Source organism: Cavia porcellus, unplaced genomic scaffold, assembly GCF_034190915.1.
Source record: "Cavia porcellus strain 051 isolate PalLab524CR breed Dunkin Hartley unplaced genomic scaffold, mCavPor4.1 scaffold_9, whole genome shotgun sequence".
NCBI lineage: Eukaryota > Metazoa > Chordata > Mammalia > Rodentia > Caviidae > Cavia > Cavia porcellus.
The window spans coordinates 76,464,296-76,535,996 of record NW_026947492.1 but is presented as its reverse complement, the minus strand read 5'-3'; the positions used below and the strand labels follow the sequence as shown (position 1 = coordinate 76,535,996).

The following is a 71,701-nucleotide window of genomic DNA, read 5'->3' as shown; positions in this document are numbered from 1 at the left end:
TTAATTTTTGAAGGGAACTCAACAGAGTTCATCACACTCGCCTTCTGGGACATCATGTTTCATCAGTCTTTCTCGGTATTAGAGTCTCTGCTCTAATACTGAGACACCTCCTTGAGAGAGCTTCCCTGGGCCTGGCCACCTCGCCTCAGACAGCTTTTCTTCTAGGATATCACTGACTTCTGTCCTTTAGAATGTTGAGTCTCAAAGCCTGAACTGTGGAGGAAACTGCCCCAGTTCAAATCCAGGCTCCATCATCTGTGAGTTTCACAATCTGGGCCAAGGTACTTAACTTCTACTGTGCCTTGGCATTCTCCTTTGTAAAATGGGGACAATAGTAACATGCATTTTGTGAGTTAAATTATAATATGCAAAATAAAACTGAAAATATTGTCTGAAATCATTTAAGTACTCAGTAAGCGTTAGCTTTGCTATTATTTTATTGAGCTCAATAAATGTTAGCTTAGCTATTTTTGTCATATAAAAAAAATTGTAACTCCAAGAGTGTAAGGACTTTCTGCCTTGCTGAACTCCACAGTACCCCTAGGGCTGAAGAATTACCAACTGTATGACAGATCTACCAAATACACTTGAGGGAAGAACGTAGGTCTGCATTAGCAGCGTCTCAAGAGATTTCAGGAATTGTGGTCTAGAGTGTGGAAATGCTTCAGGAAGCTCAGCAGAGGAGAAAGACTTCACTCATTTGTCAGTCATAAGGTTGTTGGTGACTGGCACATAGTAAGGGGGATAGTTCATTGAAGCACCGTGACCCTATACAGAACCATTACCGTCACCATTTTATAGACGGCAGAGCAATTCAGCAGCTCGATGGGAGAGAGGCAAGACTGAAGAGACTGAGAGATGAACAAGAATTAAAGATGTGGCGTCACCTCTGTTATGTTCAAATAGATTCTGTTCAAATAGATTAGCCTGTCTGAGAATAAATGAAACCAGCTGATCAGAGATAATTTATCAGCGAACATTTTTCAAAAATTAAAAAACACAGAACCAGGTACCATCAAAGCAAAGGGAGCAGGAACAGTGTAAAAGAAATCAAATTGTTCAACTTTGTATTTATTTTTTTTCTTATGAATCATGGATAGTTTCATTAGTTTATTCCCTGCATCTCCTATACATGAAATACAGAGATGTTACATAAAAATTACCATCTTTGTAAGAGGCTCCCTGGATGTGGATTTTTTTCAAATAAATCAAATTACTAAAGAATTCCACCTGGGTTTGGAATCTGCAGAACCTCTGGCCGGATGACCTCAGCCTCAGCGGAGAATCCCTGGAGCTCTCAGGGATCAGAGCCCTACACCTGTCAGACCCACCGTCTGTCCTTCCATCACTGGGCTGGGGTAGGAGGGAGTCCTCCAGTCAGTCTACAGAAACAGCCTTGAAACGCTTCCAAAGACCCTGAGCTGCATTTCTGAAAGCTGTAATTGAGACTTCAGTGTTCGCAGCGCTCTTTCTTGAATAATTAAAGATACAGATGCCTGTATCAGAGAATCCGCCTACCTCTGCGTGCCTCTCTTAGTGGTTTGGCCCCGACTCCTCTGCATGGTCATCCGGTCGGTCACTTTTCAGAGCTAAGACAAGAGCACAAGGAGGTCTCACAGTCCCCTCGGATGACAGAGTATTTCAAAGGGACTCCTTTGTTTCAACGGAAGGCTGAGATGTCATTGTTCTCAGGGACCCTGAGGAGCAGGAGCAGTGCCCCTCGGCAGTGCAGACTCCCTGTCTCATGAAGAGGATGCTCATGGACACATTCTCAGCTCAGGTCCTTCATCTGTGTTAGTTATCACAAGGGCTGCCCACTGTGCCTCATCTCGCAGTTCTGCTATATGTCAGTTTACAACCCTGTTTTCCTATTTCTTAGTCCCAGCTAGTGGCTGTTGCTAAGATGCCCGCTGGGGCTGGCCGGGGCCAAGGAGTGGCACGACAATCTGGTTTGCACAAGAAAAATGGTCATTACATTGTGCATTTCTTAGAATATTGACAACTAAAGTCACCACCAATCTTCTGTCTTTTTTTTCCTTTTTCCTTTTCTTTCCTAATTCAAAGCTTCCGTGTTGCTAGATGACCTTTCAGCTCGGTCCAGCGCTAACATCCCCTTGGGAATCTGCAGGCCTCCTGCCCGTGGCCGTGTTAGGCACCCTGCTCTGCGGGGCTGTAAGTTCATCTCCCCTGCAGAAGGTAAAGGGTTAAGGGAGCCCAGCGCCTACCGAGTTGTAAAAGGAACTGCTGAAGCTGATCAATGACCACTGCTAAGACCTGGAAACCAATTATAAACCTGAAATTTGTGATGAACAAAGCCCTGAAACACTGGGATGAAAACTACTGAATTAGTCCAGTTCATTAAAATCATTAATAGTCATGAAATGAAAACCACCAGAGTCCAAAAAGGCTTAATGCTCTATCCATATTAATTAGATGGGAGCAAATCCGAACTGAAAAGCAGCACATGCTTTGTAGAATTAGCAATTGGTCTCTACAGACTACACAGATCTCTATTAAAATTCAGTTTAATTAAAATTGATCACGTTAAGAAACTGATGTGGTTAATTAACTGAATTCCTGGGCTTCTTTTCATGGGTTTCACAGGCGCCTTGTTCCGGTGTCGGTGGGTGACTGTTGCACCGAGCGAGCCCACGTGAAGGTTAACTCTCTGCGTTCCTCAGCACAGACCATGGAGGGGGTGAAGAAAAGGGGTGCAGACAGGGGATGGAGGTGTGGAGACAGCCCAGCTTGGCTGAGAGCCAAAGCCCAGACCAAACTCCAGGCAGCGCCTTGGAAAATTTGCCACATATGATGCGTATCCACAAAGGCTGCTGACAAAAACACCTTTGTGTCTTCCAGAGGAGCAGAGCAATATCATCCCAGACTAAGAGTGGATGACATCAGAGACAGCACAGAGTGGTGGGGCAGTGTGATCCCTGGAGGCCACGCCAGCCTGGCCCTGCGCCTGGTACCCATACGTTGCCATCAGTGGCTGAGACCAGCCTGTTTTCCCATCTGCAGAATGGGGCTGGTGACAGTCACCAGGGCACTGCACGGCTGGAGATGGTGACAGTGACCTCTGCCTGCTGCTCCTGCCCAAGTCCACCCCTTCCTGGGTGCACCAGTCCTTGCTGCCCATGCAGCTTTCCAGGACTGCAAGGACCAGGCCAGCTCACATGCCAACGACTTCACACTGCCCACAGCAGGAACCGGGCGCGGTAGGTGTCCAGCCAGAGTGCTCCGCCCTCCAGCCCTGAGACCTCCTATCCCCTCTGCTACTCTGCTCCCTGTGAGCCGGGCCCCTGTGTTCAGCCCCGCTGCTGATCTGGAAAACCGCCTGGCCTCTTAGCATCTGTTTCCCTCTGGGGGACTCCCCTGGACTCTCAGCTCTGGGACCTCTGGTCCTCAGCCCACCCTCCTCTGCTCTCCTGTCCCACTGTGCCTGTCCCCCGGCCCTAGTTCCTGGTCTGCACCAGTGAGTCTCGGCTTCATGTCAGCTCCCCAAAGCCTCAGGGTCTGCTGGGCAGCGGTATCTTTATTACTGCTGAACTTGCGTGGGCCTCTGAACACTTGTTAGTGACCAGGGTGGTGCATCTCTGGCAGCTTTCCTCAGCAGTACATGCGAGCTGCGTCTTCTAGAGAACTGGGGGAGGTGTGGGAGTGTAGCAAATACAGCAGCCGCAGAACCGAGGAAGAAGACCCACAAGGCATGTGAACTGGTGCTGGACCTGTGCTTCACAGGGGAGGGGAGGGGAGGAAAAGGGAGGGCAGGGCAGGGGAGGGCAAGAGAGGCCGGGGAAGGCAGGGGAGGAGAGGGCAGGGGAGGGGAGGGCAGGAGAGGGCAGGGGAGGCAGAGAAGGGCAGGGGTGCCCCACGCTCTGCTTGCAGCCAGGGCTGCTCGCAGGCTCCCTGCATCTCTGGTTCTGAGCTCTGCCGTGGGCCTCCTGTCACATCTGATGCCTGCATGTTTCGGCCTCTCCCTCGTAACTCAGGCTTTCTGATTTTTGTTCTTTCTTAGATCTTTTCAAAGAATCAGCTTTTTAAAATATGTGAATTCTGTGTTTTTATCTTCATTTGCTCAACTTTAGCTCATTCTTGGCTTCTATTTCCTATATTTGGCAGATTCTGGGTTTTTTATGTGTTTCCATTTTAATAAATTAAAAATTCTTAATATATATTCAGTTTTTTCCACTTTTTCTTTTTCCCCTCTCCCTTCTTTGCTAATAAAAACACCAAGATTCACATATTTTCCCCAAGTATAATTTTTATTATGATCTTTAGGCTTTGAGCCGTATTTTTATTTTCATGCTTTTCTAGATCATTTACAGTTTCAGATTTGATGTCTTTTTTGAGCCAATGCATTTTATAAACTATTGAGTCCATGTAAAAACTTCGTTATTTCCAGCCACATCTGTGGTGGTGGGCACTATAATCCTAGCACTCGGAGAGGCTGAGGCAGGGAGATCGCAAGTTCAAGACCAGCCTAGGAAATTAGCAACTTCCTTAAACCCTGTCTCAAAATAAGAAGTAACAAAAAGGGTTGGGGTGTCACTGAATATAAGGGTCCTGGCTTTCATTCCTGATACTTATTCCCACTTTCATGCCATCATGATCCTTGTAGCTCGTGCGGTTCCTCTGGTCAAATATGCAATTAATTCTTACAAATATTTCATGAATATTTGATGGACACATACACAACACATGCTTCTGCTTAGCATTTATAGAAGTGTGTTACTCAGTTCTGCCATATTGCCCTGATCTTTAATCTGAAACAACAAATCCCAAAACTGTATTAAGGGCAGTAGGACTGCATTTGGATCAAATTTCACTTGCATTTCAATACATTTATGCTCTTATTTAGTTGTTTTGTGCTTTGATTCATAAAGGTTTCTTTCACCTATATCTTTTTTGTCTAGAATTTTTTTACCTAAATAAATAGGCGTTCTGATTCTGTGTTGCCACGCTTTTTTGGTTTGCCTTTCCTGTTACCTCTTTGCCTATTTAGTCTCAAGTTCTTTTTGTTGTCTGTCATTTTCTCCAAAATATAATTGTATGTGAGTTCTTTTTTTTAAAAAAGTATGAGGCATATTCTTATAAAATATTTTTTCAAAAACTTATTTAAGGCAATTCATAAAACTAGATTTCCTCCTCAAAATAAATTAGCTGGGAAAAATAAAGCTAAAGTAAGAAAGAAAAGAAAACAAAAGGAAAGTAAAGAAAAAAGAGATTCAGAAGCAAAGTTGATTATTTATCTTACACTAGTACGGCCAAGCGAATCGCACCAGCCCCGGGACCCCTTTTCTCTGCTCCTTGCTGTGTCTCCCGCTCCATCAGAGGGGCCCTTCTCCTTCCTGACAGCCCTATGGAAGCGGGTCCCTCTCCATTGCTCCAGGCGTCTTCTCCTCCCGTCTGCACTCTGTCTGCGCTGGCACTGACCCGTCCCCATCCCTGCCCTCCTCGCTCCCAGCTGCTCCATGCTCTGGGTTTCAGCACATTGCGGGTCTCCCTTGAGACTGACCCCGGCTGTCCCATGCCTTTGGAAGCTCCCAGGCTGATGGTCTCAGGCAATGGTTTATCTAAACATTTTGAAAATTGATTGGTTTTTTTCTCCTTCATATACTCCTATCTTGAGTTCTCCATTCCGACTCTCATTTGGAGACCTTATTTCAAGGCCAGGGTGTGGGTTTGCTTTTGCAAAATATGTTGTCATTTCTTCTGAAATGACACTGGAGACCCAACAGTCTTCAGACCCAAATCTCCTTCACCCAGGGAAAAGAGAGGCTGCTTCTCTCCCTTCTGCTTTCCCTCATCTAGGCCTGCTGTTATGCGTGTTTACACATCTTTTAATTCCTCTGCCTTTCCCTCACAATTCTTACCTCTGGGTGCTTCCAGGATTTGAAATACATATTACACCCGATATGCTTAGATGCTAATTCATTACTTAATTCTTCATATAAGCTTAATGTCAGTTCAAAATGAGAATCTCTGGAATGATTGCGTTGGTTCGTTTCATTGTATTACATTACTTGTCCCTTTTTTCCCCCAGATTTTACTTATATTTGTACATGTTTGCCTTGCACAACGGTTATATTCCTGGCCAGGAGCTGGTACATACACACAACAGATCTCAACTCTATTTACCCTCTTCCTCTCCTTCCTGACTTCCTCCATCTCTTGATTCCCTTCCCATTTGAAAAAGGTCCCCCCACTTCCTGTTATCTAACTTTTATTTTGCTTTTTATTTATGTAAGAGAGGCCATGTGTCATTTAAACTCGCGTGTCTGGTTTATTTCCCTTGACACTATGGTCTCAGTTGCATCCGTTTTCCTATAAAGGACTCATGTCACCCTTCTTGGTAACAGAATAGTATTCCACCATGTGTAAAGACCAGTTTTCTTTACCCGTCCATCTACTGATGGACATACAGGCCACTTCATGGCTTAGCTATTGTGAGCTGTGATGATAGAAGCGTGGGTGTGCTGGATCACTGTGGTACGATGTCTCTAACATTTTCAGGAAAAGTCCTAGAAGGAGAAGAGCTGAGTCAAACGGAATTTCTAGTTTTAGACTTTTAAGGAATCTCCATAATGATTTCCACAGTGTTTTGCTAGTTTACATAGCAACCAGAAATGCTCTCCAGCATTTATTACTTAGTTTACTGGTGATGGCCATACTTTCTGGGATAAGAGAGAATCTCAGTGTTATTTTAATTTGCATTTCTTTCATGGCCAGTGATGTTGAACATTTTTTCATGTTTTTTGGCTATTGATACTTTTTCTGAGGCGCATCTGTTCATTTCAGTTTCCCATTTTTATTGAGTTTTAATTATGGGGGGATCTCATTTTTGTGAGTTCTTTACATATTTTACATAGTCTTCTGTCCAAGGAATGGCGGCACAGTTTTTTCCAATTCTATAAGCTGTCTCTTCACTCTGTTGGCTAATTCCTTTGCTGTAAAGAAGTTTTTTAATTTGGTATGATTACTTTTATTGATTGTTGATACTATTTCTTGTAGCACTGTGGTTCTGTTTAGAAAGTCCTTGCCTATGTTTTCGAAGAATTTTAGCTATGAAAACTCCCAAAAGATTAAGTGTGTCTGGTTTAACATTTAGGTACTCGACATGTTTTATTTTGTTTTGTTGGTTTTTTGAAACAGGGTCTTGCTGTGAGGTTCAGACTGGACTTGAACTCACTATGTAGTCTAGGCAGGCCTTGAACTTGCAATGTTTCTCCTGCTTCAGCTTCTCTACTGGGTTATGCTATTATACTCAACTTCTTTGGTCCATTTTGATTTTAGTTTAGTACATGGTGAGATATATAGTTCAAGACTCAGCCTATGGATAGCCAGTCTTCCCAGCACCATTCATTAAAAAACTGTCTTTTCTTTTTGGCCTGGATATTTTCGGCCTGTTTGTCAAAAATAAGAACACTGACTCCCCTAGGGTTGGTTCTGCGTCTGTCGGGTGTTGTCTGGTCACGTGTGTGGTTTTGTGCCAGTACCGTGTTCTTCTTATCATTGTAGCTTTGTTAATATAACTTTACGTCCTGAAGTGCGATGCCCCCTGCCTTGCTCTTGTTTCCTGGGATTGCTTTTGATAGTCCGGTCTCCTCTGGTTCTGTATGAACCTTAGGATTGCTCTCTCTAGTGCTGTGAGGAATGCTGTTGGTGTTTTGATTGGGACTGCATTAAATTTGCACGTCAGTTCTGGGAGTGTGGCTATCTTGACAATATTGCTTCTGCCTATCTAAGAGCAGGGTTATCGTTCCATTTTCTGGTGTTCTCTTCAATCTTCTTTTCAGAGTACTACCCTTTTCTTTGCAGAGGTCTTAGTTAGGTTAATTCCTAAGTATTTAATTTTTATTGATGCTGATGTGAATGTTATCACCTTCCTGCCTGTCATTCTTGTCAATTATTCTTAGTCAAGAACATTTTCTCAGTGTTCTGGCTTGTCTTGGTTACTTTTCTCTCATTGCTGGGGTAAAACACCAGACACCCAAAATGGAGGAAGGAAGGGTTTATTTAGCTCACTGTTTGTGGAGGTTTCAGTCGGTAACCAGCTGACTCCATGGCAGGATGGCATGGCACAGGGGCCACACTTCCAGGCAGTTGCCAGCAAAAGTAGCCAGAGCAACCGGAAGAAAGAGCAAGTCTCTCTTCCTCCCTTACATAGCAAGCTGGCCACCCCTCCTCCAGGGCAGGTGTAGCACTCACAATGTCTCCTTGCCCTCCTCTTGCTCAGGATGAGGATATTTACAAAGAACCCTGGTTCCCTGCTGAGTCTCTTGTTTAAACTTCTGAATTGCTTAAGTTTACACAATGTATCAACCATAGCCTTTCTTTCCCTGCTAGGACTCCTCTTGTGAACTCTGATTTCCCTTCATCCCTCTGATGCTCAGGGTGATGTCACCCTGTATCCCTGGGTGAGGAGACATAAGAGCATCTCACCCTGTCCAGCTGGTCCTGCAGCAGCTGGTGAGCCATCAGTGCTGGGGAGACACTCTCAAGGGAAGGAGAAAGGGACATCAGCCCCCTAGTCTTGTCCAATGCGCAGGCACCACTCTCCTTCCAGCATGTATGCTTTGCTTAAGAGCGTGGTGAACCATTTTTCCCTCCAAAATTCTCTACTGTTGTAGCCTGTCCCCACAGGCAGAAGAAAAAGCCTGGCCCCACATTCCTCTGTCTGGGCCTACAGAGCCCAAAAACTTGCTTTCCCCTTCAAACCTGTGTGCCTGACCTACAGATGTTGAGGCAGAACACTGCTGTTAGATCAGAACTGAGACCCAGCAGGCGGGGACATGTCTTGGGGGCCACACTCTGACTGTTCTCTGGATACACTTCAGATGTCTGGTGAAATGTAACACACAGTGCATAACTCATGTAATGCATATCAACTGGACCCTTGGGTAAGCCTTGACAAAATATTGGCAGCCACCTGAAGCTTCATGGGTCGCCCTTCCTTACCTCAATTCCTTCCCTGCCTCTCCACAGGGGAGCCACTGTCCTGCCTGTAGAGGAATTCATCTTCCCGTCTTTGGAAAGCACAGCTTCAGGCTTGGTCTGTAGCCTCAAAACTGTGTGAGTTGGAGTTGCTTATTAGGAATTTCACACTAAAGGATTCACCCTGTGTGTATTTCTCTGTGTCTCCTCCTCTTGCCTAGCTCTGCGTTGGCTTCTGATGTGTCAGTGGCTCACTCCTTTACACTTGCTCCGGACCATTCCATCCGTCCTCTCATCAGTGGACGCTCAAGATGTTTCTAGACTTGTGTTATTTCAAAGGTTGCTGCTACCAGCATCCTCAATGGATGCTCCCTCTCACGCGTACATTGCTTTCTCAGAACAAGGGGTCGGAGCAGGGATGATGCCAGCACTCATGAAGCCGCCCGCCCCTGGCTTTGTTAGGTAATGCTGTGCTGTCCCCAGTGAGCTATGGTTCGCCACACACAGCAGTCTCTCCATGTTTACCGCCAGCGTCTGAGCACTCCCACTGATCCGGTCCTTCTCCAGTCCGGAGGCTGCACAATGATATCTTACCCTGGTTTCAATTTGCACTTCCTGGTTTGGAGACTAAGCAGCATTTCCCACCCAAGAAAACATAGACCTGAAAGAGTCATTGAAAAGCCACAGTAGAAGGACACAGCTGTGCCAGGTGATCCAGAGTAGAAATTTTTGTAACAGCTGTGACATGGGCATTACCACTGTGGCCCCATTTTACAGATGGGGAGTGGGGGTTAGTGGGAATGTACACCTTCTCAGTAGAGAGCAGAGAGCAGAGAATTGAACCAGACTCGAACTTCTTGGTATCGAGTTCCCTATCCTCTAAGAAACTTAGACTAAGCCATGTGGACGGTAACCTAGAAACTGGACTTGGTAAGTTACGGAGAGAAGACTGTCCTTCCGTGCTAAAAATGCTCACGGAATCACCTAGGTGTCACCTTAGTAGCTTGTTAGCAAAGGCCTTGGAACAGAAAAGCCAGATTGTCAGACAAGTTGAGATTTAGTCTTGACTCTGCTGTGAAGATTTCAGTACTTGTGGAATCCAAGTGGGATTTTCTTTTTAAGACTCAAACCTATTTTTTAAAATAACCCTGATTTGTTTCCTGGTATTAATATGTACATACATATTTTACTGTCAAAATTTTGACAAATTCAGAAAGCTACATAGACAAAAATAAAAATGACTCTAACTCCCGGAGATAACTACTATAAATATTTTATTTTATCCTTTCAACACGTTTTGGCCACAGATATACATATTAAATTTAAACAAAATTGCAATCTGACTGTACATGACATCTTATAAACCTATTTCCCAAAATATCAAGAACACATCTTGTCATTAGAAACTTGTACATAAATTCTGTAGAGTAGTCCATTTTAAAGTGGTACTGATGTTTAAAATACTTCAAATAACTCACTTCTCAGTAAATGTGTTTATAGATAAAGCTGGACCACCTTTCTGATTATATAATTGCCTTAAATAATATTTCTAGAAGTATGCCTGACTGTGGGTCATAGTTACAAACTTTGGGTTGGCAAAATATATCACATCAGTGTGGTTTCTTTTACATCGATTCAAATTTGATCCCAAGTCTCTGGATCTCTGGCCAGGGATGTATCAGATTTTCTCTTTAGGGTTTCACAATAATCCAAGAAGCTTATCTTGAACCTAGAAGTGTAGAGAACACTAAGTTACAATGACCAGCACAGACGATGGCACTAGCAAAACCCCTGCTGTCCTGGAAGCCAGACAACTCTGCTTCTGCACCACCCTTGGGACAGGGTTAATGCTAAGGCCCCTCCCTAAAGTCTCCTGCATTTGGAAGGTGACTGCACCACAGGGTGCTGTACCCATCAGTGAATTCACCCCCTGATGAATTCATGGCTGAGTGAGCGGTGAAGAGGAGGCCTGCTTGGAGATGGATCGCTGCAGGTCTGAGCTGTAACTGCATTTGTGTTCCTGGCTCTCCTGTCTTCTCTCTGGTTTATGGCTGCCATGAGAGGAGAAGCTGTCTGCCAGGCTGTTCTGCCATATCAGTTCTGTTCTGGATCCAGTTCACCGGGGACTGAACCCGCTGGGAACCGTGAGCCTAATAAACCTTTCCTCCTTTAAATTTAAGCGTCACATGTTTCTTTTTTCCAACTACAGGAAAGTGACTAACATACCTTCCAGGCCTGGGTATCCCAAGGCCCAGCATCCAGTCTTCCTGAACACACACAGCTGCTCCTACTTGAGCTCTGGTTACTATCTTGGAAAGGAGAGAACATGGGTCCCCCTACCTCCCTTCGCAGGCTGAGAGAAAAGCTGTATCTTAATCTTTCCATGTGGTTCCCAGCTCTCACCCCCTCCCTGGGACATTTAACATGGGACCTTCAATGACTCTAGACCTTTAAATGAAGCAGAGCCTCCTTGATGCTAAGCAGTCCCTGCTGCCCGCCATGTAGCTAACTACTCTTGGGGCAAGGAATCCTGAAATTGGGCCACCTGCTTCAAATAATAAGAAAAAACATGGGAACTGCGCGAGTCCAGCTACTTTTGATTGTTACCTTTCTGTCATCTCTCCTCTTGTAATGTTGCCCAGGAGATTTCTCTCTGGTGTCATCATGGTGACACACAAAAGTGCCAGGTACAAGGCACTGACAGGGCTTGAATCAGATTAGGAGAACTCAGGCCATCAGCTCATGGAACGGACAATAAGCCTTCAGAATGGGTGAAAGCTGGGCATTACAGCAGAGGCAGCAAAACAGCGAACCATCCTATAGAGTTCAGAAATCCAAACAGTGTTTGGGGCCTTATTTGTGGTTCATGGCCAAATCGAAGTCAGGGGTTGTAGACAGGTAACTGCTGAGAAGCACAGATCTTGCCTCGGATTCTCAAAGTGCCCCAGGAGGTCGCACTGGGGCTCTGTGGGTAACTTGTTAGAAACGTGAATCACCTGGTCTACCCACGAAATCCAGGTGAGGGTCTCTGAAGTGGGGCTGGCAGTGTGTCCTAGCAAGCCATACAAAGCAGGGCCACTGCACATGCAAGCGTGGGGACCATTGCTAAGAGCAAAGTAGAAAACACCTTTGGGGAAACAGGCCAGATTGCTAAACACTCAGCAGACTCTGCAGACGATAAGATCTCTGTCACAATTATTCAGCTCTGCCACGGTAGAGTGCACAATAGGCAGTATGTAAAACAAGGAGCATGTCGGTCTCCAGCAAAGCCTTATCTATAAAACAGTAGAGGACCAGGTCTGGCCCTGGGATCATGTTTGCCAAGTCTTCAGCTGGGACATGGGTTAGCTGACTTGGCTGCACATTAGGATCACCTGGGATAAAGTGATCCCTTCTTCACACCCAGACTCTCCCCCTCACCAGTTAAGCCAGCACCTCTGTGTTGGGATGTTCTGGTTTATATCTAGAGAACCTCCTGTCTGCAGGGCTTTGAGAAAGTGACTGAACCATGAGAGGACCATGAACAACTTGTCATTGTGACCCAGAGTCTGGTCAGAAGAGGCATTGGCTCCTGTGTGGCCCGGAAGGGTGCCTCTCCCTCTCTGGCTCCTCCCTTCTCTTTCTGCTTCTTGTTCACCATGATGTGAGCAGCTCTTTTCCACCAGGTCCTTCCGCCATGTTGTCAACCATGGAAAGATAGAATCTTCCAAAATGAGCCAAAATAGCCCTCTTGTTTAAGTTTCAGGTGTTGTATATTGTGTTCCAGAGATGAGAAAGTGACTCATCTCTGAGATGGATTGATATTTTGGGGAGAAAACATTGGTAAGGGGAAGATCAATATTTTTAAAATCTGCTCAAGCGATTGGGATACACAGCTATGGAAGAGACCAGACACTACAGGATAAGACAGATGGTCAAGAAAAAGGGCTGAGATATGGAGGGAGATTAAGGAGGGAGCAAAACCGGAAGCCTGACGTGGAACCCTGGCAAATCAGACGTCCCCAAAGGTCACCGTCATGTGGGACTCTGGATATTCCTGTAAGTCAGGGTGCCCATTTATATTTTTTCCTGAACCACATGTGAATGCATTTAAGCCACAATATTAAAAATGGGAAATGCCTGAACAAGGAATAGGCCAAATGGCTTTTAATTCCCCACCAGCAAAACCCTGTTAATACCTTGCCCTGTGTCAGCAAAATAATTGTGGTTCAAGTGAATATAAAACACTCCCATTCAATCTTCTCCCTCCTCCCTAAGGCAAATGCTTTCTTATCGTGGAGAAACAGTACTCCTCAAACTGTCAGACTGCATCAGGGGAGTTGGACCAGAATTAAAAGCCAGGCTAAATCAGTCTCAGCTGAGAGGGCAAAATTCTCCTGCAGGTGAGCTTTCTACCATAGCTTCTTCCTGAGGGGAGACCTCGCCCGAGCTGATGTGTAAATGCTGGGAGAGAAGAAGCAATGATTTTTATGGAGAGAGGAATTAAATTTCCTTGGTTGCAAGTAGCAGAGGCTGTTACTGGCTAACTCAAGTGGGAAAACAGAAGCTTTTGCAGGAAATGTGTATGGTGGCCCATAACACAGAAGGAAAGAGTGAATGGCACCTCTCAGCAAGAGCCTCCCAGAGTTTGCAACCCAAGCTGGGGAAGGGAGGTTTATACAGAAGGCTGAGCTAGCCTGGTTCCTACCTCAGTCTCTCCATCTTTGGGACCCGTTCCCAGAAGCAAACATCCAGGGGGCAGGCAGAGTTGCAGGACCTCAAGGAACAGCCCTGCCTTGATGCAGGGCTCCCCCAAGCCCAACTGGTACCCATCCCATCAGCACGGAAAGAGAGAACAGATGCTAAGAAAGCAAATCAGAACCAGGGGCGCCCGCCACAGAGGATGTGATCACTCAGTTTAAAATGTGCAGCTAAAAACTCTAACACAGTTCATTACACATGGACCCGATCATGGGGCAGGAGGGCACTGGTGAGTCCGGGCGCCGGGGCAGGAAAACCTCAAAGACAGAACCCTCTGTGTTAGGGGGAGAAAGCTGAGGAAGACTGAATAATTTTCCAAGCCTATCTCTAGTCATGTTTAATGTTATTCATGAAAAGCACACAATTAGACAAGCATCCAAGCGACGCCCTTCTAGACCATTCTGCCCGTGGCTGTGAGGCAGGGTTTTAATTTCCCAGAAGACTCCACTCATGCATCACGGCTGCTCTTTTAAAGATGAAAAATAACAGCATCTTGCATTTGTCCGGTGGTTGTTATTAAAAAGCACCAATTCCCAGGCCTCATCCTCTGGAGACTCCACTCAAAGGCCTGGGCTGAGGCGCAGGGAGGTGCATTTCAGACCAATGCTGCAGAGCGGTCCTGCACGCCAGTACATTATGCAGCAGCGGGGCACACTCAGCAAGGTTTGCGGAAGCCGGGGAATCGGGTGAGCAAAATCAGAAGGGGACACAGTGATGAGAAGAGCAGGGGTGGTGGCTGGGAACTGCGGACCGGGTGAAGGGAGTCAGCCTCAGTCTGCAGGTGTCAGGCACCCTCGGGCTGAGCAAAACCCGTGTGCAGGCCAAAGGCTGCTCTCCAAGATCTATGGGATTGTGGGCAAGACTGGTGCTTTCGCTTGGCTTTTGTTACTAGGTGAACTTCCGTGATTTACTGCTCTTCTGTGAATATGATCTTAGGTAGGGGACTAAGAGCAGCTCCCCCAAGGGTTCATGGCTGCAGCTGAATTTGAACATAGATCTTGTAACCTGTTGGGCCAGGTACTTTAAGGTGCAGTACCCTTTGTGGTTGTTTGCACCCCTCTCTGTGACGCGATCTGCAAAACCAGCATTCCTTCCACATGAGAGTATGTCTGTTCTGTCACACACAGGACAGGAGAAAAAGCCTTCCTGTAATTTCTAAAGCATGTGTGAAACATTCAAGACAAGCACAATCTTTAGAATTTCAGATCCTGACACAAATCTCGGCTCCCTATTACATAAAGGGAAGCCGAGCCTCTTTGAGGCTGACCCACCTTGCGTAGTCTTTTTTTATTCAATAATAAACTTAGTATATGTTATTTTCATATCAGAGTTAGATGATTTAGAACCACAAGAGAGATATATCTGGCACAGATTAACAGTTCCTTAATAACACAAAAGAAAAAATAATAACACAAAAGATAAAGTCCCTGCAATGGTTAGAAAGTTAATTACTGATCTCAGCCAAAGACTCTGACTGTTGCAATGACACAGATTAAAACAGCACTTTTCAAATATGACAGCTGCTTATGGTGAGCTTTCTAGTGCCAGGATGGTTCCCTCTCTGTAACTGGAAATTCTCAACCTGTCTGACTCACATAGTTCAGACCCTTGTACCATCCCTGCTTAAAACTAGGGATGAGGACAGAACAGAACTCCATTAGAGGTTAACCACAAACATCAGTCTTTCAATGAACAAAGTGTAGTTAGAGGAATCTGTTTTTATGCATCTTAAACTAAAAACTTTGTGATAACGAACCGGATTGTAACAAGGCTTTGCATCATATGGAAGATACTGTTGTAGAACTCATCTGTGAGGAGGGAAGTATGGGTGGGTTTTCTTTATGTTTTCCTGTTTCTTCTCTCTACTTTCTCCTCTTATTTTTTTCTACAGTAGCATGCATTACAGTATGAGGGGAGGAAAGGTGACTAAATGGGAAAAATAAAACAGCATTCTGATTCCCAGGCATATAGGAGAGAAATCACAGAGTTTAAAGATCATAAAATTAGGAATTGAGTTCCATATTTTGGCCAAAAAGGCATGTGGTCCAGTGGTTCAGTTTCTACAAGTGCAATCATGGGCAAAAATAAAATTATCTCATGAAACCACTGTGAGAGATAGAGTATACCTACGTGTACGACTCAGCTTTCTCCCTACGGAGACACAATATCCAACCCCCTCAATCTACCATGGGGGTGTGGGGGGGTCCTCATTGGCTTATAGTTTCAGTGTTGCCTGGCGGGCTCCAAGGAGAAGCGTGGTAGAGGAACCTTCTTGGTTCATGGTGGCCGCGAAGCAGAGCAGGGGAACGGCCAGGAGGGAAATTGCGGGGACTCCACACAGACCTCCCCCTCAGGCACACCCAGGAGTGGGCTCCCGCCAGACCCTGGATGGAGCCCAAAGCCAGTCAGCTGACAGGCCACCCTAACAACCACAATGTGAGGGTAATTTTGCAGCCTGATGATTAAGTTATTGTTTATAAGTTTAACTCATCTGAGATCTGAATCCTTTGACATAGAACGGTGATCTGAATCTCCTTGTGTCTGTATCTGTACCTACCTCCATCTCAATCTACCTCAGTCTCATCTGTGCCTTAGCCTTTGCTTTCTGAGCACGATCAGCTCAATTGTGATGAATAATAACGATTGAAATTGAGGAAAGACAGCTGGCTAGTTATACAAACTTGAGCAAGTCCTCAGGCCTGTGTTCTATGGTGATCGCACGTTAATCCCTCGCTCAGGGGAGGTTCTGGCATCAGAAGCTGTTCCTGCATCTGCAGAGCTGCGCCCTCTCTCCTGCACGGCTGTAGTTTGAATCCTGAGCACCCCTTGAAACTCTTGGTAAACACAGGTTCCCACAGTGGTCCTATGGGAGATGGGGAGATGGCACCAGTGGGAGGGGCTAGCTCATGGGTGGTGGGACCCTCGGAAAGGATTGTGGGGGCCCCCACCTCTTCTTTTCCTTTCTCATTTCCTGGCCAGGAGATGAACCGCTGTGCTCCACCATGGCAGGCTCACCATGCAGTGGGCTACAGACAAACCCTTTCAAGCCTTGAGTGGAAACAAACCTGTCTGCTGGTCAGTTAGCTCAGATAGTTAGGACTTGATAGAAGACCAGCCCAAGCACAATGACATTAGAATGCTCCTGCTGTAACATGGACTATACTAACTGACAGATTCTAACGGGACAGACACGAAGACCCACAGAGGTCAGTGATGCATTCCAAAGGCTGCTGTCATCTTAAAGAGAGAGAAAGGACAGAGCCTTTCTCCTCACCTAGGAAACTTTAAACACCAGGAGCTCCTAAGGATCCTGAGTGTGAGTCCATACAGCACAGATCAACACAACATCACCCAGGTGGACACCTGGGCATGGACAGGTAGGTGGGAGGGCAGGCTGGCTACTTTTCCAAGTCTGAAGAAAGTCAGGACCCTCGGCTGAGAAAGTGGTCACGTGCCCATGTGTTGTATTTTCCAGGCCAGCTCAGAATGATCTGTTAGCCCAGAAAAATCCATGCATTCCACATTTCTTTGGAATTGGATGTATTTCTTTTCCTCATTTTCTTCCTTTTGCTATATTTTCTTTTCTCCTTTCTATTTATTCATATTTAATGCTTGTCTCCACTTCTCTCTGCAATCATCATTTATTGCTTTCCCTTTGGAACTTTTCTGTTTTGAAATAATTTCAAATACATGCAAGAACCAAAAGGATAGCATAAATAAGGCCCACACACCTTCCAATGGTCTGTTTTTTGTTAAAGTTTTACTACATTTGATCTTTAGGCTGGCTCTCTCTCTCTCTCTCTCTCTCTCTCTCTCTCTCTCTTTCTCTCTCTCTGTGTCCCTCTCTCCCTCCCTCCCTCCCTTCTTCCTCTCTTCCTTCTGCTTTCAAAACAGTTTCAAAATAAGTTGTACACACAATGGTGTCTAATTTCTTAATAGTTCTTTGTAAAATCAAGTATGTTTTTATAACCACAATAAGATCCTCACAATCAGAAAATTAGTGTTGGTTCAATACTATAAGCTAGAGCTCTTATTCAAATTTTTCCATGTTTTACCAGATTTACTAAATGTCATTTTTCCTCACTCCGGCCCCTAACCATAGGTACACATGACATTTCGTTGTCCTAGCCTTTTAGACTCCTTTAGTCTGGAGTCTAATTTGTCTTCACTTTTCCTTTTCTCTGATAACCTTGCCCTTGTTTGCACTCCAAATACACTGTGAAAATTCCTTCCTCTGGGTTTGCCGGACCCGCCAAAGGCAGCACAGTGAAGGCAAGAAGGACTCAAGAGGGACCGGTGTCTTCAGGCCACTTTCTCAGGGGCCACACGGTGCCTGTGTGCCTTATCACTGAGAAGCCCTCTCTGATCCCCCGCTCAGGTCCTGTCTGCAGGTTCCCCAGGTCACAGGCCCATGTCTCCCTGGGTAATTTAAAAGTGTCTTACACGAAGCTACTTTGAGAATATGTAAATACCTCACTATTTTAGCCAGTACTGTACCGGGACTCGCACCTGAGTCAGTCATTACTACAGTGATTGCCAAGGGGTGATTCTCCAGGTCCATCATTCATTCTAAACTGAGCAGCTGGCGTCTTACCATTAAGAGGAACATTTCCTTCTCCTTCTTGATGTATGCATTAATTTATGTCAGTATCGACTCAGGGGTTTTTATCTTACTCAATGTTGATTCATGGGTCCAGATCTGTGATGATTATTGCTATGATTACTGTGAGGGCCTCAGCTCCTCCCGCTTCCCATAGTCCTCTCCCATGCCTCTCCTTCCCATGGTTTCCCTCGGTCTCCTGGGCTATTCCTTTCTTTGCCTGGTCGGAACCCTCTCTTCTCCTGGTTGACTGGATTCACAGATTTCTCTCTCTATCAGCACAACTAACAGCTTTCCTCCTTCACTTCCTGGGATGCACTCTAAGCTCCAGCTGAGCTAGAGCCAATCTGGATGTTTCGGAAGGCGGAGCTTCTCTGGAGATAATCGTAAAGATGCCAGTGGCAGTAGAGTGTCTCAGTGTTTCCAAAGGTTTATAACTTAGCTATAAAAATTCACTTTAGGCTACAGCTTGACATATAATCTCTCAGCCCCGGAATGAATTTCTTTAACCATTTTCTGTTCAGTTCAGTGCTACTTAATCCAATGTAGCTTCGTCCTCTAACAATATATGCTCATGAGTTATTACTGCCTCACTACCAAGCATGCCCACTGTTAAAGCAATTATGAAAATGGTAAATATGAAAAACTGTCCATCAAACTGCACTATCAGAGATAGTATTCATTGTCTCTAATGTTCTTTCTTCTAGCCATCTTTATTCCTAAACCTCCAACCAGGGTTTGCGAAGATTTTCTGATGTTCTGAGATCCGGGCTTTCCCAGGGTGGCAGAGGCTCATATAAGGTTAGATTACATTCTGATAAGCAGAATTTGAAGAAGGAAAATGCTTGGATGTGTTATTTGCAAGAGACTGGAAAACCAGGTATGCACACAGCTATGGGCAAGTTATGGGAATAGATACGTGGTAGGGAGGACAGAGAGTCACGTTTGAAGGGAGAGCCTGACGTTCCGCTCTGGGCTGCCACCGACCGTCGGCATATGTCAGTCTTACCAGCTTTCCTCATCTTTAAAAACGAGCAGTTTGGGGCTTAATGTCACATCAGGTCCCTTCTTACTCCTCAGGTCCACAGAAACAATTGCTACCCTGTTCAGTTTCATCTGATAAAGCAAGCCTAATTTAGGGATGGCAACCATAAAATGATAAGATGGAGACATTTCTGCCAGAAATACAGTCAACTCAGGAAAGAAGAGGAGAAGAAAAAACAAAAAAAGAACTGGAGCAGTTCAGTGGAAAAAGTCATTTCCCAATTCGTCCAGGTGCCTCCTTTGACTCATCTAGCCTGTTTGATCAAAGCGGGTGTCCTGTGTGTATCCAGACTCCAAGGGCAGCAGAGAGGGAACCACCTTCAGAACTGATTCGGCTGCCATTCTCATCTCTGGGCCTTTATGTCAGGGAAGGGTCTCAGTAGGAGCCCTTGTTGTCTTCCCAGTTTCTTTGTCTCCCCCACCTTTCCACCTGTGCTCTTTAAACAACAGGCTGTCCCCACCTTTGAGGCACTGCACTCTCCTTGAATGACTTGGACCTCTTTTCTGGTCAGTCTCATCTCAAAAGTGCCAGACCTTTATTTGGAGGGTTTGCCTTCTCTTCGGATCCTTGATTTCCTAAAACTTGATTTTCAACCTGAGACTCATCAAAACCCTGAACTCCACACATTTCAAACAAGAAGGAAGGTGTTACTTGACGTAGTCGTTCCCCCCTCTTGGTTTATAGGGGGCTGCCTTCATCTTTTCTGTTTACCTAACCCTTGTCTTCTCATCTCTAGTGGAATCAGACTCCACATGCTGGTGGAGTTGATCTCCATTTTAAATGTCCTGTATTTAAATTCTGGCCTTGGCCAGAGCCGAGGGACCCAGGTAATTCATCTCACCTCTTCAGTTTTAGTCTTGGCTTTTATGACATCTCCCCTTTCCTCTGCAGTGCCCAGCACCCCCCGCCTTCCCTCCTTCTCACAGGCCTATCGCTGGCCTTGGGTGTCCTCAGGTGCTCTAACCCAGCAAACTGCAAGCTCGGTGAAGCACAAAGCTGGGGCTGGGCCCTCTGCAGTCACCCGCAGACAGAGGTGGAGAGTGCAGGGTCGCGTCTGGGCGAGTGTGAAGACCATAGACTTCTCCACCTGCATCTCGGGGACCAAGGTTAATCGTGGACCAACAGCTAGATTTTGTTGTCTGCTCCAGAGAAACATGAACCAGCACAGAGAACTCATTCTATCATCTACAGCTACAGTGCATGGCAAAGGGGAGAAGGGTTCAAAAAAGAAAGATGAAACAAAGACAAGGCAATTTCACTTCTCCCAGACGTCTCCGGGTCTGTAATGTAGCATTTTCCAAAGTTCATACAGCTCAGTGCCACCTAGTACGTTTTGCTATGAGATAATGTGTCAGTTTTTCTTTCTCTGAACTGATTTCTTGTTCCAATTTTTTTTCAAGTGAATGTTTTTGGCCACTGCTATGAAGAGAAAATTGGCATTTCTCTGAATTATAGTAAAATACATTATGAGTAATAAAATACATTCATCTGTATCTCACCTAAGGCATTTTTGTGTAACACTAGTGGGTTTTCTGCACTTTGGGAAGCACTTTGGGAAGCACAGTTTCACTGGATTAGACAGACAGAAGCCCCTGGCTGGTAAGGAATGTTACCTGCTCCACATCTGTGTTGGGAAAAACCAGAGCACAGAACCCAGTCGGGCAGCTCTAAAACTCCCCTTCCTTCCTCCCTCACTTCCTTCCTTCCTTTCTCTCTCCCTCCCTTCCTTCCCTCCTTCTCTCCTGCTCTCTGTCTCTCTCCCTCTCTCCCTGCCTGCCTCCCTCCTTCCTTCCCTCTCTCCCAGCTCCCTCCCTCTTTCTCCTTCTCTCCCCCTTTCCTTCAGATTCTGAAGAATCTGGGGAGAGGCTCTTTGCTGAGCCCCACAGTACTGTTCTCTCAGGAGAGCAGCATCCTGTTAGAATCAGAGAGTCCAGCACAGCTGTAGGTGCCCAGGGCCCATGCCCCATGCCCACCCAAGCTGCTATCCATCACCTTCAGGTGCCAGCTCTCTTTGGGACCCAGTTGTTCTGCTCACCTGGCTGCTTAGGCTGAAGTGAGGAACCTGCTAACCAGCCCTGGACTCAGGACAGTGAGCAAAAGCCCAGCAGAGCACTGTGAAAACGGCTCAATTTCCTATCAACAGAGCTTTACATCTACCCAGTAAATTTCATCTGGCCCCTCTGATGCTAGTAAAATACTGAAAAGTGCATTAAATTCCACTTTACAGGTTTCATGATTTGAAAACAGCTCCAGGCAGTCTGGGGCCTGAGGCCAGGCTGGAGCAGACTCCCAGGGCTGCTTTGTCCCCGTGGAGGCTGGAGATCTGTCCCTGCCCCTCCATGCCCAGTCCAGCTGGGTGAGGTCCCCTGGCCCTTGGACATCACTTCTGCCCCAGGTCTATGCCAGCCAATCCAGCTCTACTGAGAGGAGAAAAAAGCAATTAAATTAGGAGGCAGAGGGTTGCTCGCTGCCTGGGACAGGAGCGGACAAGCGTCATTAAAATGGGGATTTAGTCGCTGACTTATTAAAATAGAGCTGACCCCTCCGCAAAAGGTTCCCCCACCCAAACATGCTTCAGCAAATTTCCCTGAGGCAGGCGTCTGACTTCCAACCTGGTTTTAATGGGCTGTTTTCCTTGCCTTTAGAGGTTGTTAAGACTCCCTGAGTCCGCTAACAGATGAGGTTGGTCACCATGGTGATTGGCTTCTTGGGACCTCCCATCTTGGAGAGACGTCACCCCTTAGTCAGGTCTTCTGTCCCTTCGAGGAGGAGGGCCCTAGGGCCAGGCTGGGGCTGCCCAGAGCCCCACCGAGGGAAGTGGGCAGGCAGGAGCCATGCTGTCACCACAGCCGGCCCTGGGGCAGTCCTTTCCTGTGGGATTCTGGGTGGTGGACTTGGTGCTGTTGTACTAAAACCTCCATCTGTGGAAACTAACAAATCTGAGAGCTTATGCTACTATCTGAGAACTGAGGGGTTGCTTTTTAATTTTTTAAATTAAATCAGTTGGTACAATTTAGATATGCTTAATGATCATACTCATCATAGGGAATTTGTACTTGAATACGATAGATTTGGATTCCTCTTTTTTTTCCCAGGCTCCTCCCCTCCCTTCCACCCTTCTTCCTCTCCCTGTTACTTTTGAAGACGGAGAGGAACATGGGTCTGGGGGTATGATTAGAAGAGGGAGCTGGGACAACTGAGGGTTTTGGACAACTTGGAGTGGTAGGAGTTGATGGAAGCCTAGAAACTTTGTGCTTTGGGAACCAGGTGATGGAGTCAAACTGAGTGGCGTGGGGAGGCAGAGTCAGGATGATCCCACTGCCGGGCAGAACCCCACAGTCACAGACGTCCACCCCCAAGAAAGCATCAGTGAAAGTAGGGCCCAGTAAATGAATAAAGTGTAGGCAAGAGACAAACCTGAAACTCCCAGAAATACTTTGGAGATGATGGGAAGGAGTGCGGTGGAGGGTAGACGTGTGGGGACAGAGACCCTCACAGAGGGAGCAAGGGACAGCGTCACTTTGGAGTAGCAAAGGCTTGGAAGGCTTTGTCATGAATGTTATAGATCCAGTCTTCCAACCACCACAGCAAGCATCGCCCTTCTGGTTTCACAGGTAAGGAAGTGAAGACATAAAGGTCAACTCAGACGATCTGGGGAAGCTGAGGAATGTGAAACTCCGTATTGTCTGTGCTATATATCACGCCACTCAGTCTACCACCCGGTGACACCTGTCCTTGGGCCTGTTCCCTGCCTGGAAGAGGGATGGAGGAGAGGGGACGTGAACATAAATCTCCTAAAAGAACAGCTGCAGCCCGGCTCTTGTTTTGACTGTACCGTGTGACACAAAACAAAGCAAAAACAAATGCGGCCAAAGTTCTTGGCCTTCGTCTGCCAAGTCACAGCCAAAACACAGAGACTCTGTGATTCAGGGAGCTCCACCCATCTCCTCAGGTTGGTCTGCTTAGGGTGCCAAGAGGTTTAGAAGCTGCAGTTACACCGAAGCCGTAGTGAGTGATCCCTGTTTCATGGTCCTGTACCTCTGGGCATAGCAGGGGATGAGTGGTAAGGCCACCCCCCACCCAAAGACACAGCGTGTGGCCTGAGGGAACTCTCCTACTGTAGAGCCAGGATGCGGTTGCTGTGGTTGACACTTGGAGCATTCGCCGTTTTGCTGCCCTTGAAATATCTTTCTGACACTGTGCTGGAGTCTTTGCCCCATCTCTGATCCTCCCCGCCTCCCCGGCTCCCCTGAGAATTCTAAACCTTGTTTTCCCAGGTTCCAAGAAAGTCAATTAGCAGTGGATGATTGCAGCTCATCAGGCCCTCATCCCCATTTCAATTTCAACCACAGAGGCAAAGTGACTTTTAAAAGACCGACCGAAGGGAAATTCTCTTTACCACACTCCAGCACAGAAAGTTGAGATTAAAATAAAATCTGTCTTTTGCTGAGAAATTCCATTCCTGTAAATAATTCTTAGGACAATGATGCTAAACGTAGCAGGAGTTTCCCATCCAAAGTTCTTTACTGAAGGTAACTGGACTTGGGGTTGACCTAAACCCCTACAGCAGGTGAAAGGATCCGAAGGTGACACTTTACCCAGGAGGAAGCCAGGTGTAGCAGTTAAGAGATTTTGAAAAGCAAAGCAGCACAAGGAACTGCTGATGCTTTCAACTGAGGGGAGCAAACAGAAAACAAAAGTTAACAGTGTCAGCGTCACTAAAAAGCAGTTTTAATACCTAGAAGAAAGCACAACAAAATATTTCAAGGGCTGGATGTGCATGGTGGGACCACCTTATTTTTCTTCCTTGTATGGGTTCACCTGAATTTTTCACATATATCTTATGCTGATATACCTTACTGTTATAATTTTATTCTTGAAAGATTTTCAATCATCTTATGGGAAAGCAAACTCATCAAATAATTTCCTTTCCTTGGTAACTGTGGCTTCAAACTCAAAGTCAATCTGCTTGAAAAGAACCACCCAGCTGCTTTTAAAGCACTGTCTATACCAGGAAAATACTTCATTCTCTTAACTCACAATGATCATCTTAAGACACACTATCATTTGGGTCTCATGGAGTTAGACAAGTGCAAAAACTGACACACCTTCACGTACAAGCATGCAAAGTTGTGACATATTTAAAATGATCTGTTTGGTCTCTGCAGCCTGATTCCCAGCACGATGGGCATTAGAAGCCTCATAGTTTCTGAGCAATAGGGGTGCTAGGTGAATGCTTTCTCCAAATATTTGGTCACTGAACCCAGATTCGATCCCTTGAAATTTCCCCAGCAATTGGAGCATCTTTTAATGAGGCTACTCTTACATTTCCCAAGTGAGAAGACCAAGCCTGGACTGAAAAGGTGGAATTTTGGCCCCCACCTTAGTCCTCAGGAGATCAGGTTAATCACCCTTCCCATCTCCCCGGAAATCCCTAGGCTGTGTGGGGTTTGGAGGTGCTGGGCTGCATGCTGGCCCCAGGAGTGTGGAAGCCCCTGCAGCCTGAGCCCTTCCTGACCTTGCCCGTGCACCTCTCTATGTGGCTGTTCATCGTTGTTCTTAGCTAAATCCTTTACAACCAGTGGAAATGCAGGGCTCTCTCTATTCTGGGAGCCACCCTAGCTAATTAATCATACCCCGGAAGGTGATAATGGTAAACCCCAAATTATAGCCTGTCAGACCTTCCAAAGCATGCAGTGAAGCTGAAGGAGTTGGTCACATAGAAATCAGCAGTGACTGAGGCTTGGGCACCAGCGGGAAGAGGGACGCAGATAACATGTTAACAGATGCAGGGATGTGGTCAGGTGGAGAGCTCCAAAGAGCAACAGGGTGACAGAGGCTGAGGACAGTGAATTATACATTTCCTAAGGATGCCCCCAACACGAAGAAATGATAAATGGCTGTCCCAACTACCCCGCCCCATCATCACACACTGCACATGGAGGAAACGTCAGATGGAACCGTGCACCATAATGTGTGGATTAAAGATGAAAACAGTGAACCTGACTCAAAATGCAAACATATATACACACACACACACCAAAATGTACCTGGTAATTAGAGTTTTTAGTAGCCATAGTGAAGACAGCAAAACAAAGGTGAACTAATTTTAGTAGCACTTTTTTCACCCATTACATGCAAAATACTATGAATGTTTAATTAACATAAAAAAGTTAGTGCTATGCTTGGGAGTTTTTCCACACCAGCTCTTCAGGTCCCGTGTGCATTCATATGTGCATGATATTTCGATGCAAGCCACACTGTGCCAAGCATCCCAGAGCCACATGCTGGCTGCAGGCTCTCTCCGCATGGGACAAGGATGTTTCTAAACCTCCTGTCTCAGACAAAGCCGTGCACTTCAGGACGACTGTGGAAGTGGAATCGAACTCTCCTGGAGTTCTCGAGAACTCCCAGTCTCGCCTGTTTCCCCACCTGCAGCAGCAGGAGCGAAGGAGGAAAGCAGCCAGGGAAGAGAGGTGTGTGAACCAAGCACAGCGGAGTAGGGGCCTCACAAGTAGGCCCCGCTCGCCGTCATGCTGTTTGTGGTTCAGTCACCTGCTTCCTGTCCTTGGTACTGAGTGTGTAGTAGCTGATACTTGGTATTGTTTGTTCAGAAAAAGCAGGAAATACGGTACTCATTCAAATAACTTCATTTCTGGCACTTAGATTAGGTTGCTTCAAAATAATCTCAGTTGTTATTTAAGATTTTGTGTTATTTGACTCCATGACCACAATATTTAAAATATAATTTTCTTTTGGTATCGGGAATTGAACTTAAGACCTTGCACTTGCCAGGCAGGAGCCGTGCACTGAGCTGTGTCTCTGGCCTTAAAATATAATTTAATGTTACACCATTTCTATGACAGGAGCGTTGTCTCCAGCAAGATTTTAATTGATGCCTCAAATACTGATTTACTGTAATTGCATCATCATCCAGCTGTTATAATGTCAAGCAAACAAATCGCGTTAATCAGCAGTGTTGTCACTTACACAGAGATGGCACAGGGCATAGTGGGACCCTTGTCAAGTGTCACATGGAGGAAGCTGCTTCTCTTTCAGGATGACCCACCAAGGTCATTTTCCATCTGCAGCCCTGTCTTTCTCATTCCCCAGTTTCTTTCGGTGTTTCTTGACACAAGTCACAGCTGACCCATTCTTTCCATTTGAATATACAGTTGTTTAAAATAGATGCCAGACACCATCGGTGAGAGGAGTCCTACAAATGGCACGTGGTGAGATGGACATGTGCCTGCCACAGTGGCCGCAAATCAGAAGGTGAGAGGGACCTGCGGCTCTGCCTGCCTGCCTCGGGACTGGAGAGCAGAATCCTTGCAGGTACACTGAGCTGCTGTGTGAGCCACAGTCTGGATTGAGATTAAACATTTCCACGTAAGACATCCCAGAAGCTTATGGGGCTCGATGGATTTTTAATGATTACTAAAGATTTTCTTGGAATTCATTATTATGTGTAATACCAGCTTATACCTACCTGAAGGACGTAAAAGTGAAACCAACCTGGTGAGAAGAAAGGCAGATTGTCTTCCTTCCCCACCTAACGGTGACTTCACACTCAAAGGCTCTCTGCTGTGAAAACTCTGAAACTTATGATAATTCGGAATTCTTCCAGCAGATCATCTGCACATTTCCACGTTAAAGAGAACATGGAATCTGTGATGACAGAATATGAAGTGTGATGAAAAAGATACAAAGAATGGTAAATTTTAAAAATTTATTTCCGTCAAAGACACCTTGCCATAACCCCCCTTGAAGTACTCCTCTTCACTAGTACCTGCGTCCCATCCTTCCCACCACTTTCCGGGGCAGTTCTGTAAATCCTCTTTCGTGAGTGTCTGTAGGTGTAATTAAACAGTACAGTGAAGGCTGCTGCCTGGCACCATCCAGCAGAAAGGCAGAGGTGTAAACATGCTGCGGTGGATCATCATCTGTCTTATTCATGGCATCCGGAGCCCTGTGACTTCTGCCTCCTCCCCAAAGTTAAAACGGCTAAGAGCGGTCAACCCTTTCAGTCAGCTCAGGATGCTGAGTTAGCCCCGACAGTCAACTAGAGACACTCAGGAAAGAGCTTTCCAGAACAGCTTTGGAGAGTGGTCGAAGGGTGTGTTCTAAGTGAGGGGGAGGAGTTTGAGAAGGATTAATGTCCATGGGCCTTTTATTATAATAACTTTTCCTTTTAACATTCAATGTTATTTTTAATGATGCCTCAGATGCAGGTACTTTGAAAATCTTACAGTAAAATAATACTGAGGGGGAATATAGAGCAGAAGAAAACTATTCAGCTCATGAGCCACTAATGGAGAAGTTTCTGAGCAGCTGCAGGTCATCTCAAGGAGGAAGGCTAGCTAGGAGACGCCAGGATGCCTCCATTCCAGTCCTGACCCCACTCATCAGCTAGGTCTTCTTGGCATGCCGCTTCACCTCTAGCCTCTGTTTGCTTTGATTTCTTCACCTATGAAAGAAAAGCATCAGAATAGATGTATTTTCCTTGCCAGGAATGAAGTTCTCCAATGCTGTGACCCTAAATTTAGACATATACAGGGATCCAACACAGGTGGTAAGGATAGAAATGCCAGTCAAATATGGATAACTGCGTACGGTCCCACCTAACAGTTCCCAGAGGAGTTCAGACAGCCACGTACTACACACACCTTCACGCAAGAGTTTACCACACAGGGCACAGGAAAAGGGAAATAAGAGAACATTTATTTTGACTCTTGTGCCCATCAGCAGCTTTTTCAGAGAATGCAATCAAGCTCTGGGATACGGTAGCATAACACATCCAAGACTCAACATTCCCAAGTCATTTCTCTGTGGTTGTCTGTGACGGGCCGAGAAATGGTAATCAGAGCCTGTGTTGATTCTGTCTGAAAACGCCATCTGGTCCTCAGTCTGTATGTGGGCCGCGGATGTCACAGCCTAGCTATGGTCACCACGGCATGCAAAGGTCAAAGAGGGATCTAATTACATGCCCTAGTGCGTAAAGGCCAGAGTCGCCTGAGCATGAGCTTAATCACTCGGGCCAAACAAGACCCATCTATAATTTTAATTATCAGCAAATCCGACAACTCTATCAAATACCAATTATTTGGCTGTTGCTGAGAATAATTGTCTTGTCTTGTTAGCCTCCAGAGCAACCCCTTGAGGGAGGCTGCAATGTTTCCCTTAATATAAATATTTATTAAAATCCATCAAGCAGGATTAGACTCATTTAATGATGCTCAGTATTGCTGGCTTATATTATTTATTTTGTAGAACTTCCAGAATGGGGAGAATGTTACAGAGAGACTGACAACCTGTCCACTTCTAAATTCCCGGCCACAAGTTAGGACACAGGACACACCAGTGGCTCACCTTTTTAAATGATTGAAATAGTACATCTTGGCATTCAGCAAAACTGCCCTGGGGCCCCATTCAGTGACAAAGCCATTCTGTGACTGTGCCCCTGAAATACAGGATAAAAACTCCCTGAAGAGTGCATAGTGCAATTGTCTTAGACAGGACTTAGATTTCTTTAATTCCAAAATTAGGCTTTGCATAGGGAATCTAAGAAATAGCCCATTCATGATGAATCCTAACATTAAGCAGTGGTTACTCTGAGCATGCTGGCAAATGGGGTGAACATGCTGGTTCAGTACCTGCTGAACCCCCATGATCTCAGACAGATTAACCTGAGAGTGTGGGGGGAAATTCAAAAGGGAAGTGTCCACATCACCCAAGTTTTTGTTTTTAAAAACTGACTATCTTGAGAGCGAATGTCTTCAAGTGAGTCGTGTCTAAAGCCTGTCCCAGGCTGCCGTCCCGTGTGACCCACCCTCTCGTGTGTGGCAAGAGCTCTGCCTTCTGCTGTGCTCCTCTCTCCCTCTTCCTTTTCACCTATAGCAATTAAGCCACAAGCAGGAAGTCAGCTGTGCGGCTTTGTGACTCCAGAGCTCCTCAGTCATTTTTGACTCTTATAATTTTTACCTGCAATTAGGCTTTCATTAGCTTCCTTCCTGATATTTTACATGTCCAATAAGCCCTTGGTTTCCTTAATTACTAAGTAACCTTCCTTTTTCATCCTGAGGGCTATTTTTATTCCAACAATATTTATGGCTAATTGGCACACATATACTTTTATCCTTAAATGTCCGTGTCTGTCCTTTTTTGAATCCTCTGTTTCGCTCTTTGGGAAACATTTTGTGCTCCTTGGTGACGCTTCATATTAGGTCTTTCTGCTGTGGCAGTCCAATGTCTCTCTTCTCCAGAAGTAGTTTGCAATCTCATCCCCCTCATTTATGAATGACGCTTTGTGCTTCCTGACAGTCTCTCTCTCTCTCTCTCTCTCTTTCTCTCTCTCTCTCTCTCTCTCTCTCTCTCTCTCTCTCTCTCTCTCTCTCTCTCTCTCCTCATGACCATCAAAACAACGCTGATCTTGCGGTCGGTTGGAGCCCACAGGTCTCTCCGTGCTACGCTGCTCCTTGCCTGTGTGCTTCCTTCGTTCCCACTCAGATATTTTCCACTCTGCCTTCTGGCCTAGGAACAAAGAGCCAGATCCAGGCAGCAGCACCCACGTGACTGCCTGTGCAGTTGGAGCCACGCTGTCTCGATTAACAACTCTGGCGCTGAGTCCACAGCTTCCTTCTCTGAGTAGACCCTGAACCTCAGACATTTATAGGAAATTAAGGTTGGTTAGGAGTCCCAGAACTGGCCCCTCTAAGGAAAGTAAAACTACCTTTAAAGCACATAATAACACACACATTTCATTAAATAAGGAATGCATACTAATTGCCAGTGTGTCACAAAAGGCAGATAGAAAACAGAAGAAAGACCATGCAATCACCTTCACCCAGAGACTGTTATATAATACATATTCTAGATATTTTAACCACCTTTGCTTTAGCTAGCAAAGAAACCGTCCCTCTCTTTACCTTTCACTCCACCATGCGTGCGTGTCTCTCTCCTGGAGTAAGGTTTGTTTTATTTTAAAGGAACTAGTGGCATGCTTTGGTTTTTCCTTTCACCTGACAAGTCTAGTTTTAAATTTGTCTTTCCTCATAAATAACTTTGCCCCAATTTCTCTGCATATATTCATATCTCATTCAGTGAATGAGCTTCTCTCTTGGCTTTTCCTCCTTGGTTTTTCACGTACAAACCCAAACATATTTATTTCCCTGAAGTTTAGATGAAAGTTTTTGTTTCATTTACAGAAAAGGATGTCATAAGTCAGAGATCGCAGACCACATCCGGGGCCGGGACAGAATGAAAGACAGGCGGCCATCGTGATGAGACAGCTACTCCTCAAGTCAAGCATTAGCCGGAGCTACGTGGTTGGAAAACCCAGTGGGCACGAGTCCAGTAGAAGAACATTTGAACTAAAAGTGTCTTATCCTAAAGTGCACATTTTTATTTAATTCAGGGTAAAGCAGAATGAATCATAATAGGTCAATAATAATGACTTATGGCTTCCTTCATGTGGCACATTTACAATAAATGGTAATTTACCATTAAAGAGAGACATATTTCTTTTTTGTGCAAAAGAAAAATTAGCATTAGTCATAATGAGAAAGAGCAGGTTTTCCATCTCTGCATTTAGGATATGTATTCGGTTATACAGACTTAGAATATCATATGCAAACCACTTTCCCCAGGTTCCTCCCTCCCTTTTCCCACTTAGAGCATAGAGGAAGTATCAAAATGTGACCATTCATGACTTCATCCCAGCTCAAGGGTGATGAAGGACACATCCATTTGAAGGGCTATTTGGAGAATATTTCAGGGTCCAGTCGTTAAACCTGTAAGTGAGGACAGGCTTGGAATCCTGTGGGTAGAGCACGGTGTTGTGCGTGGACGAATGGACACAGCAACACATATGTATGCGGGCCATTCCCGCTCTCAGCTCTCCCTGGAAGGTCAGAGGTTGGGTCTCCAGATCCTGCCTTCCCCTCCTTCTGTCTTTCTTCCTATTTGAAATATTCTACTGCTTTTCTTGAGATATTGGCCCTGTTTATTGACAAAATTATAGGCTGTTACCGTCTTCACAAATCAATATGGATCTTAGATCTGGACTTTTCTGTTGAAAAGTGACTGATTTATTTGGTTTATTACCCCACCTTGGTTATCCAGGTTTTAAAAAGTATGTATATAAAACAGACTGCACAAAAATATAATTTATAAAAGTCCCATCTTCCTTTCTATCTCCTGGCTAAAATGTTTCTCCAGCTCAGAGAGAAGTCAGATTAAATTACAGGGAACATCCTAACACTTTCAAAGCTGCATATTCAATTTCTGTGGTCTATAAACTAGCTCCCAATAACTTGATTAGGGGAAAGTCTTGAGTAATTGGATGAAGTCAGGCTCAGAAGATTTGCACAATAATCAATGAAATCCACGGCTCCTAACTCTGCTGGTTCCACACTGGTTTCCTATCCATCCAAATGGCCCCTTTCAAAGCTGGATCCTCCAAGAAAGAAATCCACAAAACTGAGCTAATTTCATAAGCTTTTTGAAAGTAGATTGGATTTAACAGGGCTGTGCTTTTGGAAATGAATGGTTGATATAAATCAGAGGTAGTGGAAAGGTAACGTTTATCTGATTTGATTTACCAGCAATCTGGTCCAGATGGCAACGTGGAATTTAAAGATATTGAAATATATGGTTGCAGCTGGAGACTGTATAAACCTAAATATAAATAATTCAGATGTGCTTATGCATTTAACAATGTCAGTTTTAAATATAGATAAGAGCCAGGACTGGAGGCTAGCATTTGAAAACAAGAAAATGACTAAATGCAGGGGCTCTGACATACGTGACCATATTTTAATGCCTAATTTAGCCCTGATCTGGAAATGGAGGTAGAGTTCATTAGATCTACCTGTCTAACCTGACTGAATGCAGCACAAACTGGCATGAGGTTGGTATAGCAGAAGCGGGAGGTCTGATTAGAAACGAGCCAGGAGGGTGAGCACCTGACTGTGACACAGAAACACAGAACCTTTCTGTCCATGCTGGAACCACAGACTTACCTCTTAAAAAGGAAAAACAAGAAAGATGTCCTCTTTTCAAACTTGAACCAACCAAGGCTCACTGCCATCTTGAAAGGATTTGGAAACAGAATCCCAGAGTGTGGAGAAGAGCTTCTAGGGTTTAGGATACAGCTGCTTCTGCCAGTCAGAAAGAACACTGAGTTTACAGGCTGAATTCAAACTATGCCTGTCACCCAGCAGCCCTGAGGGGGTGGCCCAAATGGGGAAGAGAAGGATCCACACCTCCTAGGGCACCAAGACTGCGAATCCCTAACCCACCAATGTCACTGGTTTCTCTCCCTGCTGTGACCTTTCCTTCTCTCTTCTGCCCCTTCCCCCTTTTAAAATATTTTTCCCTATTGAACCACACAGTCTGGTAGCTAAACTTTGGGGCTGGATTTGGCCTCTCCTGAGAGCCAGGAGACGGTGACTTTTCCGAGCCCACCAGCCCCAGACGTTGCTGTTCTCGCAGGCCCACGTGTGTGCTAAGGACAAAAACAGATTTATAAGATGTCTTCATGGAGAGCGGTAGTTATGAGAAAATAAGACATCAAAGAGGACTCCACACCCTCCCATCCAGCCTGATTAAACCCACCTAGAATCAAAGACCTTGCAGGAGAGTAAAGAACCAGCTCCGGAGATTAAGCAACTTGGCGAAGGTCAGAGAGCTAATTATAGTTTGGCTTAGAGCAAAAGTCCCCTAGATCCCAGCATAGAACCCGCTCACTCCAGCTCCACAGGGGAAGGCAAGAGTGAGAGATTTATTAACATCCCAGGAAGAGCGAAACTGATGTAGGTTTCCATAATCAAAAGCAATGGGAGGATGGTGGAACCTTGGCATTCTTTGTAAAAGAGATCAGGGCCAATGCCATCATTTTCCCTGGAATTTATTTCAGGAAGAGGAGCAGGAAAGTGAAAGGTTTTCCATGAGGGCTGAGCCCAGGGAGGGTTGCACAAGAGAGGCAGTGTAGATGCTTACTGATATTTCCCCAAATTATTAGCAGACTTAATTCACAAGGAATATTCTTGTGATATCGGCTGTCACGCCAATGCCTCATTCACACTCGGGGAGTCCAACCCCTCTGTCCATGGGGAGACCGGTGCCCCTCCGTTACTACTAGCGTGAGGCTGCATTTTGTGTCTGAGATGCACCTCCCAACACATCCGGAAGCCCGCAGCTCACTAAGCTGCCCCCCTACTCCATGTGAGTGGGGGCAGCAAGGGATGTTCTGCTCCAGCTCTAGTTCCAGCCTCTAAGCAGACCCTGGAAGGAGGGATCGAGTTCTGCATGTCTGCTGGACACCACTATGACGGCCACGTCCAGTTACACTGCATTCAGCCATTGGCTCACCGGCTCATTAGGAAATGCATACGCACACTGTCCCAGGGCTGGGTGACCTCGGGGACCATGGCGCAGTTCCATCCTCCAGAAACTCATGCAGCCTTGTCTCAGAGAGGGTTACAAGATGACTCCAATAGACTGCAAGAAGCTCTGGAGGAGGCAGGGATGGGGGCTCAGGGGCACAATGTGTACTGAGCTTGCACAAGAGCCCGAGTTCAACCCCAGCCATGGGAACAATAAGAAACCCCAATGTGATGCTGAAAGATCAAGGGCATTTTCTTGGAAACACTCAGAAAGGTCATTCAGCTCAGTCCCAGGCCCAGGGTCACATTCACTGAGGAAGTGATAAGGAGATGACAGAGGAAGGAGCAGAGTGCAGAGGCTGCGGGTAGTGTCGCTGGGGGGAGAAGTCACAGGCACAGGTGGGAGGGCGAGGACACAGTCCATTCAGGAACAGCCCAGCCTCCTGCTCCCGAGGCTGCCCGCCCAGGCTCTCATGCCCCTCAGCTCCTGGCTGCTCTCGGGAGCACAATGTGCCTGGGAGAGCAGGGCTGTTCTAACCCACAAGTGAAGAAAAGAAGGTCCAGACTCAGACTTTAAATAACCGGATCAGCCCACACTGCCAGGGCCAGTGCTCACTTCCGTACCACTGTAACAGTGTCCAGAGCCAGCTAAAGGACCCAAGCCAGGGGACAGGCCGGCCTGGGCTGAAAGACCACGCTGTGCTCATGCTTGGGATGGCAATCACCTTCTTGGGCCTTGGGTTCAGGCCTCTGCCTAAACAACACATGCCCACAGGCTTTGGCTTCAAAGACAGGCAACCCTGGAGGCCCAGTGTCCCAGGCTTCTTCTGGAATCCACACTCCTTGTGCCAGAAGCTCCAACTGCGATCTGAGGAGAAACTCGCTCCAGAGCCTGCTCTGAGGCGCATTGGAGAAAGGTCCTTGGGTACTAACAGTGACCGGCAGCCCATCTGTCCCGTGCTGCCCAGATGGACCCTCTTGCACCACAGGTTTGCAGGGCACCAAGCTCCAGTCCTTCCCTCACCCGCCCCACTGTGTCCAGAGGATCCTGCTTCTGACATTCCCGCAGAGCCTCCCACTGCCATTCTCAGAGCCTGCCAGCGGCCTGGGATAATGCTTTTGGGTCTCCTAGCACCTGGCCCTGCTCCTGCTGCTGCCCATGTACGACAGCCCCAGCTATCCTCACTGTCCTGACCAGGAGGCTACCACAGAGAAAGCCTGAGGGGTCCCCTGGGCCGGCCACGCAAGGAACATGAAAGGCCACCACTGACAGAGGGTTTGTGCCCAGCCCGAGCACCCCGGGAAGAGTACATACAGGGACCCCAGGCTGTACCTGTCTGAAACTCCACATGTAGGGGTGCTGGCAGGAGCAGAGTCCCTGTCACTGGCCATGACTAGGTAGGTCTGGTGGCCACACTGAGGAGCAGAGGTGAGGAGATTCCAGGTACAGCCTGGAGTTCAATAAGATCTTGAACATGCAGGAATCTGGCTTGGATTAGCAGGGTCTTCTCCTCACCAGTCTCCCTCAAATCCATCCCCAAGCTGATGCCAATTAACTTTCTCTGTCTCCCTTCTTCCCTCGCTCTCTTCCCCCCTCTCCCTGTCTTCCGCCCTGCCTCTCCCCCTCCTCCCCTTCTCTCTCTCTCCCCCTCCCTCTCCCCTTTCTCCCCCTTCCTCCCTCTCTCCCCTCCTCCTTCTCCCTCTCATTTTGTCCCCTCTCCCCCTACCTCTCACTCTGTCTTCCACAGCCCCTGGGGCTGGTAGCCTTTGGTCTCCAACTCTGCTTGTGTGTCCGGTCCACTCAGCAGCTTCTGTGTGGGGTGGGAGGGTGAGATTAGGGAGACTCAGGCACGGGGTGCCAGAAACCCCTCCCCGCAATGACAGAAGTAACCCCACTTCTCCTATGGATGTGAGACAACAGGACCCTATGGTTATATCATCTGGGAGGAAGTTGCACTGATAAGAACCCCACAGAATCCCCGGCTTCAGCATGAGTTCACCGTCCCTGGCACTGAAGACTGTACCTCTGCAGCCCAGCGCAGCTCCCCCTGACTCCTCCCTTCCTGGGCCACCAGGTTTCTGGTCTTTGACCTGATCCCTCTGCCCAGCCCTGCCCTGTGCTTCTCTGCTCCACAAGCTGAAGGCCGAGAGATCCTTCCCTCTATGTGCTTCCATTTTGCTGAAACACTCTTCTCCTTGAGAGCTCAACTCCACCTTATTGCTCATCTCCTTTGAGAGGCCTCGCAGACATCAGTCCCTGACGTGGTCACTTGTTACACACTTAGCACACGCTGACTTGGGACACTTCCCACAAAAGCAGGACCTCTCGCTGTCACCGGGGCGTCATGCCTGATGACACACAGGAGGCCCCTCAGAAACACCCACCGGCTAAAAATGACCATCACAAGAGTCTGCAGGAAAGCCCCAGGTTAGTTCTTAGAAGCAAATATGCATTAGGGACATTAAATAAATTCCTCAACCTTGCCAAATGTTGATGCCCTTAGTGTGTCTTTCCTGAAGTTTGTAACTGACCCCAGAGGACAGTAGAGATAGAGGATGGCCCGGGTTTGAGGAGCAGTTTTATGTGGAGATTTCAGCAGAACCTGTGCTTTGGCCTTGTTCCTGTGTGCTGTGAATTGGTCTAAATCATGTGTTATCCCTGGTGTGTGCAGAGGAAGTGAGGCGATATACAGCCCCTGAGCAAAAGAAGACCAGGGAAGCGATAGAAGATGGACCTGAGCCCCATGCAGCTTGGGAAGGCCATGCATGGCCTCCCAGGGTTTCCAGACCTGGGAGCAAAGGAGTTTGTGCCAGGCAGAAGAAGATAAGGTTGTTCTGCTACCCTCCAAAGGCAAACTTGGCTCCTAAGCCGCACTTCCCCTCCCCATGTGGATCAGCACTAAACCATCACACAGATTAGATCAGGAAAGGCTGTGGGATTGCTCAGCCTGATCCATTTCAACACAGAAAGAATGTTAACGACTTCACTGTGTGTATCTAGGGGCAGCGAAGGAAGGGTAGCTCTGCACTCTCAGAGGCCAGGCCTCTTCCCAAAAGCGCTCATCCAGGTTTGCAGCTCAAGAGATTAAACTTTTTATGTTACAGTACCAAGGTTTCTAAGATTCATCAGTATGGGACTTTCATTTACAAAAGCAACTCAGAAGCAACTTGAAAGATCTCACGTTGGCCCACAGTGATTCAAAGGTAAGGAGAAAAAGGAGGTTTTGATTTCGTGCAGGCTGTGGTAGTCAGGCTTCACGATGGCGCTGTCAGGATCCTTTTCCTCTGCGACTGACCCTTTGAATGGCCTCTCCCAGAGTGAACCAAGGTGGCGCTGTGTGAGACCGAAGGTACAGTAGTCTCCTCTGTACCCAACCAGCATGTTTAGGAGCAAGGTTAGAAGAAACATTGCAACTTCTGCCTTATTCTTGCCAGTTACTAAAGAAATCTGCAGAGAGGAACTGAGGCCTCCCCTCAGCAGGCACTGCCCGTGCCCCAGCCATGTGTGGGCACCATCTTGGAACCCACACCTCCCACTGGGAAAGCACCAGAGACACCCTCGCTGACTCCCTCCTACCTCATGTGGGCCCCAATCAGTGATCGCTCGGCCAACTCGCTGCCAAATTCCTGGCCCATAAGAACCGAGAAAATTATCAAGTGCTTATGGCTGAGCCACAAAGTCTGGGGTAATTGATGACATGGCAACACATACCTAATAAAAAGGTATCCAGATTTTCATCCATTTGTTGGGCAGGTATTTTTCAACACTTTCTTTGCTCAGGTGTCAGATTTCATATGACCAGGGATTTTGCAGAGTGCACAGGAGGAGAGGGACAGAGCAGGGAGGACAGGTGACTACAGGCTTCTCCTTGAAAGATCCTCTGTCTCCCTGTGGTCTGAGCAAAGACCTGAGCTTGTCTCCACAGCAGCTGAGTTCCTTCCTCCATTCCTGTGTGCAGAACCTCAGCAATAAGAATGATGGGCTTGTGAAGCTGAGCAGCACTTGTTCCCATTTTACAGAATGAGAACGGGAACACTCACAGAGGTAAAAGAATGCTGAATCTGGCAGTCAGATGGTATCATCCAGAACCTCTCTCCAAAGTTGGGCTCCATTTTCTCTGCATTGGTTTCAGACTCTCTTAGGTTCCCTCAGTAGCGGCTCCAGGAGTGCAAACTGCTAACTCATACTCCCCACGGCACTACAAAAGGAGAAAGAAGAAGAAGAGGAGGAGAAGGGGGAGGGGGAGGAGGAGGAGAAGGAGGGGGAGGGGGAGAAGGAGAAGGAGAAGGAGAAGAAGAAAAAGAAGAAGAAGAAGAAGAAGAAGAAGAAGAAGAAGAAGAAGAAGAAGAAGAAGAAGAAGAACAAGAACAAGAACAAGAAGAACAAGAACAAGAAGAAGAAGAAGAACAAGAAGAAGAAGAAGAAGAACAAGAAGAACAAGAACAAGAAGAAGAAGAAGAACAAGAAGAAGAACAAGAACAAGAACAAGAAGAACAAGAAGAAGAAGAAGAAGTATCTTTTTGCTTTCAGTTTCTAAAAATGTCCCGAAGCTGACATGGTTCACTCTCAGCACCATCCCACTCTGTCACAGTCCACTCAGGACAAAAGTGGCAGAGTGACCCCAGGGGAACTGTGCATACTAAAGGGAAGGAAGAGTGGATTCCAGAAAGAATTTCTAGCTTTTATTGCAGGACAAAGGGCAGTGAGTAATAACTGAGTCCCCCAGAGCCTTTCCCGTTTTGCCTCTTTGAATGAAAGGTACGTAGTGAGAAAGGGTAGGACAAGAAACCAACGAAGGCAGTTTTGATCAGGTAGAACCTTGGCTTTGTTCTCTCATTACCTAAATGCTGGTTCATAAGCCTGCTGGCCTGAGGAATACATGCAATGGAGAGCTGGGGCTGGGTGGTCCTGACCTACAAAAGCCAATACATTTCCAGGAATTCTTTGAAAGGATGACTGAGCTGGGTGTAGTGGCACATGCCTATCATCCCAGCACTCAGGAGGCTGAGGCAGGAGGATCAGATCCCCATGAGTTCAAGCACAGCCTGGAGAGTGTAGCAATATCTTGTCTCTAAAAGAAGAAGAAGAAGAAGAAGAAAGAGGAGAAGAAGAGGAAGAAGGAGATTGTAAAACATAACCATTTTTTAAAATTAAGCAATTTAAAATTAACTATATATTAAAGGTAATACATATGTAATGCTTATTATTTTAATGGAAATTTCTGTTTTCTCTATTATTCATCGTCACGATGAATGTAGAAGATGGAGACACTATACCACTGATTTTGGTGTCTTGCCCTTGACCACAGTGGGAATATTTACACCTTAGGAATGGGTTTAGTTTATTTTTCCCCACATGTACAGTTAAGAAAAGCAATGGAGGAAGCACAATGATGCAAATAATCCACAGCTGTCACATTAACTGTGCAATAATACTGCCTGGTATTTGTGAGCTTCTGATTCAACAAAGAGGATGCATTTCTGATGAACTAAAGTGTTAGTGTTTTCTGAGAGATTGGCAACACCTAAAGGAGTTTGGTAAAAATTAACAAAAGCATTCATCATGATATAACTGTCTAGACAGAACTTACAATACAGAATTTACTACTTTCAGTGAGTGTGTTACATCTTTTATATGATTGACATTTAAAATAGTGTGTGTTCATCCATGTACAAATTTCCTACATCTCTTCCCTAACAACACTGGTTAAACATCTGCCAAGCTACTTGTTTTAGTCACTTTCTTGTTGCCGAAACAAAATGCTCAACACTTCCAACTTACAGGAAGAGAGGTTTCTTTGGCTAACAGTCACAGAAGGTTTAGTCCCAAGCAGAAGCAGCATGGTGGAAAGGCTTGCCAGCGAGGCCAGGTGTTCACATCCCAGATTTCCAGTAAGCAGAGGAAGAGGAAGGCCCAGGGCAGAGATGCACCTTTCAGGTCACTCCCTCAGTGACCACCTCTAAGTAGGCCAACTTCCTAAGAGCACACACAGCTGCTGAGCTCATCAGGAAGGTGAAGGACAGTGCCCCCTTGATCCACTTACCTTCCCAGAGTGCCACCTCTGCATGAATAAGCCGACTGGGGACTTTCCATATCTACTGTAACAGCTGGGTAAAGAGTGAATATGCTGTCTTACATCAAGCTAATAATTCAGGTTACTGTGCAGGCTGTGAGGAGCTGCTCTGTGTTTTTGAGCAGAGAAATGGCATTGATTTGCCCTTTTAAAAGTTCACCGGAAGTTGACAGGCAGGCAGAATCAGTGAAGGGGAGACAGAAGACAGAGAGATCTCCTAGCCTAATCAAACTCAACTACAATTAAGAGTAACCTACAGTTAAGCACTGGACAGTACATTAAGAAATTCCATATGCTATTTCTTCGACTACAGAAAGCAACTGTACTGAGGTAGACACTATCACAAGAGAGGCCAAGAGCAAACACAGAGGCATGGATTTAAGAAGGAAATGGCACGAACTTGGCTGTGCGTAGGGCTGGGCTTCTCTGGATGTCTGAATAGTGCTACCAGGGGCTTTGGAGATCTGCTCTCACCCCCAAGGAACAACCGCAGCACCCAAGCTGAGCAAAACAGCCTTTCCTGCCGAGTGCAGATGCTCAAAGTTGGGGGATGGACAAACCTCCATTCCAGAGGTAGTGCTTAGCATAGCTGGCTAAAGTATTAGTTCTGTCTAAGCAAGTGCAGTATAAGTTTCTGTCCAATTTCTAAACCTGGGCTCCTACCTCCAATACCTGCTCTTTCTGTTTAAGTTTTCTTCTATTGTTTGCAACCCAAAAACTCCCACAAAGTGGTGTCTGATTAGCAGAGAGGATGGTGGGAGAGGATGGTAGAGACTGGGTGATGTTTATGGAGATCCCCTTCTGCTTAGGGTGACTGTAAATGGCCTTCCTTTTGAAGAGTTGCTCGGACAGGTGACTGCTCTTGGTCACTTTTGTTCTGGAGGACAATCTCTATTTTACCACCTGCATAAGGTGGGCTTCCTGCGCTACATAAAAGGGAACCTCTGATCTGGTAGCTGCAGCGAGGTGCATATTAATGACGGCTGGGCAGACCCCTGCCCGTGAGGCTCAGGAACATGAAAGACACACCTATGTGCGTGTGATCCGTGCCATCAAAGGCCACCAGAACATCAGTGGGAAGGAAAATTGACAGAGCCACAGAACCCAGCCCTTATCAGACGGGTGGTCTGGATGAAGCCTCATTAGACAGGTCTCTGCACCACGGCCTGACTGAAAGTTTTCCAGCTTCAAGGATCCAGAATCGAAGGTCAAAGGGGCCTTGTGGTCAGGTCTTCCCACTCCTTTCTATGGAGAGGATGAAAGAAGCTTTCAAATCAGCCAGGTCAGACCCAGGCTTACAGCAGCGCTTCATCAGGTGCCTTTGGACCCAAGCAGGACAGTGCTGGCTGTGGCCATGGAGGCAGTCATAATGGATGCCCCAAGAGGCAGCAATCTCACATCTCTCAGCTTCTGTCCAATGTCCAAGCCCTGGCTGGCAATGGATCAAGGCTGCCACAGTGACCACAGCTGGTTGCATCTACATTGAGATCAAAGCTGCAGGTGTGTGAGTATGAAGAGCCCTACTTGCCAGTGCCATGGCAGCCCCCACTCCTGGCCCAGTGATGCCCAGGGAGTGTTTGTAGGTGAAGGGGCAGTAGTGACAGGAGGAGGACTCCACTACAACCCCAAACCTGGGGGCCCCGCTCCCATCACTTTGCCTCCTGGGTCTCCGGTCCAGAGGGGAAGAATTCACTGCATCCTGCTGCTGCCTCCCAAGTCCTGGACAGCATTCCTGCACTTTGGGAGGCAGACGGAGGCCTGGGACCCCTCCAGCGACACTTCTTGATGCTTATTCTGGGACCACTTGAGAGATAAGCACAGGGAGAGGCCTGCCCCGGGACCCCTGTGTCCAACGTTGCAGTTTTGCAGGTCACACAGCCCCTTTAGTCTCTGGCTTTATTGAAAGGGAAGATGAGTGTACTGTCTAACAATAACCTTCCATGGGCTGGGCAGGACAGGATGGTGCCTGTCCTGCCCCCTTGATGGTGAAAATATCTTCACATGGACCCCCACAGCCATGTGGTGCACCCTGCCCTCCTGAGAGCCCTCTGGTGCTTTATCCTGATAACCTTCCTCTGACATCGGCAAGGTCCAGAGAGCAAACACTGATGCTGGGGTAACCGGCCCTCGGCAGACCCTGCCCAACAGAGGCAGACCACCCTCTGACCACCCCAGCTGCTGGGGCAGAGGGCAGAGTCTCTGCTCAGTCATTTCCTGGATCAGAGCCCCGTGTGGCTCCACAGCACCAACCGTTCAAAGGTGCCCTCTCTGCCCTTTCAAATTTAATTTGTTTCAAATCTTGTTGGAGCCACAGAATTATTTCAGGATTGGAGTCAAGTGAAAACAGGTGCGCTGTTCTTTTGCCAGCCCCCCCCCCCAAAGGCGCCGGAGGAGCCCTGGAAGAGCCCGGCGGTGAAGCAAGGAGGTCCCAGCTTGTTGCCTGGGCCCCAGGCAGCAGGGTACTGCCTCAGCTTCTTGTAGGAAACCAGGCTGGAGCAGACTTTTCTGCCCGATCCGGGCATCCATGCAGGCACAGGATGTGGAATGGCATCATCCACCCCAGGCCAGCATTCTGCTCCGCCCTGCCTTCCAAGAGAAACCTGAGTTCTCTGCCTGGCTAGCGCAGCTTTTTCCTTGGCTGTCCCGTCTAGGCAAAACCTCCTGGAGGTCAGTATACAGGGCCACACATGGACAACATTCACCATGTTTAAAATAAGTACAAAAGTCTTCTTCAAGTAGAAAAATTGGAATTCAGCAACAAGCTGAAACCAGGGAAGGAGAGCATCCTACCTGTGCAGGCCTGGGAATGGGACAGTTTTAAGCAGACCAGGTAAATGGAGACCCACCCTTGGTACTGGCTGCAGGGTGGGTGTGTCCTTCTGCCATGGTTGATCCATTGTGTCAGCCTGAGAAGTTTACAGTTTAACTGAGAGACTCAGCAGGATGCCAGGGTCCTTACTTTGTAAAGATCCTCAGCCTGTGCAAGAGGAGGCAAGGAGATTTTCCTGAGTGCTATACCTGCCCTGGTCTGGGGGGAACCTGTGTATAATATGAGGGAGGAAAAGAGGCTCTTGGTCCCTCCTTTTGCTCTGGCTGCTGCCTTGAAGTGTTGCCCCTCAGCCCAGCCACCCTGCCTTGCAGCTGGCTGATTATGGACTAAAACCTCCACAAACTTCGAGCTAAATAAACCCTTCCTGCCTTCATTTTGGGTGTTGGGTATTTTGTCTCAGCCACAAGAGAAAAGTAATCAACATACCTTCATCTACCCCTACAAACTTCTTTGTTTCCCTCATTTCTTCTCATAGCTTCAAATCCCATCTTGATGCCAACAGCTTCCAAAATTAGATCTCCAGCCCTTACCTCTGTCCTGAACTTCAGCCATGTGTATCGATTACTGACCTGCTATCTCTGCTGAGCATCTGAAATACTCAGAATTGTTCCACTCTCAGCCCTGGCCTGCCTCCCCTACCCAGCACCATACTGTGCAGAGGTCAGGCCTCAATCCTGGAGATGTCTTTGCTACGCTCCTCCTCTGATCCCTTAGGGCCTCCTGCTGCTGCTCCACCTGTAAGCTATTTCTCAGCTCCAGTTATTTCTTACCACTTATTTTGCTACAACCCTGGCACAAGTCACAGTTTTCCACAGAAAAATTATACAGGCAACTAGCTGGTCAACCTGCTCCACTCCCACCTGCCCTAAACACAGAGCAAGATGAAAGTGATTCTCTTAAGCCATAATTATGTCACCTCATCATGGATTTACTATCCTCCAAAGGCTTCTCCTCTCACACACAGTAAAAGCCACAGTTTTTGCTTTGGCCCTGAAGATCCTCCAACATCCACTTCCTGTCCCACTCTCTGCTCCTTAACCTCTGACCTCATCCCTCCCCTCCCCACCCCTTCCCTTCTCCCTCCCGTTCCATTGGCCTCTGCAGTGGTCCTCAAGCTCACAGAGGACTCAGTCGCCCCAGGATGCTTGATCTTGCTGCTCTGTGTGTGTGTGTGTGTGTGTGTGTGTGTGTGTGTGTGTGTGAGATCTCTCCCCTCCCCTAGGTACCTCAGCCTGGCTGCGCCCTGCTGGGCTTTATTTCCTTGCCAAGCATCATATCCACTACCTTTGCAAAGCAGCAATAGTCACCCGAGCCCTTTCCACTGCCTTGGAGCCCTGCCTCGCCCATTGCTTAGCCGTCTTTACATTTTCCTGTGATGACTATCTCCTCCTGGTTTATTACCTACACATTTGCTGATTTTCTGTATTCCCCAAAGGGAAAACAAGCTCCAGGAAAGTGATGCTTTTCTTTGTTTACTGCAGTTTCCCCAGAACCTAAACAGACGTCTCTATGCGGTAGACATAGCACAGAAGATTTAGAAAGCTGTGTGACATCCTTCAGGCCTCCTGCACCCTCTGCTTTGCAAGATTCCCCCCACCTCTAAGGCAGTCGCAGGACTGCATTCCCCCCAGGCAGGCTCCCAGGCAGAGACCCAGTCTGGGGTGGTCGTGAGATGCAGCCGGAACCAACGAGACACAGCCAAATTGTCTTCAGCTTCCAAGAACTTCAGGGACAGCTTTCCCATGGAATTTTAAATTATCAAGATATGGAAAGAGCTGAGCTTCCGCAGTTATGTGGACACTTTGAGGTGGATCTAGACAGCCACTGAAACATGGTGGTAGGGAGAAGTCACCATTCTTAAGCACAACGTGATTCTGTTGGCTGTGACTACCTCATCTCACATGGGGAGACCAAGACTCAAGTCTTGAGGGAGAAAACAGAAAAGTAAGCTCCTCCTGTTGAGCTACCCACGGGCGCCCTTTAGAGTTCATGACACTACAGCACAGATGATTAGTGGAGATGAGGGGGCCTCCCCTGTCCAAGTCTAATGCAAGTGTGGTCATTCCCTGGAGGGGAAAGCTGAGAAAGCCAGAAGCTGTGGCCAGCTCAGTAGGAAAACTTGCCATGATTGACTAGTAATGTCTGTTGTGAGAACAAGACTGGGATGTGGTGTGCGTTAGGGTAGCAAGTCTGTCTCCACGGAAAGCAGGAAGACTGAGCTAATCTCAGGGACATGCTGATTACTAAATACATACGTGATGAGGAACAAGGGGAAAACACGATGAAATTAAGGAGAAGCAGGCATGGGTTCTGAATGTTCAGGCAGCCTGTAGACTGTTTTATCTGGAGCAGAGGTGCCACAGCAAGAAGGGACTTGAGGTCAGGCTGGGCACATTCTGCCAGCAACAACATAATCGATGAGGACCTTGAGCGCTGGACCGAAAGGGGTGGAATGGATGCGGCAGTAACAGGAGGTTCTGCCGGGTCCTCAGCAGGTGAGGGTTGCACCGCACCAAGATCGATGCTGGAAGCAGATTATTCTGTCAGTTCAAGGCAGGACGGATTGAAGCCTTGGGAACTGGCGTGGGGGAGGCTGCTTAGCGTCTTGCCGCACACAGCAGGCCAAGGGAATGCACTCTGGAAAATGTCTTAAGCAAATCTGTCAGGAAGATGACCACAGACCCCTTTGCTGTGTCCAGACCTGCACCGTGCATGTTTTTAGGGAAGTTTCAGGACCTCTGGGAGGAAATGGCCCAAGCAGCTGGGGAGGGTCTTTCAACCCAATGAACCTGGCAGTGGCCAGGGCCGGCAGGTGGCAAGCCTGAGAGCACTGATGTGGGTGGGGCAGGGAGCCAGCCTCTTTCCCCATCTGCTCAGAGGGGCTTTGCGCTGCTACTGAGTCAGACGAAGGGAAAGATCCATTACTTACTGAGGATAACTCGTGTGAGTGTCGGGTGTCTATCTCAATGCGCTATGGTAAGAACTGAGGCATAAATGCAATTATCTCAGGTAACCACAAGTGGTGTGGGTGCACCGAGAGGCCAGTGTTGTGGAACAGAAGCGACAGTTCAGCTCCGTGGGTGATTTCCACCCCCCACGGGAGCTAGATGATCTGATTTGTAGAGGAGAAGTCTCCATCTTGGCTTTCATGTCATGGAAAACTTTCTGATTCTTAAATATTCATAGCTATTTTAATTTCATTTTCAAAAATACCTCCTGATTTCTCTGTTCGGATCCCTCAACTCAGAAACTACAGGTGGAGATTTCACCCTGCCTGGGGCACAGCCCCTGCTGTAGTTTGGATCTGGACTGCACCCCAAAGCACGTGTGTCTGAGAAATGGGTGTGCATGTGTGTTTAACCCCAGCTGCTGGGGGAGAAGAAAGCTTCCTCCCTTGATTGGCTCTTTGTTAGGAAAACACCTGGGAAGTCTTTTGTGGTCTAAGAGTCTCACCTTTCTGAACAGAGCCCGAGTCACGCATCTGGATGAAGGGGGATGCAGATCCAGTCAGCAGAACAGTGGGCTGGAGCTCGCAGTCCAGAGCTGGGTGAAGAGATAAGACAGGAAGAAGGAAGACACGGAAGGGACGGATGCCTGGAGGCCCAGGTGGGAGAGGAGGGAAGTCAGGTTGAGAATGGGGCAGCTTCAGGATGAGCAAAGGCTATGCCCTTGGAGCAAAGGACAGGGGCAGGTCCTGCTGTGCCCCAGCCGCCTTCTGCCTGCCTAATGCTGTCAACAGGGTGTAAGGAGGTGTTCTGCTAGCCCACTTATACAGACAGGGAAACTGAGGCACAGGGAATGACACCTGACTATAAATGACTCCAGATTCTGTGCTTCACATTATCCTGAAAGAAAAACTCCATTTCTGGTGAGGAGATAGTATAAAATGGAAGATTTACAAAAGGAAGGAGACAGAACAGTAGTGACTCAAAAAACTGAAACACCAGGCATGGAGGTGCATGCCTGCAGTCCCTGTACTCTGGGAGGCGGAGGCAGGAGGACCGCAAGTTTGAGCCTTGCCTGGGAACTTAGTGACTTAGTGAAACCCTGTCTCAAAATAAAAAGGGACTGGGGATGCAGTTCAATGCAAAGATTCTCGGTTAACTTTCTAGTATAAAAGGAGGAAAGAGGAGGGGAAGGAGGAAGAAGAGGAGGAAGAGGAGAACCCCTGAGAATCCCCAGGCCCCTGGCAGGGTGGGGAGGGAGGCCCTGTTACCGACTTCCTCCTGACCTGGGGGATAAGGGGTCTTGAGTCATTTGACCTTAACCATTAAAACAAAGTGGCCCAGGTTCACAGCTTTCTGGGTGACCCGCTTGTCTTCAGGCATCCAGAGGTACACGCTGGTGATGACACCCAGCACCCCAAGTTGGTTCAGACCAAGTCACCTTGGAGCCCAAGACCCACGCTACTGGAGGCCTAGGGCACCCGGGTCTTGGGTCTGAGCAGTCCCAGTGTGGTGGGAAGGGGTCACAGCACAGAGGCCTCTGGGGAGCTGGGGGTTCTGAACCAGAAGGTCAGGGACACACCAGTCACTCTCAAAGCCACAACTGAGCCCGACATGCAAGGGGAGACGGTGGAGCACCTTCCTTCTGGAGAGTTCCATTTGGGTTGACCAGGGGTAGAAGGGAGGCAAACCACAGGTGTCTGGCACCCTGTCCACCTGCCCGCACACCCCCAAGCTCCCAGGCTTTTCCCTTATACAGAGCCACCCTGCCGGCCGCTTCCCCCGCTGTTCATTGATTCTCGGGCCTTGCTGTCACTTTTAACTTGCAACAAGGGGAAAAATCTTTGAATGAAAATTCTATCCATCAAAGGTAAAAAAAAGTTAAGGGCTGTCAGGAGGAAAATGAGCAGGCATGATCAAAGGGGAGCGCATTTAACCCTTCGAGGACCCGGAGCGCAGTCCAGGCTGCCTCCGGTGTCCCCTTCTCTTTTCTCTCTTTGTTCGAAAAGCACCGGAGTTCTATTTTGCTGATGGTCTGTTGTCAGCATCAGTGGTGCAGGAACGGCCTTCTTTCTCTAGGCTGTGCTTTTGTTTCCCGGAATGGAAACTGGAGAAGGGAAAAAATTAAAAGCAACTGAACTAGAGCTTCCTGAATCCCCTGCAATAGTCCTGCAAGGGCTGCTTCCCGAGTCCCATTTTCTGTTATTAGAAGTGCAGGGCTCTGTGCATTCAGCATGCACTTTGCATCTGTCTTCTCCGGCTTGAAAATGACACGTGTGATGCAGCCCAGCACGGTGAAACAGGGCAGTGGCATGTGCGCTGGGTGTGTACAGAGAGGTGAGCGTGTGACCGTGCGGGAGGAGCTGCTTTGAGGTGGGATTGTGTGGACTGATTGTGCCCAGCTCCGGCAGAACCAACAGTGGAGAAGAGCCTCGATGTGAGAGAAAGGCGGGGATGGAAGCTCAGCCTCCAACAAAGAAGCCTTTTTGAGTATTAAGAAATAAAAACAATGAGTCCAGGGCCATGGAATGGGGCCCAGGGCCCCCAAATGCTCATTTGCTTTTTAAGGTTGTTTGGGTTTTAATTAGAAGCCTTGCCCATAAGGATTAAAAATCTTGAACTTTCAGAAAGAACCATTTCTTAGGGGCAAGCAGGGAAGAAGGCGGAGTGGAGTCCAGGCCAGAACAGAAACAGGAGGCTTGTTCAGCGAGGATCAGAACTCTAAGTCCGGGGGCGGGCCGGCCTTTTTCTTAAAGGAAAGGCTCAGCGCACTTCATTCTGCTTCTGGTGTGAGATAAAACTTACCAAGAAGAAGCTTGCAGAAATGATGCTGTTTTCTGTAGTTTTAATCTCCTCGCTTTTACCAAGCATCACTGACTCACGTTGCTGCTAAGCTCAGCACCCCAAAGCACACTGAACTCCTTCCAGTTCCACGGAAGCCTAAGCTATTTCTAGGGTCTAAAACACCACGCAAAATGCTCTTCTCTGCTTCTGTTTGGCCAACTCCCAAGCATCCTTCAGGACAATTGCATTGGTATCCTCCCCAAAGGCCACCGCACACCACAGTGGTCGGCCCGTGCTCCTCTGAGCTGGTCACTGGAATCCAGCCATGTGGTTGTAATCCTCACACTGCACTGCAATTGCTCAGTAACACACGTGTGCATGCAGAAGGATGCATACTGTAAGGAAGAAAACACGGAGAGTACCAACACAGCCTGCACGAATCACCTGCTCTTCTCCTGCCACTCACCCAGCAGAAGCAGCTAAAGAAACGCTTTGTTCACCATACCCTCGTCTTTCTAATTTAACCACGTGTGTTTGCATTCCTAAATTACACACTATGCATGTTTTGAATCCTATATATACATTTTTAGATTTGTCCATATTGATAAATGAATCATACTTTATCAATAGAGGGTCACACTGTCTCCAAGGGTGTAAGTTCTTTTCTTGTTTTGTTTGCTTTTTAATTTTTTTATTTTATTTTAAAGGGGGGGGGGACAAAAAAACACAGACAAGAAAAATAAGAAGCAAAGGAAACAGACAACAAGAAAAAACCCAAAACAGTAATAATATAGGATCTCAAAACAAGATGATAGGAATTTAAGAACGGTTGTTATTTTGCGTAGCATAGCTATCTTCAGAAGAGTTCCTTAGCTTCCAGATACAGTGTTAGTTCTAGAATTACTGAAACCTCTCTCACTACATAGTCACGCTCCTCCTGGACCACAATTATTCATTTTAATGTTGATGAATATACGGGTTGTCTCAAGTTATTGTTATTATTACAACAATTTTATGTCTATAACTTGATGACCTGGAAGATACACAGCAATCATTTGAAAAACACGATCTACTAGAACTCACAGAAGAAGAAATAGATGATTTGTGTAGGCCCATATCCATCAAAGAGATTGCACCAAGCGTGGCATGGTGGTGTCCACCTGCATGACCAGCACTCCTGGAAGCTGAGGCAGGAGGATCACAAATTCGAGCCCATCCTAAGGAACTTAGTGAGTTAGCAAAACCCTGTCTCACAAAAAGAAAAGAAAACATCAGAGGGATTAGGAAAGCAGAAATGAGATAAAGATGTCTTTGTTCCAAGATGACTATAATAATCCACATAGCAAATCCAAAAAAGAGCCAGGCGTATAGCTCAGTGGCAAGTGCCTGCTTGGTAAACACAAAGTCATAAAGTCAATCCCCGGCACCAGAAAATGAAAATCTGAAAAAACACTGATAATGTTACATATCTTGTGTTAAATTTTGCTGTGAACCTAAAACTGACCTAAAAACTAAATCCTATTTTTAAAATGTTACATGGACATTCTTATACCTGTCGCCTGGTATATCCGTGCATCCATTAATTTAAGGAAAGCCTAGAAAATAAACTGACTGGTTTCATGTTGCATGTAGATCCAAATCTACCGGATAATCTCGCGTTATTCTTGCAAATACTTTGCTCAGTTTGCATTCCCACACAGAGTAGAGTTCCTACTGCCCTCCATCCTCATCAACACTGGAGATGGTCAGTGATTGCTTGTCATTCTTGTGGTTTCGAAGGAAAATTTATTTGGGATTTAGTTACCATTATCTGGCTAGTTATAAAGTGCAGCACTTTTTCACATGTTTATTCCAAGATAAATCTCTTCATCTGTGTGTGTTTCCTTTGGCACTTTGATTGAGTTATTTGTTTTGCTGCTTGTTAGGGGTCCTGAAAACCTTTCTGCTGCTGCTGCTGTGTTACCCGTGTCATGTCTGGTACATGGTGTTTGAAGAGTTTTTTTCTGTTTTCACTCTCTCATACTTTTTGGAAGATGGAATTTCTTAATTTTAATGTAGCCAAATGTGTCAACTTTCTATTTGCAGTAGTATCTGTTCCTATTTTGATGTGTTATTTCCTCTACCTTCTTCAAGCTTAGTCTCCCCTTTTTGTTCAAAATTCTTAATTTTCATCTTCTTTCTTTCCTAGTATAGCAATTTATAAGACATTAAAATTCCATTGGAAAAGTTTTACTTTTTCTATTATTATTCAGTTGTAAGTTTTTTTCCGTTATTATTCAATTTTAAATTCTGGTTGCTGCTTTTATCCATGAAGGGTTGCTGCTTTTATCCGTGAAGGGTATTTTCCATGAGGCTATTTTAATCATCTTTTTGTTACTGGCGTCTGACTGCTGTGATATAGTTAGGAATGTCATCTCTGTGATGTTCTTTGATTTTTATTAAATCCCCTTTTATGACCTAAAATGTGATCTGGGGTCCATGTGTGCCGCGGTGAAATACATATTCTCTAGCGTTGGCATGTGTTCTGTGTATGTCTGCTAAGTGACATTTCTAATTGTACTTCACCAATGTGCCACATTCTTATCCCGTGACAGCACGAGCTACCAATTTCTGAAGGAAATGTGTTAACCAACCCCTGCTCACAAGGTAAGTTTTCCATTTTTCTTTACAGTTTTGTTGCCATCTGCTCCATATATTTTGGTGAGTTATTAGGGGCATACAGTTTGGAACTATGTCATGTTTTCTCGCCTACTGATGACTTTTGCCTTAATCTAATCTGTCTAATTTTAATATAATTTCACCATCTTGGGTGGGTTTTTTGTTTGTTTGTTTGTTTGTTTGTTTGTTGAATATTTTTGCTTTTCTTTGCCTGAAGAGTCAGTTGGAGTTTGATTAGGAAAACAGAAACCTCCTTAAATACCTAAACAGAGGGACATTAGTTCAGTGAATGGGCTGCACAGATGAGAGAAGACGTGAGAGATCCAGCAAGACCAGAGGAAGACAAGAGATGGGCAGGGGAAATGGAAAAAGGAGAGGAAAGGGAAGCACTTTATTTTTAAATCTAGCTAAACTAAGAATTCATATTGAAAATATGAGAGTATTTCCTAGAAGGACAGAGTAACATCCAAACCAGAATAAAGGGAAAAGATGGAATAAGTGAAAAAAACTAAGTCAATGTAAAAGAAGACAAGGAAGCCACAAAGAGAAAGTCCTATGCTGGCAGGAGGTATGAAGGCCGCTCTGCAGACCAACTAGCCTGTGGCTTTCAGGCATCACGATCATGAAAGTTAGGGAGGGAAGCATGTTGTACTGGCCTAGAGAAAGGCTGAGAAATAAACGCAGCATAATCGTCTAAACAGAAATCATTTTTCTGTTGCAAATACCATTAGGACATTGGGGAAGATATGGACAGCAAGAAGATTAAACCTAGTAAATGGACATTTACTGTCTCGCAGGTGTGGACTCGGGAGGGATGAGGCGATCTCAGATGGTTCTGGCAGGAAGTTACGATGCATCACTACTGATCTTCTGTAAGTTTAAAAATAAAACTTCTATGCCAGATGTAGGGGCACACCCCTATCCTCTCAGTGCTTGGGAGGCTGAGGCAGGAGGACTGCTGCAAGTTTGAGGCCAGCCTGGGCTACATACAAGGCACCTTGGTTCATGAATTTAATTCTTTCCACAACTTTGGTTGCAAACCAAATTGCACAAGAACCGAATCAAATTCAATAGTTAGGTTCAATAACCTTAGAAGGAAGTTTGCTTCAGTTCTTGTCCAATTCGATTTGTAACCAGAATCATAGAAAGAATTGTTTGTGAACCAAGACATCACTATAGTGAGATTCTGTTTTTTAAAAAGCCCTTAAATAAATAACTAATAAACACTTCCTCAAAAGGTAACTGTGTTAGTCAGATTTTCCATTGCTGGGACAAAATACCTGAGACTCAAAAGTTAGAGGAGAGGCTGAGTTTGGCTCACAATTTCAGAGGGTTCATCCGTGGCTATGTGGCTGTGAGGTACCAACAGCACAGCAGAAGGGTCTGGGCAGAGGGAAGCTGCTCACCGCACGGCAGCCGGGAAGTAGAGAGGGAGGGAGAAGCCAGAGACAGGAACACACCCTTCCAGTGGCGTCATGCCACCCACAAGCACCCCTCTGAGCCAGCCCCTCCTCCCAATAGTGCCCCATGGTGCCACTACCTTTCAAAAGCTCCACCCCTGAGCACAAAGCTTTCAGGAGACATTTTACATCTAAACCATAGCAAGAGTCAGTATTTGTATTCATTTAGGTTTGTCAGAACTTAGACAGCTAATTCCATTCCTCTGCCTCTTGATCTACATGCTATTTTCTGGATTTCCATTATATTTTTGCTTTGGCACAGTAGAGTAAACCCTACTACTACTTTGCAAACCAAGTTTTCCTTAGATTCCTTAGAGCTCTACATATTTGTATTTTTTCCTACTTATGACACTGTGAGCACTGATCCAGGAATGTTTTCGTACTCTCAGGTAAAAGTCCTTCAGACATCCCTTGCGACAGAGCACCTTTTGGTAGCCCACAGTTTGAGTTACTTTCTCGTCACTGTCACACAATGCCTGACACCCAAAGTTAAAAGAGAAAATGTTGATGTGAGCTCAGTTTGTAGAGATTCCATGTCCTAATCAGGTAGCTCCCAGGAAGGCTGGCATGGTAGAGGGAGCATGGCAGAGGAGGAAGAGCTCATGGAATGGCTGCAGGAAGCAGAGTGATCGAGGGGAAAGGGCAGGAGACAGACTGCTCCAGGCCACGACCCAGTGACCAGCCTCCTCCAAGCCGGCTTTACTTCCCAGCATCATAGTCAGCTATAAACTCTTGGTGGCTGAAACCACTATTTAGTGTCACATCCTCAGGCTCCAATCAGCTCAGCAAATGCCCCTGTGAGTGAGTGAGGCTGTGAGGGGGGACATCTAGACATAAACTGAAACACCAATACTTTTTCAGTTTACCTGCAATATTTGCACATAACCCTCATTCTTGAAGCCTGTATATGGGGGGTTAGAGCATTCTAGAACAGCAGAGATTCTTATCAGCACTTTGGTGACATTGGTTCTGGTTTGTGCTCTTACCATAAAGTATGTAGCCATTTCTCTGGTTGTGTCTTTACAGTCAATCCATCTGTTACTTCAAGACAGTTTTGACTTTATCTTTGGGATTCTGCAGTTTCAGCACAACTTCCATTAGACTTCTGGATCTGATGATTGCTATCCTTCAACAGTTTTGGGAAAATGTCAGCTATTACCTCATTGACTATTGACTCTCCACAACTGTCTGTTAATTTCAGAACTCCAGTAGACACTGGATTCTTGGACTCTTCTACAGTCCCTCAATTTATTTCAGAATTTGCATCTTTTGCTAATATCCGTGGTATCCTCTAGACCTTGGATTTAAAGTATATACTCTAAGTACTAATCCCATTGTTCCTGCCGGACATCTCGGGGAAGTTACAGGAGAGCACTTTAAACTCTCTTTCTACTTTAAGGTTTTTCAGGCCCAGATATGGTAGGGTGTAGGCTTATTTTCATAGATCCTTAGGAGATGCATTTTCTACTCAAAGACAGACTCCTGGGCAGAAATTCATGTACTCTGCAACATTTCTGTCTTAGTTACTTATCTCTCATTGCTGGGGCAAAATTGGGAAGGAAAAGCTTATTTAGCTCACAGTTTGTAGGGGTTTTGATCCATAGTCAGTTGGTTCCAAGGCAGGGAGGGTGTCATGGCAAAAGGGTGACAGTTCCTGGCAGAAGAAAACATAAAAAATGAGTAGCAAAAAGGGGAGGAGAGAGAGAGAGAGAGAGAGAGAGAGAGAGAGAGAGAGAGAGAGAGAGAGAGAGACCAAGCTTCTTTCCTACCCTTATATTGTATGCAGATTACCTCCCACCCTGGGTGAGTTTAGCACCCACACCCATAATCCCAGCACTGGACCATGAGTCAATCAAAAACTCTAGAAACCCACTCCCATACTGCAACAGGCTTTGGGGGACATCTAGACACAAACCATAGCAACCTCTGTTTAACATCAGTTTCTATTTTTCTCATCCATACCCTGTGGTTTATTCTGCAGGATTTGTTAGCTTTATACGAGAGGTCAGAAGTACTTCAACTGTGTTTCCTCCCATCTCCCTTCTGTTTTCCAAACCATGAAGGCTTTCAAGTAGGGTGTTACTTGAAAGGGCAAAGAACCCAAGTAATTAGCAAAATTGAATTCTTGCACTATTCCAAAGAGCTAGGATCTGGGAATGACACTTGATGTGATTTAAAGAAAACAAAACACTGCCCTAGGCACTAATCAAAGAAAAATATGACATATTTTCCCACTTTCAACATGAAATGGTTTCTTTTACTTTGATCTTCTGTAGCATTGAGAATCAAAGAATTAAAGCAAACACCAACAAAAAAATAATTAAGCAAGTATAAAAGACAACTACCATGAAAGAGAAGGTCATGACAACTACTTTTCCCCCAAATCATCCGTGGCTACATGTGTGTGTATTTTCAAATCCATCTGTGAGACAGATATTCCCTTTCCTTACAAATTCCAAATATGCTATAGTTTATTTACACAAAAGAGAAGTTAACAAAATGACTGCCAAATAGATTGCCTGGGGCAGAGCTGCTGCCTGGGGGAAAGCAGGATATGCCACCCCCAGATATGAAGAACTATTCATCTGAGGCAAATAAGAAGACATAGATAAGGAAAGAAAAACTCTCTGTGGCTCCCCCTCTCTTCTCCTTCCCCCTTTTCTCCCCTCATCTCTTTGCCTAAACTCAGGATGTTCACCTATAAAAGATGCCCCATAACTTTTTCCTTGGTCTTCTTACTTCTCTAAAATTTCCTCTTCTTTGTGGCAGATGCTATGTACCTGGAACTGGAAGCCACCTCTTCAACTCCTGCTTGTCCCCTGCAAGTCTCCCATGTACACATCCAATCCATATGCTCATAGATTCTGTTGGTTTTCCTCTTGTCAATCTGTCTTTTGTGAGAGGTGTGATTTGACCTAAGAAGTTGTAACGATTGAAAAAAACATTATTTTTCTTCCACCTACGTGGGCATGCAAAAAAAAAAAAAGAAGAAGAAGAAGAAGGAAGTAGTACAAAGTCTAGCTTTTGATGAAGCAAGTTGGAATTCCACAGAAAAAATGCACAAAGAATCAGTGTTGTGAGTGCAAGCTTGGTTCCTTGCTAAAAGAATAATCTTAAGTGAACCCTAAACTGAGTTTGCAATCTGTAAAATAGGGAAGGTAACAATAGCTTTGTTTTGAGCAGTTCCCAGTCAAATTTTGGCAAAGGGATTATCATAGAAAATGTTGTGGGAATGTAGAAAATCATCCAAGAAAAGCAGGAGTTTGGGGGAAGTGGGCGCTGTCCAGAGCCTTGAAAGACCATCAATATTTGGAGAGTGAGGAGACCCCTTCTACAGATGCTGACTCCTCCGGGGGAGGAACAGGGGTTCTAAAGCCACTTTTAGTTTTCAACTCCTTTCCTGAACTATGAGGCTTAGCCCAAACCATAGATGTTTTCAGCCCCTGCAATCATTGCTTGGGACGAAGTTACAGACCCACCTCACTTACTGCTTATGCCAAACACAGAAAGAAGGAAAGACTAAACTTCGGAATATTTTATCTGAGAGGCAGGGCAGTGGCTACTTCACAGGGTGTTTGAGAGGACTGAATGAAATAACCAGTGTGAGCGTCTCACTGGCAGTAGGGAGTCCGCGGATACCAGGTTCTACTTCTGTTACCACACTTTCATACAGCCTCCTCTGCAGCCGGCTCTGCAGTGTCGCTAAACTCGCTTCATCTGCCTGACCCATCCACCTCTGGCCCTGGGTGGAAGAACACGTCCCTGATTAAAGGTTACATCCTGTGAGGACGTCTGTGCGGGCTGGTCCACAATAGACCCGGAGACAATGCTTTCCTGTTCAGAGCAGCCACCCACAGCGATGACAAAAGCCATCAATGGGCCAGGGTCAAAGATCAACCGTCCCTCTGCCACTCCATTCTTCCTTTGGCTGTCAGCGGAGCTCACAGAAGTTCAGTCTCAGGCCTGAAATGTAGTGGAAGCTCATTCTCCCCACCTGCACCATGGGCACTGGTGAACAAATTCTTAAGGCCAAGCTGCGCCCCCTCAGGCTTCTGCAAGGTGCGTTTGCAGCCCTTCGGTGCTGTGGGAACATGGGGCAGCCACCAGCCAGGTGGGGGACATCAGTGGAAGTGGGTGACTCATGCCCAGGGCTGGAGATTAGCAGGAGGAGACAGAGCAGCAGCCAGAGAGGCATCTCCACTGGACACCAAGGAGGCCTCCAGTGCAGTAAAGCTGGGAAACGTGACCAGAGTTGTCTCTGGCTCAGGGACCACAGGAGCCTCATCTCCCCGGAAACCAGAGCAATGGCTGATGCCATCCTCTGCTCCCTGGGCCACGTGCCTCGCATCCATCAGGGGTGGCTAGCTGGAGTCCTCACTTCCTGGTATGGTTTTTCCGTTGGCGCCATTCCCTGCTGGGACACTGGCCGGATCCAGAAAGTGTGCAAGCCCTGCTTTGCATTCTCTGTACCCATACATCCCAGCCCGCCCAGTGGCTGCACCAATTTGCAGCACAGTCTACACCGTCTTGCAAGTACCATGTAGCAGCCGTCCTGACTGCCTCGGAAGCCTCTTTGTAGGTTCCATGTGCTAAGCCAACCGCGAAGATGGTCAACATGGGGGATCAGGGTCACCTCTAAAAGCGGTGAGCATGGAGAAAGGGCAGGAAGAGACCTCAGCCAAAGCAAAGGTATGGCCAGCTTGGGCTGGGCCACATTGTTCAGTGCCTCTTCCAGGTGAGCCTGGTCTCTCCTGCTCTCAGGGGACTGGTTAGTTGGCCTCATGGGAACTCCTGTGTCGAGCACCAACTGCATCCAAGCAAATTTCTCTACCCTTCAAGGCCTGGCTGTGAGGCCAGCGCCCCAGGAACCCCTGCTCTCTCTCTCTCTCTGTTGCCCATCCCCAGCTCTGGGCTGGCACGGCCTTTGCTAGACTCTCTGTACTAAGTCCTGTGCAGTGTGATCCTGGGTGCTTCTCACCAGTCCCACTTGACACCAGAGCCCAGTAGGGTGATGCTTCTGTGTCTGAGTCCTGAACCTGGTATCCGCGGCCTCCCTACTGCCAGTGAGACACTCACACTGGTTATTTCATTCAGTCCTCTCAAACACCCCGTGAAGTAGCCACTGCCCTGCCTCTCAGATAAAATCTGCGAGCCCTGCCAACACCCGCCGCCCAGCGCCATCAAGCCACACTTCGTGGGGCCTCTCGGTGGGAACTAGACCAAGGCTGAAGAGGAGCCCTCTTCTCAACACTGGCTCTGGGAGCTGCTTGGGTGATGGGGAAGACACACTGCTCTCCTCGTCCTTCCTCTGCTCAGAGCATCCTTGCCTGACAGGAAAGGGTGCTTGGGGTTTTGTTTGTTTCCATGTTTGACAATGTGAGTCTTATATTTTCCTCAGTCTGTTTCTTCAAGTACAGCCCTACTTCGGGCCGGCAGAGCGCCAGGACTAGGTGCGAACTAAACCCCTGATGGCTTTGGCCTCCCCTTTCCAGACTCCAAGTTCCTTATGCCTCCCCTTCCTCTTGGACCCTCGACTGCCTCCCTCTGTACACAGTGAGGGTGGAAATAGCAGGAATTCTGCAAGCTGAATGCCTCTGGTGTTTAGTGTCTCTGGTCCATGCCTCATGCCTTTACACCTCCAGAGGCAACGTCCATGGATACACAAGGGCCCGGACCTAGCAACAGGTGCCTGGGTGGAAGGAAGGAAGAAAGGAAGAAAGGATGGATGGATGGAGGGACACTGATCTTAAAAATAACAAAGAGAAAAGGTTATTCCAAGAAGAAAGAAAGAAATAGACCATCATTCTTTGGCTTCTGGCACTAATGTACGAAACTAGAACATGCTTGAAGTATATTTCTGCTCATTCCAGAGGGCAGAACTGAGAGATGTGAAGAGCCTATAGAATGCCCATCAGATTGCCGGTGGCCACAAAGAGCTCCTAAGCAAAGCCACCTAGACAGTAATGACGGCAACAGTAAACACCATTCACTGTCTCTTGCATGGATCTAACACCATGCTGAGTTCCTCCATGCCGTTTCCTGCAGCCCTCCCAATGACCCTACAGTGTAGCTGCTACTTTTATCCTTGTCAAAATATTACCCCGTGAGACAGATGCCAGGGAAACTGCTCAAGCTCTCAAGATGTCAATGCCAAACCAGTGGTCAAATGCCACAGCCTAAGTCATGACCTCTGTGACAGACATCTCTAACGTGGCCTTGTCAGAAGCAGCTGGAAGCTCCGACCCTGTCTGCAAGGCTGTCTTTTTACAAAAGTTATGGAAAATTTTGTACTACAGTGTATTCCACTTCCTGTGCATCTATCTATGGGCATCTGATGAAGGAACTGATGAGAACACATTTACATACAACTTAGAACACTGGGAGACACCTTAGCAAGGGAAAATTCTAAACATTTCCTGTAGAGTTTTGCTGCTTTGTCCACTGGTGGTCCATAAATGTTAATTTCACAGAATGCCTTCGATTTAGATGTGCAGCCCGGCATTTCTGGATGGCTTCCTTAGGACGCAATTGCTTCTGGTGGTGATTTGAAGCCCAAGGCCAGAGTCATCATCATAACCGAGATTGGAATTCCTGGGAATGCAGGGGGAGGCACAGCTTTGAGACGCACGCTGTAGAGATGGCTTTGCTTTTAGCTCAGAGATCAATGCATGCATTTTTCTTCCTTAGAAATTCATCTGTGTTCACTCAGCAGCTGGTTTTTGCAAGTGCCTGGCTGTACACCTCACCGGTGAGGAAGATGGTCTATTTGTCCATCTTGGCTGAGTTCACAGTCTGGAGGGTGACAGGCTCCACATAGTGATCTATGAACCCATGTAACACAGGAGCCTGAGAGAGACAACGAGCTGTGAAAACCCAAGGAGGGGCAACCTGCCTGGGTTTAAAGTCAAGAAAGACTATAAGTATCTCAGATCTTCAGAATAACTTTTTGAAAAGCTGGACTTTTATTAAATGAAAATGATAAATATCATTGCACAAAGCACATAGCTATTACAGTGATTTTTATCAAATCTGAAAGGTGGCAGAAGGTTAAAAACATACTGTTAGCCAAATAGAGAGACTCCAGCAAAGCAAAATTATTCAGAAGACTTGCTAAAGAGCACGAAGGCCGGGGCCATTATAATAGGTACAAAGAGCACTATGACAGGTTGGCAGTGGAAGATGGAGACTCGGTCTAACTCCAGTGCAAGGAGAGAGGGGGACTGGTGGCCAGGAAGCAGGGTGGGACAGGGGGTGGACAGTTAAGAAGGACCATCAGCCCCAGGCCAGCGGTCTGGCTATGCCGCCCTCACAGGTCTTGCTCAGGGAGCCCAGCACGAGCAGGCAGGGCGTGGTGGATGGCAGAGAAAGAACTGCTTAGATACCGCAGCTGATCCCACATGGAGAACAGCTAGGCTGACTTAGCAGGGTTGAACCCAGACATCTGAAGGTTGAAAAAGTGCCCAGAGGAGCCTGAGTTTGTTCAAGGAGAGAATCGTTGCAACTTGACATGAACAGATGTGCACCCCTGGGGTGGGGATTGTCCTGGGTGCATTCCCCTCCTCACCCAAACTGCTTCCATTCCTTGAACCCCTAAATTCCAGCCATCAGAGAAGGCCTGCTGGGGTGTGAAGGTCCCTCCGAAGCTCACGTTGGAGTCTCAGTGCTGTGTAACCATGTTGGGAGGAGGCTTCGGAGGCTCCAGCCTCACGTCAGCTGAAGTTAGACTAAGATAACAACTGGAGAGGACGAGGGATTTACTCTGGATCACGGGTTCTGAGGGTGCAGTGCATGATGCTGGCCATGTTGCTTTGGGCTTCAGTGACACTGGGCAGCATGGCAGCAGGAGTATGCAGGGAGGCTGCTCCCCTTATGGTGGCCAGCACACAGAGAGATGGGAAGTGCCGAGGTCCCCGTGTCCCTCCCCTTCAAGAGCCTACATCAACAGCCTCCCTTCCTGCCTGCAGGCCCCTCCACCCTGCCCAGCAGCACCCCCAGCTGACATCCATGTTCAATGCGTGGCCTTTGTGAAACTTTTGAGAACCAAGCAGTAGCAGCCTGGACAGTGGCCCTGGGCCTCTTGTTGGCTTCCTTGTACTCTCGTGCACTCTCTCGCACTTTCCTTCTACCACACAAAGCAGCAAAAAGGCCTTTTCCAGATGCAGGCACCTTGGCAGCAGACTTCCCAGCCCCCAGCCCTGTGAGCCCCGGCATCTCTGCTCATCAGAAAGTCCCACTACGGCCACACAGCACACTGAGACAAAGGGCCTCGCTGGGTTTCTACATGTGGCCCAAATGACCACAGAGAGCCTGTTAATTTTTTAATTTAATCCTCTTTGTATTGCATTTTCTGCCGATTCTGTCTTTTCATCCCACCTTACCTCTCTTGGAGCTATCTGCCGGGGTGTCGCAGTGGCAGCCTCCACCCTCATAGGCAATTTCAGGCCAGGATTCTCAGCCGGCGTGGTGGGATTCTATTAGAACAGCTCTTATCTAATAGAGAAACAGTTCCTTCACCACAGAACTGTCCAGTTCACCAATGCTGAGTGTTTTGATACTATTACAACCATCTAGTTCAATGCAATTCAAAACCTATTTTTAAAACCCTGTATTGGATTTGTCTCTACCTCATACACCCAGCTTTCTGTGTGTTGAGATGCCACCTAGTGGGCTCCACTGCACATAGAACAGTTAAGCTAAGCCCTGATGGTTTTCAATATAGCGTTTCTTGCCTACGAGGTGAGAGGTTCGACAAATCTTTTTAGCCAGTGAAACCTCTGATTTGAATTGTTGATTTAGTCAACATATGGCTAACTCAAAAGAGGCCAAAATTTGAAATTTCCCTTAGATATTACATGAGGGAAGATTTAACAGGAAAGCATCAGAAAATACACCAAAGGGATTGGTTTTGAGTTATCAGTGATAGTGGAAAGAAAAATTGATTATGAGACCCTTTTATCTATGGAAGTAGGACCTGAAGCAAAGTGGAAGCCCAGATTTCAGGATTCCAGGCATAGATGGCAGGCAGTTTTAAGGATTCCCTGTTTCACAGCCTGGATGCACCTGGATGCACCTTCAGGTGTGATAGAAACTGATGTTCATAGACGGCTCTCTGACTGCCCACCATGAGGCATGCAGAAGCTGAGGGCTGAGATACATACATGAGAGAAACTGAGAGAACCCTGGCCCCAGAGCACAAAGGTCAGAACTCTCTGGATTTTGCCTCTTAATTTTACACTTGGACTCAGGTCACTGATTCACTCCTGTTTTCCCAGGCACAATCCTAACAGAACTGACCACTGTTCTGTTACTGACAGCCAAGGAGAGCCATGCCATGGTGACTGGGACATATGGACTTCCAGGATTCCAGGATTCCAGGATAGTTAGTTGGGAGACTTACTCCACCTGTGGAAACAGAGTTAGTGAAATGGTGCACTATTTGAAAGAACTCTGGAGAGGTTGCTGTCACGTGGCTCCAGGAAAATCCCTTGCACTCACCTGTGGCTGGCTTGGGAGTTGGCCGTCATCCCCTGAAGTACTGGAATCAGGTCCCACAAGGCCAGAATTCAAGCCAGTGAGGAGGGCTTGGAAAAAATGGGAGGAGGCAAAGTCCAGCAACATGGAGATGCGGCCCATCCCCTAATGCAGATTTCCCCAGTGCTGAGTGAAGATGGGCAGAGGCAGAGGACCGGCCGAGCTTCTGTCTGCCTCTGGCTGCGGGCCCTTTCAGCTGCACCAGTGGCTGCCCTCAGCGCTCCTTTAGTTGCCCGACAGTCCCCAGCAAACTACTAAGCCAACGGCCATCTGAAGAGCAACCTGACGCTTGCACAGAGTTCATAATGAAGGTTCAGGTGCGCTACTCCCTGCTCCCACCCAAACTACTTTTGCTGTATTTTTAATTCCTAGAATTCACCAGTAAAAATTCTATCAAGAATACTTCACGCAACAGAACTGTCTGTAGGGTCAGTCCTGGCACCACACAGGAGTAGCCAGCTTGTCATAGACAAGGTTAATCTTGATTGTCAACTAACAATGAGAAACGCCTCGGAAGTCAATCAAACACACTTCCAGGGTGGGGCTGTGAGGGCGAGCCCAGAGATGATTGGCATGTGGGGCAACAAACCAATGGGCAAAACCCTCCCTGAATGTGGGTGGTACCATCCAATAGGGTGCAGGCCCAGAAGGAACAAAAAAGAAGAAAGAGGAAGCCTGCCTCACAGCCAAGCTGACTCTCTTCCTCTGTTCCGCAGACACCATGAGACTGTCGCCGTGCCCTCCCAGCCACCGTGCTCCGCCTGGTCACACCCAGGAGCAGGGAAGCCACGTGACCTCCGAAACTGTGCGCCTAAAGAAACTTGCTCAGTTAAATTACCCTTCTCTAGTGTTCTACAGGAACAGAAGGCTTTGATATGTCAACAGGAATGGCAGAGACAAAGAAGGAAAGGGAAGGGGCGGAGAAAGTGGAGAAGAGAGACTAACACAGTTTTCATCTACACTGCTGCACTGAGAAGTGTAGGGAGGTGGCTATCATGTAAGTCCTGGTTTTAGGGACACGGGCTTTAAACCCCATCACTACCATTTATAAGAGGTCGGAATTTGGGGTGAGTGAGTAAACCTCCCAGAAGAAGCTCGGTCTTCTCATCGGTAACAGAAGATAACAGCAGAATCTCTGAATGCATTGAACTAAGGATCAAACTAACTATCGTGATCAGTGCTTATCAGGATGCCTGGCATACTGTGAACCTCTGGTCTAGTCGTGGTTATTTTGTGAGTGTTAGTCATCAGCCTAATGAGCTTTGTTTGGGTGGGGTTTAGCTACTACATTTGTTTCTGGAGAATATATAAGAGAGATGCAGTAACAAAAATAAGAGAAAATGCAAGGTGTTTCTACCAGATATAGCCTGAAATTATGCTGCCTGAGGACTGAGAAAGCTACAGCTGTGGAGGAGTGACTTACTGGCCTTCACATACTGACCGGAAGAAGAGTGAGGCTTATTCTCTGGACCTGGTGTGGGACTGAGCAGCATGCGTATTTCAGGTCAGTGTGAAGAGAAATTTCCCTCAAAGCTGTCAGGAAGTAAAAGGGCAGTCCGGGAGGGTGGTCCCAGGTTTTCAGTTCATGGAGATCCTCAAATCTGAGAGCCCCGTTGTCTTGGATGTTATATGGAGGGGGCATTTCACACATTAGCTGAATATCAGGATTAGGTGATGGTTCAAGCCCTTCAAATCCAAACGTTCTCTGCATCTGGGAGAAAAGAGGAAGATGAAAAAGACAGACTAAAGAGAAGAAATAAAAAAAGATAGTCTTTCTTTTGGTGGTGTGATTTTGACCAAGGGCCACCACTGGTCCGTAAAACACCTTTGAGCAAGTTGGAAAATAGCATGCCCTGGGCTGGCTTGGAACCATGCTTCAGGGCTTAGTAAACTTAGTAAACTGGAGGAATTTTTGTGAAATTATGAGCAGAGTATTCTGGGAAAAGACAAGAAGACTGGAATAAAGATAGCCCCTACTCGCCTTCTTACCAAGCCGTCCTGTATAGTGGGAAACCGAAATGACCAGATGTAGCCTCTCTGGTGTCAATGTTTCTTGCGCGCGCATGTGCGCCTCTGTGTGTGTGTGTGTGTGTGTGTGTGTGTGTGTGTGTGTGTGTGTGAGATCTCCTCTCAGCGCTGGCATCTGCTCACCTCCCTGCCTGACAAATCTTGGAAAAGGAGAGGTTGGAAATGAAATCTGGACTCCACTTTCCACCTCACACTCACTCAGGAGAGTCTAACGGCAGCCTCCGGGTCTTTTTAGCTCGTAGAAATGGGAATAGGACAGAAGCAATGTGGCCCTGGTCCCAGGAACATGCAGTCTGAAAGAAAATGAAAATTCTGTGAAAGCGTTAGAAAAGGCTGGGTCAGTAGTGAAGGACAGCATGGGTTTTGGCTACCGGCACACACTTTCCCCTGTGTGTGGTCGAAGTGGGGAGTAATTTCAGGAGCTTTTCCTCAGGTCTTTCCCCTCCCTGTCCTCCAGCTCACCGAGGGCTTGGAGTGTGACCTCAGGCTGGCTAGAAGGGAGCGATCTCCTGTTGTGAGACTTCAGATGCGGGGCTGGTGACTGAGGACCAAAGGGAATGCTGGGAAACCCTTTGCCTGCTGTCTGGCCTGGAGATCAGAGGCTTCTGTGTCTCCTCTTTTCCTTCCTGTTTTCTTCTTGGACTTCCTGTCTATACCCAAGGCTCACCTTCTGGAATCCTTTAATTCTTTGAGGCCCCTGTTATCTTTCATGGGATCTTCACAAGTTGTATGCTGTTTGCTTGGAACCCAGAACTCTAACAGAAATACCAATACTAAAATTGAAAATGATAGACACATTTAAGTGGCTTAAAATCATCACATAAAATTCTATCAGGCAGGATCATATTGCATCTCGTGGCCAAACCTGCATTTGCAGAATACCCAAAACTATTATGTCAGCTTGACTTTATTTAAGAATTCCCTGAATTTTAGCCTTAATCCCTTTATGTACTTTACCTCATTTAATTCTCACAATTCAAAATAAATACTAATTGTGTGCTCATTTTATAGATCAGGAAACTGAGGCTGAGAGTAATTTTCTCAAAATTAACTTAGGAAACAGCAGAGCCAATATTTAAAACCAACCCTGGGTCACTCCACCTGGTCGGTGGTCATCTCTCCCCTGCTCTTCTGTCTCCTATTCTGCCTTACTGACCTACCCTTGTGAACACTTGTTGCAATGATTCTTCAAGTAATAAGCCATGATAGATTAAATAATGAGGCACTGAAGTGAAAAGCACATCTTTACAAACCATGAGAAAAACTGACCTCACTTGCAGAGTAGCCGTGTTTGCGTTCACCTTGCTGTGTAACTCTTAGGACCCCGTACTTCCCAGTTTGGCCTCCGTCACACATGACGCCCCTGCTGCATCTTTCTGCTTGTTAAATGTCTATGGACTAAGTTCTCCGCGCGCCCGAGAGTACATTACTTAACCTGTACATACCTCATCTGTCATCAACACCAAATGGCCCGAGGGATTTTTCATTTCCACTCCATGTTCCAAATTCCTTCTAGCATTTACCTCCCACATCTGGAATCAATCCTAACCGGGAGCAAAACGCTGAGCGGTTGGTCAGGTTCGTCCCAAGGCAGCCTTTCTGTCTCCGGAGGAGAGAGAAGAGCAGGTCACGAGTGATCCAGCCACCCTCCTCTCAGGGCAGCAGGCACAGAGGCAGCCTTGGGCTTGCATACCCCTTTTTTCTTTACTAAGTAAAATATTTAACTTAACATATTCCATCACTGTAGCCTAAAAGCCACACTTCTCAAAACTGGGTCTAGTTGTGTGGCGAATTTGTGAGGATTCCTCCACGCAGAGCCCAGCTTCACGTCTCTCAGTGGATTCTTGTCTTGGCAAATGTGTAACTTGTGTCTGCCATGGCCATGGCTGCTTCTCTCAGATGCCCACAGTCCCCAGCGAAGAGACAGGACCGACCCAGTTTCCCATGACAACAAACGACTGCAAATGTGGTTCAGACATTTGCTTCTCCATTGTTTGGAGTTTTCTTTTGGCTTTGTGTTTGTTTTCCTATCTTAATATGAGGGCCGGCTTCATAGACACCTAGACTTACTTTCTAGGGCCCAAGCTTGAGATTCTGGGGGGAAATGATGGTTCATTTAGACTTTTTTCTCTTCGGTAGAGAGGGGTGGAATACGAATACTGAACTCTACATTTGTTTCTTTAACAAGGCCCAGATTCTTAGGAATGTGTCCATGAAGAAACATGCCCCCAAAAGCCAAGGAAAGCTGCCGGAAGAGATGTAGGATGCTAAAACCATCGTCACTACGTACTCTGGAAAGTTTCAAGATACAAAGAGGGGAAAAACGGGTTCGGGATGTAAAGGAGTGAACCGGGGCCTCTCATCCTGTGCTCTTCAGTATCAGCTACTGAATCGCAGCGGCAGCTGGGACACAGTGGGCCGCAAAGTTCAGGCCTCTTCTTCCTGCTAAGTCTTCCAGGGTCCCCAATGGGTGCGGTGCACGGGAGCAGCCAGGCTGCGCTTACGTGCACAGCTGGCTGTGAACCCTGAGAATGTGAACCCAGCTTCTCTGGAACCAAGGCATAGAAGCTGTGCAAACAGCAAGATCTTTCAGGAGGAAACCACACAATTCCGCAAATGCACGCATCCTCCGGATTGGACTGTGTGACTCCACCCCAGGATTCTCAAGAGAAACCACCCTGCTGTGTGCACCTGGCTGGGAAACTGGGCAAGCTTCTCCCTGGCTGTGCCCAGGTCCCTGACCCGCAAGTCCTAGTTGTGACTGTAACAAGCAGTGAGGAGCAGTGAGGGCAGGTAAGGAGACGGCTGCTGGGGTCCGCCACGGGGAGGCCGCATTGTAAGGCCTTTGTCTGTGGACTTAATTGAAACCAAATGTTTTGGGGGCCTGGAGGCTGTGGGAACAGGAGGAATATAAGCTGTACATTCCTCAAGTTCAAGCAGAGAGCAGAGAGACCCCAGAAGCTCAGTGGCAGGGAAAAAGTTGACTTTCCAGAGTTTAATCAGAGGAACGAGAGGACACATGTACTCTGCATTTGTATCCACCTTCTTTTAGCATCCCTGCACCTCTGTGGACTTCATTTTCTTCTGCATAAATGAAGGTTCAGCTGCGGATGCTAAACTGACTTCCCAATAGCAAGTGCTTGGCATATAATAGCTGATCAACAAATCCTTCTGGGTAAATAAGTGGATGGTGTTTAGCAGCATGGGCGTTTAATGCCCATTTCTGCCCCTTCTTAGCCACGAGACTTGAGGCACTTTGCTCAACATCAGTGCCTCAGTTTCTCCATATCAAATGACTTTAATAATAGCTAGCAGGCTGAACAGCCCAATGCACCTGCAGGCCATCTGGTGGCTTGCAAGGCCGTTCCCTGGCTGCTCCCAGCTGACCCCAGCAGCTGGGGTCCTCACACCTTCTGGGCAGCCCTCCTCTCTGCCACCCCCAGGGGTGGGGAGAGAAGACAGTGGGATGGCAGTGAAGAAGCAGCACGAGAAGTACAAACTCAGTAGCACTTCGGAACATGAGATAACGGAAATGAGGAAAAAGGCTTATGCTGAGCCTAGATAGGTGACAGTGGCCCGGACCAGACGCTGGAGGTGCACTGCTGGAGGCGCCTGGCCACAGCCCAGGTTACAGGCTGCACCTCAGGCTGAGAAGTGCCCAGACTGCGCATGCGCTCTTCAGCAGGCTCACTGCTGGTGCTGGGGCGTCCGCGGAGCTGGAGCTGGCACCCTGAGTCAGACCGCAGCGAGGCTGGGAGGAAGGGGCTACTACAGTGCCTGAGAGACCCGGACAGCCAGCGTGGGCTCTGACCTCAAAATCACCTCGCCACGGTCACAGCCATCTGCAGAACGACTGTTTCCTTTATCGACCTCCGAGAATTTATTCTGCCCCTTAAAAATTTTTTTGATACTGGGGATCGCATAAAATTTAAATTTTTCAAACTTTAATTCAATTTTTTTAGCCTTGTTACTTTTGCTCTATTTTCCCTAATAGGTCCGCAGTGGCAGTACGTGAGGCTTCCATGGCTTGTGCAGAGTGGGGTGTGGACACCACAAGTCTTCGCTGATGTCTTATCCCCTTCTGGCCTCTCTGTTTCCCCTGCGCCCATCTAGTGGTCCTCTGCCCCTCTGAGAAAGATCTGTCTCCCTAGGCCCTATCACTTGTCTTTTAATGGTTCTTTATCTTTCGGGCTTCTCGTACAGAGTACGCCATGCATGTTTAAGGCTGAGCGCTCGGTTTATTTCATCCTGGTCTCCTCCAGTTGACTCGGGTTATCCCCTTCAGGGCACAGTCGTGCTCCGCTGTTCTCTCTGTACCTTCACCTGCTGATGGACACACAGCTGCTCCGGGGAGTCGGCCCTTAGGAGCTGTGCTGCAAAGGGCTCAGCCGCTTCCTCACATGCAGTTCCTGATAACTGTGTGATGTGAATATCCATGTGCCTACTTTCTACACCTTCCCTCGGGTGTTTTCTCCTTACTGGAGGCTACTTCCAGTTGTTGCTTATCTGTTTACCAGTTTCTCTGTGTGCAATGTGGGCCTTCACTAGCACAGTGTGTTTCATGAGAGCTAAGGCTCCGCCTGGCCCAGGCCCAGTCCCAGCACCCAGAGGGGCGCTAGCAACCTCAGGAGTTCCAGAACTGCATGTTTCTTGGGTAAAAGATGCCCACTTCCTGTGGGCTGGGGTAGTCCTTGAGTCTCAGATTCTGAGAAAACCACACTCCTATGAACATTACCAGCACCCTTCAAAATATTTTTTGCTTTTGGTGACAGCTCCCACTTTTCCCTTCCCTGTACAATCAGAGGACCACTTCTCCCAGTGTCATGTTTCCTCCTATCCATAGGGAGTTCTGAGAAGTCTTAGGTCATGGCCACAAGTAGAAGAGAAGCGTCACCCTGTAATGCCTTGAGACCTGCGATGGGGGACAGACCCCTCGGCTTGTGGCTGGACATTCTCCACCTTCTTTTTCAGCATTAATACTTTTATCAAATAAAATGCCTCCTTATGAATTCCAAGTCTGTGATCCCTCTTCCCTACTACAATAATACAGTGATATTTGTTTCTTTTGTATCTGCATGAGATCTGTGCAAGACAGAATATGCCACCCCAAAATAGACCTCTTATGGCTTCTATCTAGATGACCCCCCACCACAGTTTATCTTTTTATGTGGAGCTTTGGGGGATGACTGGGTCATGGTGTGTGATATTGGACCAATCCACTGATTGGGTTAGCATGGTTCTGGGTGTGGGTGATGTATATACTGAAGAGGAAAAACCCACTTGGTGTAGATAGCACCAACCAATAGGATTGTAGCCTGGATGGGATCACAAGAGAAAGAAGAAGGAAGTCTGCTGTTTCCCGCTGGCCCTGCCATACACAGCTTCTCCTTTGCCGTGCCACTCTGCCATGTCGCCCACCTTGGAGCCAGCTGGCTATGGACTGAAACCTCTACAAACTGTAAGCTAAAATAAGCCTTTCCTCCTTTAACCTGTGGGTGTTGAGAATTTTGTCCTAATAATGAGAAAAGTAAATAAGACAACGCCTCTCTGAAGAAGGCTTATGTGGAGCTGGTTATTTTGAGAAATAGCAGGCACAGGTGGAATTGTGGAAACAGGATAGAAATGACTGTTCTGTAAGGGAATTTAGCCCCTAGAAAGGGAGCCTCGCTCTGTCAGAGAGAAGAATACATATTAATAAGCTTATTTTCTCTTGTCTGACTTTGATTACAAAAGTTCTTCCCAACTAAGAATCAGAAGGACAGAGAGAAAATTATTTTTCCCTATTTCTGTATACCTAATTCTGAAGACTACTACTTTTTCTTTAAAAATAAGAAAGAAGGAAAAGTGTTTTCCTGTGATTTATCTAATCTGAGGTTAGGAACAGTGTAGGGGGCTGGAGGGAAATACTACTGTTCTCATTTCACAGATGAGAAAATCGATGTCTCCAGATTACTAAGGAGCTCAGTCAAGGTGGAAATCTAGCTCCTCTGTTTGCCGCCTAACAAAGACTTAATGAGCACCTACTGCCTTTTAGTTAGTTCCTACAAAACACCTTTTAAAAGCATGCAAGCGCTTGGTACATGACTGCTGACCAAGAAGGCAGTAAACTTTAACCAAATTAACTGGGGGGAGATAGCAACACAATTGGAGTAAAAACAGTCAGAGGTTCTCTGAGTGTTGGCCAGTGTTACCACGTTAGATAAAAGAGAAGTACACTAGACCTGCAGCGGTGAGACAGTTGAGGGTTCTGCCCCGCCCCCATGACCCATTTTCTGCAGCCGGAGGGCTGTGACATGGGTGCTGGCTGCAGACGTCACCGGTCTTGGCTAAAATTTAGTCCCCACCTGCCGGGCAGGTGGCGTTCCGGATGTTTTCCTCACAGACGAAAGGCAAACAGCATGTACTCCTTCTGCCTGGGAAAGCAGCAAGGAAAACGGCTTTGTGGTTGTCAGAAATGTCAGCTTCATTAGCTTCTTCCTTCCAGATAGTAGGGTTTTCTCCAAGGAATGCTTCTAATTAGCACAGCTATCTCAGGAAGTTTGTATGTTTCTCTTTTTCCACCTAAGATTCCTATATGCGTAGCGCATACCCAAAGATGCTAAGAAACCACCTTGATGGCTTGTTTTTCAGTACAGCAAAATAATGCATCACAGTGGTCAAAGTTAGAATCTGCTTCAACCTATTGTGCTTTGAAATCATCTGTTTAAGAGGAACAGATCCTATGTCCCCCCAACATTTAAAATCACGGAAATTAGACATACTTTCTTTTATAGACATATTTTCTTTTATAGTAAATTTTGAGAGCTGTGTTTTGAAAGACCCTCAGTGGAAGGAATGAGACACATCCTGTTGGCTCTGCTGATGTTCTAAACATTGTTGATTCATTGACAAGCAATTCTATATCTTTCTTCCTATGATTCTTCATAGTTGGAATTTTAACAAAATGTACCACCCAAGTACATGTTAAGACTGTTAAACCCTATCACCATGAAAACCCTACCACCAAGTACATGTTAAGGTGTTAGTTTGTGCCATGACATTTATTTCATTTGCACAATTGTGAGAAGTGTCCTGGTCTCTGAAAAGCAGGAAGGGCCAGTCCACTATGACCCTTTCCAACCTGACTTGAGGACCGTGGTATCTCCTGAGCGGTTGGCTGGAGTGGAGGTCTACAAAGGACCTCACAGCCCTGTCCTGCTGTCCTTCTAGTCCGAGGCCAGTGCACAGGCAGAGGGACCCAAGGTTCCTTCCCTTCACTTGTCTTTCAGCAAGAACCCTGGCTGTGAATAAAACCAAGGGTCTCTGCTCCAGAGGCTCTTTTTCTCTCCCTGGGGAGACAAAAATGCATTTAATGTGTATGCAGCTTGCTTTCTGCAGAGGGAAGAGACTAAAAAATGGGTGCAGGTTTCCACTGGAACACAAAGTCACAGTGGCTAAGGCTGGCTTTGATTATAGTCTTACTAGGCACTGGTATGTTGTGGTAAATGTCAGTGTCAGTAATTCTTCAAAATTTAGCCTTGAAAATTCCAGGTGATTTTTGGAGGTAAACCAGGACTAAAGTTTTTAAATGAATGATATAAAAGCAATATAAAAATTTTTAGAAGTGAAGTTGGCTAACTTCACAGAATCTTCAGCAATCTAAAAGACTAGCCTGTCAGTCTTCTGTTTACAGATAGGTGAAGAAA

At 46.8% G+C, this 71,701-nt stretch overlaps 2 long non-coding RNA genes across 2 annotated transcripts; one reads left to right on the top strand and one right to left on the bottom strand.

Moving 5' to 3' along the window:
- Positions 1 to 23,740: 23,740 nt before the first annotated feature.
- Positions 23,741 to 61,866, bottom strand: LOC106026408 (uncharacterized). The gene is made up of 6 exons (XR_010049888.1): positions 60,836 to 61,866; positions 35,434 to 35,517; positions 32,342 to 32,479; positions 28,692 to 28,782; positions 26,838 to 27,789; positions 23,741 to 23,995 (listed from the first exon to the last, which is right to left on the bottom strand). It is a non-coding gene; the product is annotated as an uncharacterized LOC106026408 (long non-coding RNA).
- Positions 61,867 to 62,661: 795 nt separating this feature from the next.
- On the top strand, positions 62,662 to 69,031 carry LOC134477725 (uncharacterized). The gene is made up of 2 exons (XR_010049887.1): positions 62,662 to 63,492; positions 66,205 to 69,031. It is a non-coding gene; the product is annotated as an uncharacterized LOC134477725 (long non-coding RNA).
- The last annotated feature ends 2,670 nt before the right edge of the window (positions 69,032 to 71,701 follow it).